Below are 72,089 nucleotides of genomic sequence, written 5' to 3'. Positions count from 1 at the left end.
GGAGTGTGATGACTTCCCAGCAATCAATAGTAACAATATCAAATCGCTAAACATCACTTTCAATTTGGAGTCAGTAATTTATACTCACCATAACCTATGTGCTATGAATCACCAAACCAGTTTAAGAAAGTTCAAACATTTATTGCCCTTTAGATTACCAATGCTGAGATCATGTAAATCATGCAGAAGACCAAATGATAAAAATCCAGAAACAATACAGGCTGACCAATTCTTCAGAAGAATCCTAACCTAGACAGAATATTTATCATAAAAACATTCAAGAACCACAATGCAGAATAACAATAATAACAGATGAAGGAAAGAAACAGAATTTATTTAATTATCACAGATGAATTATTCCAAATTTATGAAACAGTTGAATTTAAGTTTTGACTTCCTTAACTATTACTCAAATTTGGTAAGCATGTTGGGCTTCATGAAAAAAAGAAAAGAGACAAAATTAAATTTGGAAAACATCTGACCATGGTGCTAACCAAAAATAGTGGTTGGATTTTCTAAAAGTGAGAAAACATAAAAATCTGCACGAAAGACAAATGCACATTTGGTTACACCTCTCCTAAATGGATAAGCAAAGAGCAACATATTCATCAGCTAAGCATCTGGTCTTCATTGTACAGCATCAGAATTATGAATGGGGAAACAGTTCAGCAACATTTGGGTCTAATGTATCTGAACTGACAGAATCCTAGGCAAGGAGCTAAGAATCAGGAACACATCATTTCACTAACTGAGAGAAAGAAAATCTGAGCTTACATCATCTAAACATTTTTAAATTAAAACCCAAAAAGACAACATCCTAAATTCCCATTCATCAAACTATGGGGTGTTTTGGTGTTCAACCAATAACTTTTTATTCACGTTCCATAAGTGTCTTTCTTCATTTACTGCACCCACGATTGGCTCTTATTCTCTGCTCCTAGTCACCGATTTCCGCAGTAGAATACAATTGTTGCAGGTTATACATGAGCACTGAAGACTATTGTTCCTGGGTACACATTATCTCATCCCAGGAAGACAAACAAATGTTACAACAGAAGAACATAATTTTTCCACAGTGAACAAGTCACACAGGATGCTTAGAGAAACATCATTTTGCAGAGCTAACATTTTTAAAACATTGCCTCTGGAAAATTACTAAAACATGAGGCCTTTTAAAACCAATGCTAAAACATTAAGAATAAAACATTGCATAATGTTAAAACTATTAATCCTTTTAGTACACATTAATATTCATTTTCACTACATTTAATTATTATTAAACACAATACATCTCCATTAGACATTATTTTCTCATATTTATACATGTTGATTATGGTGTCCACCATATCAGTTACACATTTTTATTTATTAATACACAATTTCAAATAGGCCTTTTAATATATGTTATTTCACACTAAATGTTAATGTCACAATTTTTATTGATTTTATCATTTTTGCACTCTAACAATTTATCACAACAGAAGTTGGGGATTCCATTGGATCAGGACTTTGACTTATACCCGATGATTTCACTGTACTCCTATCTCAGTTTTGTGTCTGTGGTCTTCATGCCTGGTGGTCCCTGTCTTGCCCTAATCTCCAGACAGTAAGCCTCGAAACACTTCTGGTTTCTTTGGCAGTGCATAGACAGTACAAACCCTCACTGCCAGCCTTTTGTTTGTAGTCTACTTTGTCTTGGTTCCAGAAATATTTCAAATCCCTAGTGTTGTTTCACCCAATCTTTTTGGCCAGAAATAAAAGTTCATCAAAGACTCCAAGTAAAACGTGGAATATAAGTGGGAGCTAAGAGGTATGAAAGTATTTATAAAATCCGTGAGATTATAGTTAAAATATTACAGTTATATTCTAATATTGTGTGACAGAACGTTAAGTAGTATAGCAAGGCATAACATCCCATAATGAAAGTGACTTGACGTAACCATCACACATGCATGCGCGCACACACGTACACCCACACACACACATACTGGGCTTCTGGCTAGCACATAGTTCAAGCCTTTTCTTTATGACCAGATGTAGGCACTAAGCGAACTGGTCATGTTTATTTTATGCGCAAACCTAAAGGTCTCTTTTGAATGAAACTTTGTGATAGCAGTGGCATTGAAAAGGTGTGTTAAACCCTAAAGGAACTAAGGAAATAGGCCCTATGTCGCCTGCTTGAGTAGTGTGAGACAACAGAAAGTGGGATGCCATGGATCCCTCTGACCCTGGGCTTTGGTGCCACTGCATTTGATGCACTATCGGTAGCTACGCTACTGCGCAATAGCTGAGCATTGTCTAGCTGATAATGTGATGAACTACGCTTAAATACTGGTGGAGTTTTACCCACCACCAAGCTTTTATGGAGTCATGTTAATTATCAAAACTTTGAGGATTTTTTTGCATACTTACAAACGTGTGCACAATAAGGCAGTAGTAACCAAATATTTTACTGCACATTTTAAAATAACAATTTTATATATACTTCTAAGTACTATTATCTTCGAAATCCACAGTTCATGGAAGTGCAATGTCAGTTAAATATTGAAAAATATTTTATCTCTCCTATCACAGCTTTAGCTCCTTAAGCTCTGATGTCCCGTTTTTAAGACAGCCTTTGTGGAGTGTTGTGATAAATAACAGTTTTTTTTTCTAGATTGCTATGTGACCTTCAAGGGAAAGCAGACAACGGCCCTGTGGAAATTAGAACAAATGTGCTTCCTTTAGCCGGGGCAGGCTGAAGGGCGGTTTACTGTGGTACATGCTTCACTGCAGTTCCTTGGCTATCCTTCTAGGCATTCCATGGTCACAGGCGCTCAAGCACACGGCAAGAACATTTTTAAAAATTGCTATGGTAACAGGGCAGCTCTAACTATATAATTCAATTTACTTGAGATGCCCAAACAATGCGCACAGTTTAAAACAAATCATCCCTGAGTAACTTAATATTACTATTCGATGAAAATGAAGTGTCACCCAATGAAGTACGACGTTGCCATGGGCGGAAATTTAGTGGGTTTAGAATTAATAAAATACACAGAAAAGGAGGCAAGGTATTGGCAGTAAACCAGGCCATATCACACTATGATGGGCATTTAGAAGGCCTGGAGGAGGGGTGTAGCAGTGGGCATTTCGAAGGCCAGGAGGACATATGTAGTGATAGAACAGACACAACCAAGTGCTCCTAATATATGGCCCTTGGTACCAGTCAATGATGCTATTCATTACTTAAATGGCATCATCTACAGCTCAGACAATCATATCGGTCAGGGTCATTTAACTATTGTTGGTGAATACCTCCATGGTCCTTGGTGCAAAATCCACAAGTTGGAAATGATGAACGTCACGTCTCAACAATAGGAATGGGGCTAGCAAAGTAACAGAAACAGAACAGAAAACAAACACACACAAGTTGAACAAACACATGTGGCCGCAGAGAAGAAAAAAAACCAATGGAGCAACCTTGATTTGTGATTTACGACACCAATGACCCCAGTTATAACAGAAACTCCTTAATATGCAGGACCCATGGCTACAATTTGGCCTGCAGACCAGGCCTGACAATATACACCAAAACAGCAGCAGTCTGGATTTGGCTTATGTGTAACTATTAGTTATTTGTAAGTTAATTGTTTGATTGCATTTTAACTATGTAAATTATGGACTATTTATGTGTTTTACTTATATTTTAGTCACAATGTCCATCAAGACTAGAACAATTCTGCTGCCCATGGGTCTAGAGGCCCAATGATGTTAATTCCCAACCTGTCAAAAGGGGGAGCCAATGATGGGAAAAGGTTGTAGGGGGCCTTACACTTCCCCTCTGTCTTGCCACTCACCTGGCAGGTAGGACAGGACCTGCAGAACACATCTGAGGACTTCCCTATTTGAGGCCAGTAAAAGTTGGTAACAAGCCTGTGAAAAATGTTGCCTTGCCCCAAATGACATGCCAGGGGTACATCATAAGCCAGCCCCAGTAAGAACGCTCTGTAGCACCGAGAGACCACCAACAGCTGGGATTCATCAGGCTCAGGAGCCCTAGACTCACCATAGAGGAGACCATTCTACCAGTACATCATGTACTTGCCAGAGGTATCACCAGCTGCCTGGGTCTAAGTCTGCTGCAGAAGACCCACAAGAGTAGGGCATTACCTCTGCACCTTGCAGAACTGCTCCCAGGTGTGACCTCCTTCCTGCTGTCAGTCGAACAGCTCAGGCAGGTTCCCGAATTTGTCCACATTCTCCCCTGTAGATTTGGGGCATCCCCCTCAAGGTCAGTCTCCAACTAGACCGTGGGAGTATCGAGAGTGTGTTTCCCGCACCCTTTGCTCTTATCTTGTTGGCAGGCACCTGGGCCAATCTTCCAGGCTCTGGGTCCTCTTTACTATCCTGTCTGGTTGCCATGGACTATGTGTCAGGCACACCCACTTAGACAACCCTGACATCTCCAAGTGGGACCTGAGCTCCACTTCTTTCCAGGTGGTATGCGCCAGATCATTGCCAAGCAGACAATTCACAGCCATGCACAAACTCACAGCTACCCTCAGGGAACATGAGACCCTTCCCCCACATTTAAAGGGAACCAGAGCCACCAGGTAGCAGCTCTCCCTGCTGGCAGCTGCAACAACCTAGTGGAACACATTAGAGACTGTCTGCTCTGAGGACACCAGATGACACCAGATAGTTGTCATTCTGGCTCCAGTGTCTCTCAGAACCTCCACCCTTCACCCAGTAATGGTGACCCACTGCCTCTACGTCCTAGTATTATTAGGCATGTGGGTTCTCTATACCATTTCTCCATCACCCAGAGAAACTAGGGTAACCTCTACTCTGTCCCCCACACTTTCTGGGACAATCTCCTCCACACACTGTACACTAGCCAACCCCTGTGATTGCCCACTGGTGAGAGGGGCTGAGCCCTCTTGGGACACTTGACATCTCCTTCAAAGTGCCCTTCATGTTGGCACTCAAAGAACTTAGGGGGTGCCTTAGGTGCAGATCTACTGTCAGGTAACCATCTCTTTTTCTTTTCAGTAGGTGAATGGGTGTCCAGAACCAAGGAACTATTTTGGGGCCCTCTATCTTAGTCCTTGCTTCTGTTTTTGTCTCCTTCCCCTCCTTCTGGTTGGGACCCTGCCCACCCTTGTGGTGATCCCCCAGATAGCTTCCTATGGACCTGGGTGCTGACCCAGCGGCCTGGGTCCTTAGCAAGCTCCCTGGGGTCGCAGAGTTTACTCTCAATCAAGTTTTAGCACATATCTGGAAAACAAAGACTGAACATATGCTCCTTTGCAATCGAGTGATATAGCCCCTAATAATCCCTAATTTTACTGTCCTTCCCCCAACTATCCAGTGCCTCCCCTAACTAGGGATATGTCTTCACAGTCTAGACCCCTAAATACCCCTCTGGGATCTTGGGCATCTGCAGGGCAATCTCATAAGCCTAAAACCATCTCTGAGTTACTAACACTGATTGAGGAAGAAAAAACAGATGCAATATTTTGTATGGAAACATGGCTACAAGATAGCTCCACACCTCACATTAATCAAGCTCTCCCCACAGGCTACTATATGTGTAGGAAAGATTGCATCAATACAGTGGGTGGTGATATTGCCATCATATTAAAATACTCCTACACCTATGTATACAACCCCCTCCCCATCCCTTATTGTGAGAACGTATCCTTTGCCATAAACTTGTCAGCTACATGCTCCTTCTTGGGCGTTTTGATCCACAAACCCCCAGGACCTTGCTCTAAGTTTACAAAGCCCCTCTTAGATCTGATTGTGAGTCTAGCCATTGATAAAACACATATAATTCTTCTTGGGGACATTAATGTACATATTGAAAAGACCAACAATCCAGTAGTGTCAGGCATATTTCAAGTTATTGGGTTTCTCCCATTAGCACCAAAAGTAGAAGGCCCTACACACAACAGAGGGCATCTACTAGTCCCTGTTTTTAGCAATTACCCTAACATTAAAGTGAAGAAACCCTGTCAAAATGTAGCAAAGAGATGTGGGAGGTTTCATTGGCCTCAGCTAAACCAATTCTAGGTGACCACCCTGCATCCACCAACAGCAACTTCGAAGAGTGGATTAAACAATTTCTTGACAAAATCATTCCAATTACCTCATTTAAAAGAGGTCAAAAAGTAAAGTCAGCTCCTCTCACCTTGTATCTTTAAAAAATTAATGTAAAAGACTAGAAAGTTTATGGAGGAAAAATTTTGAGGAACCCCAGAAAAACTTGTATAAACTTGCAATTAGGCACTGTCACCATGAAATTAAAGAGACTCAATCTTCCTACTATGAATCCAAGATTAATAAAGCAACCAATTCCCGAAGGGAACTATTTGAACTGTCAAATCCTTCTCCACCCCAAAGTCTGGAAACAGTCTTCCAGTCCACACAGTAGCATGCTGCAATGAACTTGCAGCTTTCTTTAAAAAAAAGTCTCAGAAATTTGCTGTACAATATAACAGACTAAGGGCAGTTATATCAAAGGGTTTTACCGATTCTGTGTCTACGGGAAAATGCTTTTGCACATTTGACCCTAAATGCATCACCATCCTCCCCAGAAAAGCACCTGTCTAACGTGCTGTCTGTTTTGTAAACTTCTTCCCACCCCATTTCCAGGGAAACACTGCCAGCACTATTGAGCAAGGTGAAATTGGGCTACCTTCTTGACCCAGCACCACTACACATGCTCCTACAGGGAGCTCAAGTTATCTTCCATACCACTGGAACTCCTCTTATGACTGGTGAGGATGCACCAACCTGGAAACAGGTGTTGGTCAAACCTCTACTAAAAAAAAGTAATCTTGACCCTGCATGTCCCGGGACCTACGGGTCAATCACCCTATTTTCAGCAATGGAGAAGGTTCTGGAAATACATGTCAATCAAAGTCTCTTCCTATTTCTGGAATAAACCTCTCTCCTCCATCCCACACAGAGGGAATTCCAACCACCATATAGTACGGAAACCTCCCTTGTAACAGTCCCAGAGGAGCTAAAAATTGGGCTGAACCAGGGAGGAACGACCACCCTCATCCTCCTGGGCCTGAGTGTGGCATTTGGTATGGTGGACGGTGGCTGTCAAACATCTCATTTGCCAAGACTACACAACTGGTCATCTCCCTCACCCCTGGGAAAGGTTCACAATACCAAGGCACTGAACAAACACAAATTCTATCCTTACTGCTGATCACCAATGTTAGAAACTGGAACCACAATCCGAGTCATGGTAAGTCACAGACACACCCTAAATTAACCTGTGCTCATCCTCTGGTAGCTTGGCACAGAGCAGTCAGGCTTAACTTAAGAGGCAATATGTTGAGAATTTGTGCAACACTTTGAACAGTAAAACCATAAAAACACCACAGAAAAAGATACCAGATCAGGTTAGAAAATAGAGCTTAATTTAATAAATAAAACAAGACCGAAATGACAAAAAGCCGATAAGTAGAAGTTAAGCTATGAGTTTTTAAAGAATACCCTGTGAAATGGCACTTAAAAACAAGAAGCGCAAACTGAGGATAACCAGTAGCACCAAACAGGGACAAAGTTTTAAGTTCAGGCCAACCATGATGGAGTGTAGGCTGCCTATAGAGACCCCATTGGGCCCACTGAACAAAAGTACCTTAATCCTGGTTGCTTTGATGTTGAAGATGCAGGGAGCAGGCTGAAGCAATTCTTCGGTGTCGATCCCTGCAGTGGAAGTAATGCGTCAGTCCTTCCCATGCAGTAGAAAAGATGTGTTGTTTTCCTCCACACAGCAGCCATGATGCGTGGGGTCCGAGATGCAGTGATTCTGAAGGGGATGCTGCAAGGGCGATCTTCGCTGGAGTTGTGATGCATCAACTCTGATCCACCCAGTGAATGCCAATGTACTGGTTCCAATCCATGCAACAGAGACGATGGACCAGTTGTGATCCACACAGCAGTCACAATGTATTGATTTGACTGGAACAACACTTTATACCCACTTCCAAGGGCACACAACTGGATTGGTGCCACTTGGCAGGCGAAGACAGTTGACAGAGTCCAGGTTCTGTAGCAGGTGTGTTGGAAGTCTTTTGTGTCCCTGAGACTTCAGAAAACAGGAGGCAAGCCAGCAGGCCCTTGGAGTCACTTTGGTTCTGAGTTGGAGAGATGCAGGTCCAGTCCTTCTCTCTCTCAGGCAAGGAGGGCAGCTGGCAGAATGTCAGCAGGGCAGGAGTACAACAGTGTCGCAGTCCTTTCAGCAGCACAGTAGTCCTTCATCCTGGCAGAGTATGCACAGGTCCTGAAGTATACTGGCTTGGTGGTTATACCCAGTTGTGTCTTTGAAGTGAGGGAGATTACAAAGAGAAGCCTTTGAAGTGCACAGAGTCTCTAGCCATCCTGCCCTGCCTCCAGAGTCACTAGAGAGGGTTATGCAGCCCTGTGTATGGGAACAGGACAAAGCCTTTTCAGGTGTGAGTATTAGCACTTCCCTCCCATCCTGCCCAGGATGGCCCATCCGTCACACCTTAGCTCCCTTTATGTGTGGCTGTCTAGAGGGAATGCACAAAGCTGAGCTGCTACCCATCCCAGATGCATATTCAGTGACAGACAGTAGGCACCAAATGACTAAAGAAATAACATGCACTCTTTTTAAATGTGGCATTTTCAGAACTGTAATTTAAAATCCAACTTCACCAATAGTTTTGATTTGAAATTGTGATTCCAGAGACATCAAACTGGGGGGGTCCCATCTTTTCCAAATGGAAATTACACTTATAAAATGTAATAAGGTAATACCAACATAAGTAATAAAGAAAAACACATTTAAGGTTTTTTCACTCCTAGGACATGTAAAACTTACAAGTACATGTTCTACCTTTTAAATACACTGTACCCTGCCCTTGAGATGTACAGGGCCTACCTTGGGGTGACTTTTACGTGTTAAAATGAAAGGTTTGGACCTGCAAGAGGGTTAACTTGCCAGGTCAACATGGCAGGTTCAAAGTGCACACAGGCTCTGCAATGGCAGACCTGAGACATGGTTGCAGTGCTACTAAAGTGGGTGTCTCAATCAAATGCTGCAGGTCCACTAGTAGCATTTAATTTGCAGGCTCCAGACATAGGTTGTGCAATTTACTAGGGATTTATAGGTAAATAAATATGCAATTTATGGATAAGCCAATATTATCATGTTTGAAGTAGAGAGTACATTCACTTTAGCGTTGGTTAGCAGTGGTGAAGTGCCTAGAGTCCTAAAGTCAGCAAAAAAGAGGTCAGTAAAACAGGAGGTCTGAAGGCAAGTAATCAGGAAAAACCATGCCAAGGATGCCAGGTTTAACACTGACTTACCCAATTTTATCAGTCAAGTTCTACTACAATAGGCCCAGAAAAGGATCTTCAGTTGCACCAAGTGAAAGCCTCAACTAATGGCCACCTTCCTTTGATACCTACAAGCTTCTCCTCAATCAGCATCATCCAGATGCCACAAATCTTGTTCCCATCAGTATCTGAGTAGGTCAGGGAGTTACCCACAGTTATTCAAGGTTGTTTGGTAAATTTGCAATATTGCATGTTGACCCAGACTTGGAGACAGAAAACTGTATTGGAGGGAGGACTCGTCTGCTAAATCAAGCAGTTTCAGAGTGTACTTGCCCAAAGCACGTTTCAGTTACAAGTATTTAAATTATTAGGCATTGGCCAGTTCATATTGGTGCTGCAGTTCAAGGAATGATAGAAGACCCCCTGGACTCCATAGGTTTCCTAAATTTGGAATAACAATCAGATCACACCTAGGATATTTCCCAAGATAGCCCACTTCCCAAAGTGCAGAGGAGTCCCATTGGGGAGTCTCTGGTGTGGTTTTGGACAACCACCCTTTGGCTTTTGTAGCTTTCTGCTAAATCTTAAATACCATATTTGTAGGGGAGTCTCCTTTGCACTTGGTGTGACCACCATAACGTGCCTTTAAGTATCCCCTAGGCTCCAGGTTATGTTATGTTATGTTAAAATAATTGATATTGCTCAAGATTCACCTAAAAAGGGGTATCTCAGCACATGGGGCTTTCTAAGAAGTAAGGCAGCAGTCATAAAGATATCTCCCTAGAGCAACTCTGTTTTGAGTAGCTTCCTGAATTTGAGATGGTCAGGGCACTGCTGTAAGTGGATTGGCAGGGCATTCCAATACGTGGGGGCCAGGTAAGCGAATGTTGTCTCCCTAACCTAGTCTTAATGATTCTGGGAATAGTAAGCAGCATTTTGTCGCAAATTGAAGGCTTTTCCTGGACAATAAGGAATAATCCTTGAGGATAAATAGCGAGGTCCGTTTCCAATAAGTGATTTGTGTGTGATACAGCAAAATTTAAAGATGATCCTACTGTGAATGCGCAGCCAATGTAAGGAACGTAGAAGCGGGGCAGATGATGTCCTCGGCGGAGCATTGCAATAAGGTGTGCTGCTGTATTCTGCACCACCTGTAGCTTAGTTAGCAAAGACTCATTTATGGAACCAAATAGAGCACTACCACAGACCAAGCGACTCATACTAAGGGTCTAAACTAGTGTTTTCATGGAAGAAGGGGAAAGGCTGGCCCTAACATGTGAAGCAGATGGAAATACAATCCTTTGGTTTTCTGCACCTGTTCTGCCATGGTAAGAGATTGATCCAAATAAATCCCTGAGTTTTTTTAAATCATAGTAGGACTGGGAGCATCATCGAGGTCCGCTGGCCACCAATCCAATGTCCAAAAGTTTAGGGCCTTCCTGAAGAGCATGATCACAGTTTTTTTAGCATTAACCTGGAGACAATTTTCAGTCATCCAGGTGGCAATGGCTCTCAGACCGGCGCCAAAACATTATTTCGCCATTGTTGTTTCACCATTGAAAGAAAACAACAATTGTGTGTTGTCCACATAGGAGTAGACTTCGAACCCCTGTTCTCTAACAAGCTTAGCGAGGGGTCTATATAGGTATTAAACAATGTTGAGCTAAGAAAAGAGCCTTTGGGCGCTCCTTTATCCAGCCCCATTGTATGAGATCTGAAAGAACCTAAATTAATGGTCTGCATTGTGTTAGTTAAAAAGTCCTCAAACCATTGAAAACCAAGACCACTGATGCCACATTCCTTAAGTCTTAGAAGTGAGTGAGAATTTGACACCATGTCAAACGCTGCGGACAGGACCAGCAATACTAACATGATGGGACTAATGGTGTCTAAGGAGCACCTTATCTGATCAGTGACAGCCACAAGGGTGGTCGTCGTACTAGGGAAGGGTCAGAAACCCAATTGAAAGGGATCCAGGAGGTGCCAAGCTTCACAGTAATCGATCAGTTGCCTTCGAGTACCTTACCCAGTGAGGGAGGTAATGAAATGAGATGATCATTGTTAAGAAAGTCAGGTGCCAAATTCAGTTTCTTTTGAATAGTAATCACCTGAGCGACTTTGCAAGCTGAGAGGATTTTCCCAATGCTTCTAGATAAGGTGAAAAAAGTGCATACAGCAGGAGCACGAATATTGGATAAAGAGGGTGCTATCTTGGGTGGACAGATATCTAAGGGAGTTCCAAATTTGGATGAGGTGAAGGCCAACTGGATTGACTCTTTAATAAAATGCTCCAGTCAAGTAACGCATGTGTAACTATCGCTGATTACCTCGACTATGTGCCTGTCTGCATCGTTAAGTTGGGAAATTTGCATACATTGTATATATTGTATTCTCAAAATGAGAAGCTACAGAATCACATAGAGGTTGGGATACCTGGAAATCTTGGGTACATGCTTGTGGCTGAATAAAGAATTTAAGAACTTTAAATAGCTCCTTGGAACAGTCTCCAGCTGTATTGATTTGATAGGATAAAGTTTCCTTGCTTTTATTATATTGTTGTGGTAGTTGGTCAAGGCTATTATTTGCAGCCTTTGAATGCAGCCAACACCGTTCCAGTTTTTCACATGAGGTTTCTTTCCTTACGCAGTTTGGATGTAATTCAAGGGGGCTTTGGATTGTATTGTTTTTTAATTGAGCAGGATTTCAAAGGTGCTAATTTGTCTAAGGCATAGCTTAGTGTGTCATGATATTCTGATAGACCTACATCTATAGCCATCACTGTTGATAATGTAGGTGGGTGGTATACTGCAGTAAAAGAGGAAGGTGAAACCTTAAACCATTGTCTACTTGTCCTGATGTCGGTACACTTAACAGATCTGGGTTTATAGAGATGAGGAATTATAAAGTGAATAATGGAATGATCTGCCAGTAGCAGCAGGTGAGGTCTATCACAGGTAAGAGAAGTAGAACTGGAGAAAATCAGATCCAGGGTATGGCCCACAACATGAGTGGGTCCTAAACCATTTTGAGTTAGGCCAAGCGTGGCAAAGTCAGTCTTAAGCTTTGAAACCTCTACATCTTGGAGGTTCTCATTATGATAGTTAAAGTCACTTAACAGTACAAACTGTTGTGAGGTCAGGAAATGCAGTGCAATCAGTTCCATAAGCTTCTGGCTAAATGTTTTTTTTGGACCAGGCGGTCGATAGATTAAGGCCCCATGCCCACAGTCATTTGTGGGAAGTTAAAATTTTAAAATACATATTTCTGCCCTTAACTTTCCTATCTGCCAATAATGACGGCTCTTGCTGCAAGGAAAACCCCAAGTCATTTACAACTATCAACTGAGTTGCCTGATAATAAAGCTTTACGTCTGGTCAGGCTTTTCCTTCCTCACAGGGGTTTCTCATAAGTGGCACCATATATGGCGTACCGTCCCACAAGAGTATTCTAGTTACTGCACCCAACCCAGTGAATTAACTGTTGTGTACCTTGCAGAGTGTGTTTTGTATCATATAAAAGAACTGTAAGAACTTGAGGAAAGTAATCATTTTGTACAGCCCTATGCAGGACCAATAACATGAGTTTTCTCCTGTAGTCAAAATCAATCCAATATATATTGAGTATTCTACCCAGATTATGCTGCATGCTTTCTTTTACGTTGATGGTGACTTAAATATTAAGGCATCTTTACTCAGTTTGTGTCCATTGCAAGGGCATTTTCAAGTATCTGGCTGATTCTAGTTTGTGAGGGAAACCCCCACAAAGTTTGGCTAATTTACATGTACCCCAGAATACTTTCAAAATATACACAGGATGTCATGCATTCTAGAGACAGTTCAGGGTCAGCTAGGTAAAGGAGGAAGTCATCTGCATAAAGGGATATAACACCCTGTCATTCTAGTGTAACTTGATTCTTGGATGGACTCCTTAAACAGACCATTGTTAAGGAAGCAGGACAAAAATAACACCAGTCTTATAGTTGAATATAATATCTTGACCAGACACTTAAATTAAAAAATGTATATATTTATCAAATTTTGCAGGTGATACATAATTACAGTTCTGCATGCACATACTTACTAATAGGGTAAGCAACTAATGCAAACAGGTACAGGTCACTGTTATAGTCCTGTGTAGTGGGAGTACAAGCTTACAACAGTGATGATGTACAAGTGATCTACTCGCTCGCAAGGTAGGTAACTTCCCTGTAGGCCTCAGAAACCTTAGTGCAACATGCTTCCAAGGCAGCCATGCTGACAACAGCCCTTCATCCTCAGGGGCATGCCCTTGAACCTCCCATGCCCTCTCCAAAAAAGCAGTCAAGAGGGATGACCAATCATCAGCTATCAGGCTCCCATAGTCTCCAACCCTCCTCGGTCCTCAACGCTGTTTCCTGTACCCAGGCCCAGCCCTCCACTTTAGTCTACCATCTGCAATGGGGTGGCCCATATAGGGACTTCCAGTGCATGGCCAGGGCCTCCCTGGCCAGCACCAAGGGCAAGTGCAAGTACCTGACTCCACTATGGACAGTTTCATGGATGGAGGCAACCCCTAGAGGCAAGCCTCCAGTCCCTAAAGGGTTGGCATGATGCTACGTATGTTCCAAAGACTGAGTCTGACACCACCCTCTGCCAGGACCGTGTAGCCCCTGGCCATAACCAGGTCATATGGACACTGCTGGTCAGTTGTGCCCTGTATTGTATTGAGACAATGTGGAGTAAGATACATCATGTGTAAAAAGTTGAACTACGTGTAGTGAAAGCAGGTGTTATGGGATAACATATGAACCTTTTCCAGTGTCCCCGGCCCACTTCTGTTTTCCATCTGCCTCAGAGTAGTGCCAGATCTGACTGGTTATTGGACACTCTATGTAACATATTTTGAAAAATAAGTTTGCAACAGCTTGAAGATGAAGTGAAAAAGATGAGACCTAATGTCAATTAGAAAAAGCTGGTTTCCATCTAGGGCTCAGTAAACAACATCATATTTTCACCTTGTGGTACACCTACTGGATGTTACTTATTGATGGAAATATAGATGCTGGTAGCATTCAGTTTAAGGCTCAGTTTTATAGGTGTAATCAATCCTGCCTGTCGGCCAACCTCAGGAGTGACTAGAATAAGTCCATTCTTGTTAGCCCTGATTGAGCTTTGAGTATTATCAATTAGGCATGAGTTCATCTGTGAAACTACAACAGAATGAGAGGGCCTATTTTGATATCCAATGGTCTCAAGTATAGCTGGGATCCAGTCGCAGCTCATGGGAGAGAAAATGGGCAGGGCAGCATGTCGAGGGGGGAGACAAAAAAATATAATAATTTTAAAAACATACCCTTCTTGCTGCACCGTTCCGATCTGCTCCTCTGGATGCCAGTACTTGCAGGCACAGGCTCCCAGCCTGCCTTGAAGGCAATCGTACTGCTGCTTTCATGCTGCTGGCAGCATGAAAGGAGCATTAGGATTGGACAGAGTGCCCTGGTTGGGCGCTCCAAGACAGAATGGAAGTCTCTGCCTGTTGTCTCCAACCCGCCAACATAGTGCCGGGTTGGAGAGAGACTAGTGCTCATGTGTGTTTTGCTGGGCCAAGACAGCCAGCCAAATATACATGCACACTGAGGGGTTTGCTGTGCACTCGCCATACAATCCTGTCACATCCCATGGCCCCTCCCCTTTTACAACACAGCCATAATAAACAGTTTATTATGGTTTCTTTGTAAACGTTTTGCAGCTGCTGCCTGCGATGCTCCTCCACCATAGCAGAGGAGCCACCCCTCTGTCATAGCGGAGGAGCCACCCCTGCTTGGATCTGGTCCCGTTTCATTTGCCCTTTTCTTAGTCAATCCTCTAATGCCACTTTCACATGCGCAAAAAATCTCCCCTAGGGTTTTAGATAAGCATTTGAGTATTTTATTATATGATGATGGTTTAGTCCTTTTAGATTGTCCACCAAAGAGAGTGCAGAAGCAAGGCAATGTTTTGCACTATCACTGGCAAGATAATTACCACATGGTTCAGGTTGATAAAATGCAAGTTTTGCCATGCAGTGCTAGAAGGTATTCAAATGTTTGCACCTCAGAAGGGAGGAACCTGAAAGTGTTTTGCCGTATAAATACGCTGGAGATCTTTTTCCACATCACTTGTATTGGAAGGAGCATGAAGAAATGTTGAATAGGGGATTAGCAACTATTAACAGGGTACACCACTTCAATCAACAATTTGGAGAGAACTGTAACACCTCTGTTAAAAGTGTGCAATCAAAAAGTGGTACGAATTGCACTTTCAAGAGTCTTGAAGGATGGTGCCTGAAAGAATTTTTCACCTCCCACGGTACTCTGTAACTGGAGAAAAATATTTTTAGTTAGGGCAACCAGTTTAAAATCCATTTCTAAGTACTTGATGTGAGAATTTCATGTAGGTGTAAGAGTTAGCATCTGAAAATCTTCAAAAGTGAACAAAGCATGGGTTTCTGGTAAACAAAGTTGGTGATGCAACTGCGCAAAAGCATGAGCTGACTTTTTAAAGTTATTAAGCTTGAACTTTTCAAGAACAACATGCAGAAAGGATCCGGTAATTTGAGCTCTGCATTGTGCTTATTCCCTAATTCGAGGGAAACAATGCATATTGGTATGGTACAGAGGTATAAATATCATCCAGAATCATTTATACTAGTTCTGGAAATGTCATCATCCCTGTACCGTGCAACTCATACCAGCCCCTGTTAAGAGACAGAGATGATTGGTTGCGGGGAATGAGCTGTAAGTGAAGTAAAGAGGTTCAGGTTGGATGGGACGGCGATTGAGAGGAGAAAAGTAGCTGTGTGAAAAGCATTTTTGTTTTGCCAATAACTTTGGCGCAGCTTGACGAATCTTTACAAAATTTCCAAAACTAACAAGACTGTTGGTTCAGCTGCTGTCTTGAAAAGTTTCAGGATGACCCGTTAAGTAGGGGGCCAAGAAAAAATGGAGATCCCAAAATGTGTTTTACCCATTCATTTTCCCACAGGGACTTTAGACATACCTACAGCCCGAAATGCTGAACTGAATTACACCAAATTTGGCTGGAAGCTAGATCACAATGCACAGATTGTGATTTTTGTGACTTGGTGGAAATCTGTTCAGTAGTTTCCGAGATATTTAAGGGGAAAAAATATAGATATGTAGGGACGTGGATCCTCAGCGGATCCAACTGTTTCCATGCTGATATCGGAATGGCTGCCAAGACTTCATCAAGGAAGTGTTGGCAGCCATTTTGGGATTTGACTTCAGTCAAGTCCCACAAAAAAACATTTATTAAAGGGTTCAGGATAGGGATACCCTGAGCCCCTAGTTGTGTTGCAGGGGTCCCCCACCGACCCCACCAGGGCTAAAAAGCATTAAAAAAAAAATCTCAGAAAAATCCCCAGATGGATTTGCAGATTTTTCTGAGATTGTTTTTAAAAACGCAGTCTCCTGCGCTCTGTAATTATTTTTCCCCCAGGAGGATCAGGTCCTGGGGGCATTGCCGTGTCATAAAAGGAAGGGGGCACACATGGCCCCCCATCTAGGGTTTTTAGTAGCCCGGGGACTGCACCTCCCCAGGGCACTGCAAATTAAGTATGCAGGCGGGCCCGTTCGGCTTGTCTGTGCCCCAGGGACTGCTGCCTCCCTGGGGCAAAACTTCTTAAATGAATGTGCGGGGCCTGTGCAGGCACCCCAAAGCCCCTGGGACCACTGCTTCCATGGAGCTTGAATAAAATGATGTAGGGGGTCCATCGCAGACCCCCCCACCTCATGGACCACCACCTTCCTGGGGCAACAAACTAATGTCTAAGCTGGAGGGCCAGTACGCCCCCCCCCCCCAAAGCCCCATGGACCGTCACCGCCCCAGGGCAATTCATACACATTATGGGACTGCCACCGCCCCACGGCTCAAATAAAATAATGAAAGGGGTCTGTTTTGGACCCCTGGTCCCAGGTGCTACCACCTCCCCAGGGCTAAAATAAAGGCTGGCATCCTCACCATGCACTGCTACTTACCCCACATATTGCAACGCTCATGATATCTTTGATAAGATCATTGATAATATCAATATAATATTTGTAGCAAACGTTTTGAGGAGAAAACGGTGCATGGTGAGGGTGCCAGTTATAGTTACCTTAGGGCACGAGTTATAGTTACATGAAATAACTCTAACTGCAGAATTTCTGTGGTTTTGTACATTTAAAATGTGAGTCTAAAAATAACGACCCTGTTTTAAGACAATATTTATATAATCATTAAAGAAAATTTGTGGCGTTAGAAATAGTAAATCTAATGTTACTTTTGGCCACAATATTTTGGCAAGTTGTTTTAAAAAAAATTCTACTCCACTAGAATACCCTGTGAGAGGAGGTGCCACTTCGTTCCAAGAAGGGGACATGAATCTTATAGAAATAAATGGAATACATAATATCCGAAGAATATGAAGAAGAATGGAAAACATTAACACCGAAAATAGAGTCTTAGTACTGTTGTGTCCACAAACAAATTCAAGTTTTGCGCTTGATTGATCAAGAGGCTGCTGTAGGTCTCTCACAGGAAATGTCCATTATCAGAGTCAAATACCAGGCCAAATCATAGCCCACAATGCCTCTGCTAAAATTACTTATGCCAATGAATAAAGCAATTAGTAGCGAAAACCAGACCATATCCTGGGAAGCACGTAACGCAAATAATCAACCATCACCACTAGAAAGCTAATCGCATGCACCAAAAAGTGCCACACAAGAAAATCAACAAGAACAAGGCTACATAGATCGCTGGTTAAACAAATGAAGAGTAAACCATTAAACAGACCATAGCCAGATGTAATCAACTCTAAATTCCCAAGTGAGTGGCCAGGAGAGTTTCGCCAAGTCAAGAAGAGAGAAGTAGTCACGTGGTTAGTAAGAAAATAAATCATTGTAGATAAACACTTTAAAACACCTTCTTTACCTATGGGATTGTTAGGAAGTAGTGAGTGATTAAAAAAACTGAAAACAAAAGAGAGTACATAGGCAGCACAGTAGGGTGATTGGCTGTTCCAAAAGAAGAGGAACAAGAAATGGATTCTAACATAAAATTATTTTGGTAACCTATGTTGATCACCATTATCGCATTTAAAATGTAATATACATAACATGCTAGACACCAGGTGGTCATCCAATACACTTAGTATTACTATGTAGGGAACCGTAGTAATGGAGGACATGGGGTGTGCAGGAAGGGAGTGTAGCCTGCATTGAGGGCCTTGACATGCTGCTGAAGAAGACGTAGGCTTCATAGATTAGCAGGAGCCCAGAGAGAAGAGTGAGTTCTGGTTGTTGAACAGCACCTTCTGCTGGGCATACGAGGCGGAGTCCAGGGGTCCCAGTGAAGCTCACAGATCAGGCTGAGATGTTAAAGTTGCAGGCCCTGCACTCTCCCTCATCCGAGGGAAAGCAGATAAAAATAATCTCCTGAAAATTCTAAAAATAAGTAGGAGCCATGATGCTGAAAACAAACACTAGTGGTGCCTAGATTGCACCAGCAAAAGGAAAATGCGAAAGCGCCTAGGTAAAATGACCCAAAGTGTCCAAAGAAAACAGTATTTGCCTCACCTTCTTGTGCAGGGTCTGCTTGGTAAGTTACCCATTTATTACGGAAAAGGCATATGAGAAATCCTTGCTTTAGGGCAATAATGTTTTATGGGAAGGAGAAAATGTGGATATTTAGCAAAGAGGCACTATCAATGATTGGAATTGGCTCTAGGGGCTGCCAGGAGGCTCTCAGGCCTTCACAAAACCTTTTGTTTACTTTTCGGTCTGTTCCCCTAACTCTTCAAGGTAAGAGTGAGTGTGAGCTGGGCTGTTTTTTTCAGCATTTAGAGGGCTCTTAAAACTGATGGATTTGCACTTTTGTTAACAGGTTCTGTAATTGTTTTGCCAACAGGTTAAAGGTGGTAGAAAGACTTCTACTCTGTATTTGTTTGAACACTGAAACCTGTATTGGCATTCACATTGTTGACAGTAAACCAATGCATATGGTGTTGAATATAATTGAAATGTGGTACTAGTGGAAAGCTTTTCAAAACTAATTTGTTTTGTGTTTGGAGATTATATTTTGCCTTTAAACATTGTAGTGCCAACCTGACGGAGCCAGTAGTTCTAGCTTCCATTAACCACACTCCACATGTTGTAATAGGCTCTGGTAAGGTATGATGTTTTCAGGGCCCAAAGCTGGCTGGTGCACAGACTGGCAGGATGCCTCCAGGACAGGGAATCGAGGTTAAATTTAGGTATTATTTGATTATGAGACCTTGCATTAGTGTGCACTCTCTGTTGGGTGCAGGACCCTTAAAATTATGTCACCATAGGCATTTCCATTTACCATTTCTGTATTATCTATCAGTTGGTAAATAGCAGTTCAGAGTGTTTGTTATGCATTGTTTTCTTTCTTATAAAAAAAAAAATCACTGATTAAGCAGCAATATATTACATGTTGCTTGTTGTATTGCTGAGTTCTGAGTCTGTAGCCCAAAACACCTCCCCTGAGCAAAGTCTTCAACTGCTCTGTCTCACTGCCTTGAAAGTCAAGTTCTAAAAATTTATACTAAGTCCACAGTTGCTGCTCGTTATGGTTCCCAAACAGACTCTAAATCATATTGACATATTCAATGGAAGAGGGACAGACCAAAAGTGAAACCTCTGGAACTACACACACACACACTCAAGGGATCTCAAACAGGTGGGTTCTTTCCTAAGTTTCTCCTTCTTTGGGTTGTTCAAAAGTAAAGTAACCAGTCATGCAGAGGCCATCCTCCTCCCAGTAAAGGAAGCTGTACAATCTTATTTTCTCACGTAGGTCATTAAATGCTAAAGAGAAATGAAGAACAAACTGAATAGAAGAACTACAAATGGCGTTAAACATGAGCAAGCAACAACACGATAGTGAATATAAACCTCAGACTTCGCAACAGAATAAGAGCCAGGATTGATCACATCCTGGGTGAATAGAGGTAGAGAATTATATAATTGAACCATTAGGTGATGCTACTAGTCAAACTACAGACATGATTTGCATATTTAATAAAAACGTGTTTGTGCTCCATTAATTCTCCCCAGCACGCCCCAATATAATTTCACACCAAACCAGAATGGAGCATGATAAATCCCTCTTAATTTAATCCATAAGATTGAACAGAGGACCTGACTCAATATGTTTTTCTGTTAGTATATCTTGATTCTGGTTTTAGGGTTGCTCAGTCCTGAATATCCATAGGAAAACAAATTACACATAGAAAAAGGGTTTTGAGACATGACTGAAGCGAGGAGGGTTTCTAAACCTGCCAACTACATGATATCTGATTGGTTTAGCAGCTATACTGCCCTTAATTATTTATGAAACACCAACTGTTCCAATTTCACAAGCAAAGCAAGCACACTAAGCTGTCCGGCACTTAGTAGTTATCCTGTAGTGAAATAGATATTTCTCTAGTGCATTTACTACTGCTGTTTCTCCTGTGTTCAAATAATTTTGGTCACAAAGGGAGATATTGGAGAAGAAAAAGATACCTGAAAAAATAATCAAGTGGAGAGTCTGGCACCAGAATTAAAGTCTTCAAGGCAAAGCGGTACTGCTTCAGTGACTAGACTACATTTCCAGGCTAAACCACAATTTACAAGACAAGAATAGAACCGAAATACACCCAAAAACACCCATATCATTAGAACGATTAGAAAGGAGTCAGAGAAAGATACAATTATGGTGCACATTTCGGGTGAGTCCATGAGGCAAACTGATGCTTCTATCTGTTTGCTATTAGAATATGGGGTTACACAAATATAAGCTGACTCATCTGCTTCATCATGTGGCACATATGAATCAATACCAGTGTTGATGATGATCATTTTATTAAGCTGGGGACATATGGGAGACTGAATGGTTCAGCTTGAGAATAGATGGAGAAGTGGTGTCCTAGAATCTAAGGCCCTGATTTAAGAAGGCCTAATGCTACTTTAGTGCTGCCTTAGCATACTTTTTTTTACCCTAATGTGGCGCTAAGGTGGCCTTTTCCCTGTGCCATATTTACAAGTGGTGCAATGCACGCATTGCGCCACTTTGTAACCCTTTACGTTACATTATGCCTGCGCCAGGCATAATCTATGCAAGAGGGATGTTCCCCTGTTAGGGGACTGGAAAAATGGCACAAAGGAATCTAAGAGATTTTGTTGCTTTATTTTTTTCTGCACTTTTAACGCCTGCTCGGAGCAGGTGGTAAAAGATGGCTCCGGATGTTTACAATGGGCCCATGTGTACTAATCAGGGTGACCAACAAAATTGTGGCATCAACACTGAACATTACATCAATAGCATCACAAATGTTGATGCTATTGCCCCCTATCCCATGCCATGGTGCGTGGTATACGGTGCACACATTATGACAGAAGAGGAGCGCTAAGGAGCACCAGGAAAGTGGTGCTGCACTGGGTGTAGCACCACTTTACTCAAAACAACCCCTAAGTATTTGATGCAAATGTGAGTTTAGTTAGTTCTTCAAAGTTGTGAGTAGTATGTAGTTTGCAATCTTCCTTGGACTGCACATGAGGTGATGCTCTCTTGCACTTCACAGTCGTCAATTTGTTGTTGTGTAATTTATCTGCATGTGTAGACCTGTTCTTTGCCTTATTAACGGGCGCCAGGGAAGTGGTCTGGAGCAAATGAGCTTAATCTTGGCAGTTATCCTAGTTATAGCTGTGCTGTAGGTCAATCAATAAGATATATGGCAATCATATTTTAGCTAGTAGTATAGTTAGGAGAATAGGGCGAGCTCTCTATGTAGCCTGTACGTCACATGTTTGAATCTAGGCAGAGCTATGTCAGGCTGTCATATTTTGGAGGCTGATAGAATTAGTTCCTTTGAGCTGTTAAATGAATGTCACTGTCAGTGACATCCTGAGAGCTTACACATATTCAAAAACATGTTAGTATTGTTTTTTCTGAAGCTTACATTTAGGCTATTTTTCATACTGAAATTGTTGCACACTTTGAGGATAGAGCCTAGTTGTCTTGAAAGCCAACTCAAAGGCAAACAATGGCATGATCTCAGGTTCAATCTTGATAGGGAAAAAAATAGTTCTCAAGTCTGCTTGTTCTTTCGGCAATGTTAGACATGGTTTCAAACTACTAGAAAGACCCCAGGCTGTGGAAATTCTGGATCAACCATGTCTATGGCTTGAAAACTTGTTTGTCTAATAGAGAAAAAGTGATTCATTTACCTTTGTATACCTCGAACTACAGGAAAATGAGAAGTGGTGTACTACAAGGCTCGTCATTGAGTCCTACACTGTTCAATATTTACATAGCCCCACTAGCCAGAGAAGTGGGCCTTGGGGCTTCAAATATTGTGTCATATACTTATGACACTCAATTGATGCTTGCTTTCCAGCAACTTGATTAGTCCATAGTAGCTCATTTTCAGGGCAGTGTCTTAGTCGTTGCTAACTGGATGCACAGTAACTGTCTGAAAGTGAATTCAGACAAGTTGGAGAGTTTAATCTTTTGGCAATTTGGAGCCCATCAGTGGCGGAAGGTCATTTTAGGAGGGAGAGGGGCGGGTGAGAAGCACACTCACACACATTCATTCATGCATGCACACACATCCATTCACAACACTCATCAACATTCACACAAACACACATGCACCAAACTTTAATTTAAAAAACACACACGCACACACACTTACCTTCAGCTCTGAGGTTCCAGGAGGGTTGGGACTGCTGCCTTCCCTCACTGCCTGACCTTAGGTCAGCCAATGAAGGAAGGCAGCAGTCCCAACTTAGTCACAGATAGGGATGGGGTCAGTGAGACTGCTGACCCCACCCCACTCTGTGACGAGGTGTCACTGATTGACACTTGCCCTGGGCGCTTTAGGGCTTAAACCTAAAGCACCCAGGTCAAAGTCAATGGGTGACGCTTCCCCTCATCACTGAGGGGGAGGGCCTTGAGGCACCTTTGCTGAGCTGAGGAGGTCACGCCCACAAGAGCTGTGACCTCTTCAGCCCAGCAAAGTTCAGCTCAGGCAGCTAGGAGCCTGCGCAAATCGCTCATGTCTCGATCCTACTGCCTGAGCTGAACATGAAAAGTGTCTGTCAGGCTGACCTTTTCTCAGCCTGACAGCCACTCTTCATGACGAGCAAAAGGTGGTGGGGCGAGGCCCCTCTGCCTCAAAGGACGGCCGCGACTGTAGCCCATAGACATCAAAAGATTATGGCCAGATGGTTTGAGGAAGCTGCTGATGTGTCAAAAAAATTAAGGATCACATTTGACAAGGATGCATCTTTTTTACTGCAAAAGCGGTTCTTGACAGCTACTTGTTTTTCGATCGTGAAATCTTTAAGAAAGATATTCAAGCACATACTTGGAAAGACATTGTCCACGCATTGATTACAGCTAGATCAGACTAAATCAGTGTTCTGTATCTCGGCGCCCCAGAGGGTGTTCTAAATATGCTTCAATTGTTGCAGAATGCAGCAGCACACATTATTTTGAGCACCCCATCAGGCAATCTATCAGTGCTGTTCTGAAGGCACTGCACCCGCTCCTGATGAGGCAAAGAATTAAACTCAAAGCTTATCTCATAGAACTCTACAGAAAAGAGGACCTTGTTATTTACAGAAAAGAATTAGGGTCTACGAACCAAGAGGGGTTCTTCACTCTCTCGGTCAGAAACTTGTTCAGATTCCTTTGATTCGCAAATCTAGAGCAGGGAAGATCTTTTCCTGTCTGGGCCGCTAGGTTGTGGAGTTCTCTACCCAGAAGTTTACGAGACATTGAAGACTTTTTAAATCCAATCTTAAAACACTCCTTTCCAGAGACAACTAGTCAAGTTCATTTGTCTGGTTAGATCAGCACCGGTACGTTTCCTTGGAAGTACCCTTTGCGCTTTACAAGGGGCTTTTCATTCATTCATGCTATAATGCACCAAATAAGCGTTAATACCAGAAGGAGAAAGAGGCAGCAATGGAGGGGTTAACAGAGTGACAATGTGTCAGCTGTGTATTCTGTTAAAATAACTGCCTGCCAAAAATCTGCACTGTTTACTTACAACGACTCCCGAAAAAACTGCCTGACATCCTTCTGTGCCTGGTCCCTGGCAGCAAACACAGTGGCCCTCATTCTGACCCTGGCGGTCTTTGACCGCCAGGGCGGAGGACCGCGGGAGCACCGCCGACAAGCCGGCGGTGCTTCAATGGGGATTCCGACCGCGGCGGTAAAGCCGCGGTCGGACCGGCACCACTGGCGGGGTCCCGCCAGTGTACCGCGGCCCCATTGAATCCTCCGCGGCGGCGCAGCTTGCTGCACCGCCGCGGGGATTCTGACCCCCCCTACCGCCATCCAGATCCCGGCGGTCGGACCGCCGAGATCCGGATGGCGGTAGGGGGGGTCGCGGGGCCCCTGGGGGCCCCTGCAGTGCCCATGCCACTGGCATGGGCATTGCAGGGGCCCCCGTAAGAGGGCCCCTAAATGTATTTCACTGTCTGCTGCGCAGACAGTGAAATACGCGACGGGTGCAACTGCACCCGTCGCACAGCTTCCACTCCGCCGGCTCGATTCCGAGCCGGCTTCATCGTGGAAGCCTCTTTCCCGCTGGGCTGGCTGGCGGTCTGAAGGAGACCGCCCGCCAGCCCAGCGGGAAAGTCAGAATTACCGCCGCGGTCTTTCGACCGCGGAACGGTAACCTGACGGCGGGACTTTGGCGGGCGGCCTCCGCCGCCCGCCAAGGTCAGAATGAGGGCCAGTGTGTGTTTTCAGACGTCTGTTCCATGATGTTTGATCACATATTGCTTGTACGCCCCGGGGCTGCACTCCGTAAATGCACACAATATAACATATGTCATCTGCTTCAGCAGATACCATTGAGGGTTAATTTACAGACAGAAATCCCGCCACACTCTCTCAGCTGATCCTGTAGAGGAATGGTCCTTTTCTGCGAGCTCAGAATTCTGTAATAATTAAATATCCCTATAGCCTGAATTATATGCAATATTCTTCCTCCTCTGTTTAAAATGGCCTAGAGTATTTATACAAAGAATTCTTCAATGAATCTCTCATTACTTTCCTTACACTACATAAGCACATATAGGGGGTTATTCTAACTTTGGAGGAGTGTTAATCCGTCCCAAAAGTGACGGTAAAGTGACGGATAAACCACCAGCCGTATTACGAGTTCCATAGGATATAATGGACTCGTAATACGGCTGGTGGTAAATCCGTCACTTTTCCGTCACTTTTGGGACGGATTAACACCTCCTCCAAAGTTAGAATAACCCCCATAGAAACGAAAGGATGCTTTCTAATTCCGGACTCAACTAGAATCACATTTTAAGAATAGTAATGTCAAGAGTGCCCTAAATATCAGATAAGTTGTCCAGTCATTCTTGGTAGGCAATCAGTGCTTGGATTCACAGTGGCTTCCATTTAATATTACGAGACTTGTCCAGGCCCACGGTGATTACTTGATACAGTGTGATAACGTTTCTAGGCAGAATTTCCAATTAAAGCTGATTACTGGAGAGGGATTTGGTACCGGGAGAGATATTATACAGTGAAATGTGGCTTTGCATGAGTGGCTCACACACTGGAGACATGCAAACACAAGAAAGCGTGAATAGGACTGCATTGCAAATTTGTGACATTTATTATACTTCTGGGATACAATATATAAGGCGTAACCTAAAAAGTCAGCACTCCAAGTACCCGCTGACTCACGAGGCAGATAAGATTTACCATTCAAGTCCAGTTCTAATTTAATAAAGTCAAAAGTAAAAGATCTTATGCACCTAGCTTGGTAGGTGAGGTCACCAAGCCCAGGAACCAAAAGCGGCGCTCACAAACAGCAGACCTGCTACTCCCTGTCTCGCCTTCTCCCTCTCCCACCCCGTCTCTTTTCACCTTGCTCTGCCTTCTGCAAAAAACCCATCAGAGTTGGAAAGAATGTGAGTACATATATGTTGACCAAAAATCCACATGTGAAAGAAGCAATAGCAATAGAAATTTAACACAGGGAGACTGCATAAACGAAAGAAACTCCAATATGGACACTGACAGAAATGAATGTCATCAAGAAGCAAGAAAGAACTACGAAAAACAAGGAGCCTTCATCTCTCAAGAAGACACTCTCATATAGGAAGTACAAGGAACCAACTATTACAAAGGCAGACTCAAATGCTACCGCTATGGGAGCAGCGTACATTTAGCTAACAACATAATCAGCCAAGCAAGAGCGGTCTCATGTCGCAAGTGTGGGAAAAAGGACACTATGCAAGAGCCTGCAAGGCCCTTAAGAATATTCATGTCATTGAGCCAATAGAAAAAGGTAAGAAGAACATTGTTTTTTAAATAAATATGTGGCCTGGGGAAAGATTACGTCATGATAGACCTAGAAAAGAATCATATACCCACAAAAGATAAGAGACAGGGGAGGTTGTCACTCAATAACCCACTAATCTAAAACCGCTTTCTGAAGGAAAGGAGCTCCTGGAATTGTACATATAGCATGCTGAATATGTAATTCACCCTTTTCTTGTGACTAAGGGACATATTTATACTCTGTTTGCGCCGAATATGTGTATTTGTTTATCCAAATTCGGTGCAAACTTAATTAGCATCAAAATATAGGAGTTTGCTCCATTTTTGGGATGCGTGAACCTACCCTGCATCAATGAGATGCAAGGTAGGCGGTCCCATTCAAAAGCGGCGTTATCCCCATAGCGCCATATTTATCTCCCGTGCAAAAATGGGATTTATCAAGAGTCCCAAGGCGTGATGGGCCAGGTGCTAACTGAACTCTGGGAAATGAGGCAACTGCAGAAGGACATGATCCATAAAGTGGGTGACCACAATTTCAACAAGGCACCCTAATAAGGATACTGAGGGACATCCACACAACCCTGAGCAGTGCATTTCTGCCACCATCTACCCCTTCCAGTGGGCCAAATAACTGAAGCTAAAGTACGTCTGCAGCAGCCAAAGGAAGGAAGCCCTGCCAGATGCACAAACACCCTGGGACACCCCTGTCTGTGCAGCAGCTGATCCCCCCATCCCTTCGCAAGCGGGGATGTCCATGTAAGAATCCATGTAAGAATCAAGGAGGTGTGGATGGCAAGACACCCACCACTGTCAGCAAGAAGCATCTTCCTTAATTTCATTCTTTGTGTGTCACACATACACTCAGTGGACTGATCCTGAACCACATTCTAGTTCCAATGGGAGGAGTACGCTGGACTTTGGACTTCCAATGGTGTGGCATCTACTCCAATGATTTCATTCATTAGGGCTCTCCCCTTTACTTTGCGTTTGTGGTTCTTTCTGTTCCAAACTTAGTTTCTGTATTAGCATTGTAATAAATTCACCCACCACAAACTCATTGACTGCTGTCTGAAAATTCACATTTAGCTATTTAGATATGTAAGACCATGTGAAACATATGATGAAGATACAAGCTACTTGTGCAAGCAGGGATATGTTGCATGTACAGTGTCCAGCTGAAGATTGCAACCATTACACATCAACACATACATACAAGTGTCTTCTTTTAGAAGATATGTTATTACATTGTTCAGCACATAGGCTCTCAAGATGTCAGAAACAGAAATTCAGACATGACCATATCAGATTGTGTAGGCCATCAAATATACTGCTACAGACCCCCAGAACATTGTAGGAATGGACATATTAGACTTTGTCCTATTAAATAGGCAAGAATGGATATGGTTGATGTCAGAAGCTGGAGCCATATCCCCTCGCTCTCAAAAAGGAAGCCCACCTTACATAATGCAACCCCCACACAGATGGCAGTACAAATGTCCCTGATCACAGGGCCATTACAATCCAGGGCTACTGCATCTGGTGGTATGACACAAACATAAATCGGTTATGTGCCACATGCACTTTGGCCTATCTTGATGAAACACATTAGCAGCTACAAACAGTTCAGACAAAAAGAGTGTTTAGCCAATTTGAATGGAAACTGACATGAATTTGGCCTACATCAACATTTTTACTGACCACATTATGCATCATGGCCACCACGCAACAATAAACAAGTCCAACTGAGTCTTCTGCACTTCCAACCTATTACTGTGCAAACTGTCTTGACACAGGTCTTCTACAAAGTCTGTGAAATACATTCTCAAGGACGATCCATGTCCAGTTTGAATGTCCTGACAGCTCAATCAATCAATCAATTTGTAAATCGCGCTACATACCCGTGAGGGTTTCAAGGCGCTGGGGGGGGGGGGGTGCTGCTACTGCTCAAAGAGCCAAGTCTTGAGTAGTTTTCTGAAGGAAAGAAGGTCCTGGGTCTGTCGTAGATCCGGTGGGAGGGTGTTCCAGGTCTTGGCGGCGAGGTACGAGAATGATCTGCCGCTGAAAGATTTGCGTCGGATGCGGGGGTCAGAGGCGAGGGCGAGATTAGCGGAGCGGAGATGCTGGGTGGGGTGTAGAAGCTGAGTCTGTTGTTCAGGTATGATGGTCCGGTGTTGTGGAGTGCCTTGTGTGCGTGGGTGAGGAGTTTGAAGGTGATCCTCTTGTTGGCGGGGAGCCAGTGAAGGTCTCTTAGGTGGGGGGTGATGTGGCAGTGGCGAGGGATGTTGAGGATGAGTCAGGCAGAGGCGTTGGAGGCGTCGGATGAGTTTGGATGAGATACTGGTGTAGAGGGCGTTGCCGTAGTTGAGTCTGCTGCTGACGAGGGCCTGGGTTACTGTTTTTCTTGTTTCTGTGGGGATCCATTTGTAAACTCTGCAAAGCATGTGGAGGGTGTTGTAGCAGGAGGAGGAGATGACGCTGACCTGCTTTGACATGGAGAGTGAGGAGTCGAGGGTGAAGCTGAGGTTTCGTGCACTGTTGGTGGGTGTCGGTGCGGGACCCAACGTGGACGGCCACCACGAGTTGTCCCAAGCTGAGGGGATGCGCCCAAGGTTGAGGACCTCTGTTTTGTCCGAGTTCAGTTTTAGCCGGCTGTCTCTCATCCAGTCAGCGATGGCTTTTAGTCCCTCGAGGAGGTTGGTTTTGGCGGTGTGCGGGTCCTTGGTGAGGGAGAGGATGAGTTGGGTGTCGTTGGCATAGGAGATGATGTTGAGGTTTTGCTGACGGGCCACTTGTGCGAGGGGGGCCATGTAGATGTTGAATAGCGTCGGGCTAAAGGATGAGCCCTGGGGTACGCCGCAGATGATGTTGAAGGCTTTGGATTGGTACGGGGGAGGCGGACTCTTTGGGTTCTGCCGGCGAGGAAGGATGAGGTCCATTCGAGGGCCTGGTCCTGGATTCCTGCTGCGTGGAGGCGGGATTTTAGGGTGTGGTGACATACGGTGTCAAAGGCGGCTGATAGGTCAAGGAGGTTGAGGGCTGATGTTTCTCCATTGTCGAGGTGGCTTCTGATGTCATCTGTGGCGGCGAGGAGGGCGGTTTCGGTGCTGTGGTTGAGTCTGAAGCCAGACTGGGAGGGGTCGAGGATGTTGTTGTCTTTGAGGTACAGAGTGAGCTGAGTGTTGACGATTTTCTCGATGACCTTTGCTGGGACAGGGAGCAGAGAGATGGGCCGGAGGTTTTTCAAGTCCTTGGGGTCCGCCTTTGGTTTCTTGAGAAGGGCGTTGATTTTGGCATGTTTCCAGATGACCGGGAATCTTGCAGTTTCAAGGGAGATGTTGATGGCTTTCCGTAGGTGTGGTGCGATGGCCGTGTCTGCTTTGTTGAAGATGTGGTGTGGGCAGGGGTCTGATGGTGATCCGGAGTGGATGGAGTTCATGGTCTTGCGGGTTTCCTCGTCGCTGATGTTGGTCCAGGAGGTCAGTCGGCTGGAGCGGGTGGAGTTCGTGGTGGGAGGGGTAGGAGCGTCCGGAGTGTGGGGGGAGTTGAAACTGTCGTGGATGTCCGTGATTTTTTGGTGGAAGGCGGTTGCTAGGGCGTCGCATAGTTTTTGGGAGGAGGTGATGTCGTTGACGGTGGCGTTTGGGTTGGAGAGTTCTTTTACGATGCTGAAAAGTTCTTTGCAGTCGTGGGCGTTGTTTTCTAGGCGGGTTTTGAAGGAGGGTCTTTTTGCTAGCCTGATGAGTTGGTGGTGTTTGTGTGTGGCATCCTTGAGTGCCGTGTGGTTGTCTGGAGTGCATTCCAGTTGCCATATTTGCTTGAGTTTTTGGCAGTGGCGTTTGGAGGCTTGGAGGTCGTCGGTGAACCTGGTGGCTTTTTTGTTGATGTGGTTGTTGGAGGGTTTTCTGGATGGATCAAGGTGGTCAGCGCAGTCGTTGATCCATAGCTTGAGGTTGTGTGCCGTGATGTCAGGGTCGGTGGGGTTGAAGGGCGGTTTCTGGGCTAGGGCGTTGGTTAGTTGAAGTTCTGTGACTTTGCCCCATCGGCGGCGTGGTGGTTGTTCGGTGAGGTTGTGTTCTGTCTGTTTCTTGAAGGTGAAGTGGATGCAGTGGTGGTCGGTCCAGTAGAGTTCGGTGGTATGGTTGAAGGTGACGTGGTTGCTTGTGGAGAAGATGGGGGTCAAGGGTGTGACCGGCTGTGTGGGTGGGTGTGTTGACGAGCTGTGTGAAGCGGAGGTTGGCAAGGTTTTCGGTCAGGGTGGTGGAGTTGGTGTCATTGTTGTTTTCGAGGTGAAAGTTCAGGTCCCCGAGGAGGATGTAGTCCGCGCAGGGGAGTGCGTGGGTGCTGGCCAGGTCGGCGATGACGTTGCTGAAAGGTGCCCTGGGTCCTGGGGGTCTATAGATGAATGTTCCTCTGAGCGTGGTGTTGGGGTCGGTGCGGACTTGGAAGTGAAGGAGTTCGGCGGCACTGAAGGAGTCGTCCAGGGTGGTTTTGACTTCGAGGGTGGCTTTATGGATGATGGCTATGCCTCCTCCTGTTCTGTTGGTGCGGTCTCGGTGAGCGACTTTGTATCCGTTCGGGATGGCTATGGCGATGTCGGGTGCTGAGGAGTCGTTCCACCAAGTTTCGGTTAGAAAGGCCACGTCCGGGGAGGTGGAGTCGAGCAGGTCCCAGACTTTGATGGCGTGCTTGCCTGCTGAGCGGGTGTTGAGGAGTATGCAACAGAGGTGGTTGGTCTTGATCCTAGGAGGTTTGTGGGCTCTGTTGCAGGTGAAGCAGCAGTTGCGTTAGGAGAAGGGTCCGTGCGTGCTCTTTGGAGAGGCCTGGAAGCAGGTGGTGTCTCAGCTGGTGTTGAGTGCGCGGAGGGTGTCGGCATTATAGCAAATGCTGAGGGGGTGGCTGTTGCCGGGGCCAGGGGTGCTCAATATATCTGCCAGTGTCACAACTCTGAAATGCCCAAATGAAGATCTCATGGTGAAGGTACCTGAACAAAGAACAAACAATATTTATGAAACCATACATATAACACAAGTAACACAGCAAACATCTGGACCTCAAAGTCCATTTGAAAAATCTGATGCAAACAAAACAACATCATCAAAATGTGAATGTGTCCAAAGATTCCTCATCAAACACCCTTTGGAAGATTTTGCCCAAGCATCAGCTCCCTACCAATTTCCAAACATATACTCCACACATTATCATAACTACAGTTCAATGTACAGTCAAAGTCATGACATCTCAATACATACTCACACTCATGAGAAAAAACTGTTGATGAGATCTGGTTGCAACTTCACAAGTCAACTCCTTACTAATAATATCTTCATTTGGCATTTCAGGATTCTCACCCAATGGCACTGCAGGCTCCCTCACCTCTGGAATGTAAGGGAAATTCCTCTGCAGGGCGATGTTATGGAGCATGCATCATGCCACAGTCATCTGACACACTGGGTAAGTAGAGTAGGGATCCCCAGTCTTGTCCAGACAGCAGAATCTGGCCTTCCGGAGCACAAAAGCCTGCTCCACTGTCCGCCATGTTCTTCCATGGGCCTCACTGAAGCAGACTTCCCCTGGCATAGTTTGATTCCTCAGTGATGCAAACAACCAAGGGTGGTTTGGATATGCTGAGTCTCCTGGTTTGGAATGAGACATAAGTGCCTCAATGAGTCACTCACTTCATGATTGTAGCAGCTGACATTGCACACACAAAGTCAGGACACATGTGACTTACCACCCGTTCAGGCTCTCTCTGGTTGCAGTTGTGACATCAGCTGGGGTATGATGCTATTCTGCATTACGAGGGAACCATCGTCTGAAACTGGAAACCGAGCACTGACATTTCAGATGTAGAGATCTGACAAGCAAACAAGTTGCACATTGATAGAATAGAAGTGCTTCCTACTGCAATAGACTTGTTCACTGGCCTGTGATTGCACCAAAGCAATATGTGTGCCATCAATGGCTCTTTCCACATGTGGGCGGTGACCAAAACCATAGAAACCAGCCCTTCACATTGGCTAAAGCCTCATGTCTGGGGAATGTGATATAGCTGTCACTGTGTTTCATCATTTCTGATAGCATGTCTCTTAACACACCACTGAATATGGGTTGGGACAAGTTATGGCCACTGTATATTGGAAGGACCCTGTGGCCAGGAAGTGTATTTCTGCCATGAGTTTAACAATGGGTGTTATGCATGTTGGATTTGTGGTTTCAGTCATCAGATCTGGCTCCAACTAGCAACATAAATCCACAATAGTTTGCATATTCAGACAGAACTGTTTGATTATATGATGTTCTTCCATTGTTTGAAGGTCTGATTATATGATGTTCTTCCATTGTTTGAAGGTCTGGCAACGGTGATACACTGGAGCTTGTCACCTCCTCCTTCTCCCAGGATACCTATTTGTGAAATTAAATGAGTTTGATCATTAGTCACTGTGTGCACACCAACATACATGTTGAATAAGACCAACATCATGCCATAAAGCATTACTGACTGGAAAAACATTATACCCAAAACACATCAAGTCTGTCTACTACTCCAGGGCCAAATGTGAGCCTGTGGCTGTCTTCCCATGTGTCTACGATATGGATTTGGAATTACCCAACTATCTGCTCCTCATGTGTCCCTTGACATTTTAACAGTCTGTTCTGACTGCCAAAAACACCATCACCGGCAGTGGACAGTGCATTGCCGTAAAATCACATGTGAGACCAGGAATATACTACACAGGTGATTTTCTAGAACACACACAACAAGGCTGCTTTACATTGTTTGAGATGATCAGGTACATATGTTGATGTTGTAACACATTTAACAGGGCCCAACACTTGTTACAACTGCCAAAATAGCGGATGCCTGAACTAATTCCCTGGACATGAGGTACCACCCTCATCCTCCTGCAGAAGTTGACCACACAGTGGGCAGTTTCAACTGCAGCAGACATGCATGTACACTACGTTTTGCTAAATAACTTACTTGACTCCTGACACTGTTGCTATCAACACCTCCACTGTTTCAGCTGCTGTGTGCCGTCTCTGAGGGCAATCATGCCAGGCCAAGCAGGTGGAAGGGTCCCTGCCTGCACTCCTAAGGAACTAGAGAAGCCCATTGAAGCGGTCCTTCCTCTGAATGGTCAGCTTTATGGCACACAAGAGGAGCAGGTAAGAACCTCATTGGCATGTTTAACTCTGTTCAACACCATCCTTTCCTTCCTCATAGGCTACAATGTGCCTTTGAGTCCTAGTGAGACTTTTTGGGTGCCTTTTGTCACATTTTGTGTTCCATGCATTGGATGCACATGGTTCTGGTAGTGGGGACAAGTACTTTGTGTGTTTCACATTACCATTGTGTTGTGTGATGAGCCATAGATCCTCCTTCTGTTGCAGTCATATTTCTAGGCAAGGAGAATTTACATCCATACAATGACATATCTTTAGATATGATGTTTGTAAATGTAAAACAACATGTATGTGCATTACAGCATGAGCAGTGTATGTATACCCTTTGAGTCGTTTTAGGATCTCGCATTAGCAATGTTTATATTCCGACAGATCATTCAGCCTATATTTGGCCTTGCCAAACTGTTGTATGAGAACCATGTAAAACTCACTGTGCCCTTCAGAGTGCCACACAACCCTGATCCCACATAGAGGATGGGCACAGGATGTACTGTCATGCATGGAAGTGATGGAAATGTGGGTGTCATGTAGGTATGTTATGCTCAGCCTGCAGAGATCACGGCCTGTCAAATGTTTCTCCCAGTGGGGGACAGAGACCAGGCTATCGTAAAATTACTGTGGCTATACAACTGTGGCAACGGTCCCACTCCCTGTAGACCTGCAGATCCTTGGATGTGGACAAATGAGTCTTCAGTGGCAAGACATGGCCTGAAGGCCTTTGTACATTGACTGCATTAGGAATATGTACTGATGTAACCCCCTGACATAGTACATATTTGCATTGACCTTCTTTGGCAAGGTGTGCCATTGACTTATGGCAGGTCCCTTACTATCACAACTCTGTTGTCACCTTTGCATGAGTCATATTTGTACAGTACAGATGTATTGCATAAGTGACAAACCTACAGTGCACATAGTTGGTTGATTCAGGGGAGGGCACGACATGTGACTCATTAGCTTGGTCACATGCAACCAATCAGACTAAACATATGTCGGGTACCATCCCTGAAGGATTGACACATATGGTAAAAGGTGTGTTCTGTGCTACAAGTACAAACCATACAAACCCACTCTGAAGTGGTATGAAATTACATTGGGTCGGAAACATGTCTACACATGCAGAGGAAAAAGACTTTCTGTGCCAGCCATGACAGCCCTTTCGTTGTCACTTAAGTTTAAGGCTGTAGTCTATACTATGGTAGTTGCCTGTAGGGGAGTGTAGGCATTGAGGCAATGTGGCTGGATGTAAATGTGTCTGTCCAGTCAGGCCCAAAGCGTTCACCCTTCAGAAGCTCACAATGGTGTATTGTATTTCATTGAGGCTCACATCACAGTACATGTTGCGTGAGCCTCAGCTACCTGATGTCAGTGGGCTTGCTTAGACAGTGTAAGCCATGAGCAGGGTAGTGGTTTAGTCTGCAGATGACTCCAAAAGTGTGCATTTATATTCCTGTACTTATCAGCATTTGTACTTTACACTTGAGGTGTGTTGACAATTGCAAACTGTTTGTGCTTGGTGTTCCTAAATATGTGGAACACAGGCAGTTGGACAAAGAAATGGAATTGTCACCTTTCCATTTGTCTTTTGTAACAGAGTGCAGTCCACTACCAATATACTCTCCAGGGCAAGCACATGGCTGAGTACAGTGATTAATCAGGTCATGTTGTTTGTTCTTGTGTGTTTCATTTTTAGCCAACAGTCCATTTGTCTTCAGTGTGTTAGCCCCAAAAACAAACAATACGATGTAATAGATCACTGTACTCAGCCATGTGTCAAATGAATTCATTGGCATCAGTCCTCCATAGGGGACATGTCTTCAGTGTGTAATGAGGGCTGGTGCATCACTACTATCTTTCATGTGAAGGTGGCCATCATACATGTGACAGAGCATACATTGCCCTTCGGTTGCAGTCACAGAGCAATACTTTCCCTTGCTAAGTAGTGCGTTTCCACTGACATAATTTTGTAACATCACTGTTGCCATCATTCCTTAGCATGTGCACCTTTCACTTTGGACATTACATTTTCACTGTTTCATGCATGGTCTACCTGTCTTCATGGGTTGATGTCTGATTCCCTCACATAAGTGTGCATGCCAGCATGTGCTTGGGATTGGACATATGTGATGTGACTACACTCCATGTGGTGCCACAGACAGGAGTATGTCACCATTGCTTGGTGGCTCACACATACCCTTACTCCATGTAATTTGGCTTGTACAATTCCAAAAGCAATGAAGGACATGAGATGTTGGACTACCAATTTTATTGACTTTGTGCATTTCCATGCCATTGATTTAGAATCATTTAACATCATGTGTACACTCATTCATCCAGGTGAATCTGTCTTTACATGACGAAAAGGGACAGTGATGTGCCTTATCATTTGGTAGCATGGTAAGGGCATTCTACAGGTACTGGAGATTCCCTGAGCCTGTATAACTTTCAGTGGACTATTGGCTTCTACTTATGCAACATGAGTAGGTTAGTCCCAGCAGTATCAATCAAGACATGTAATTTCCCTGGGGCTAGCTAATTCATTGTGGTGTGGATATTTGTAGACAAATCTCCAAACCATTTTGACCAAACTGTTTCCACTGTACTTTTCAGTGCAAGATGTGTTATCTGTCAGAACAATATTAATACAACTTTCATGAGTCTATTTAGTCAATGGACATATTGTGAAGTTACCACTGGGGATTTTTGTACAGTGTGCCATGGGTATTTTCATGTCACCTTTTTCAAGGTGATAAGGTCTCCCACTTGCTCCATGGGTGGCGTGATTTCACAACTCCGCCCATGCAATTGAAGTTGTCTGTGATTCTGATTTACCTGTGGGTTACTGTTGACAGTTCATATACCATACATGCTGGAGCCACTTTGCTGTAGCTTGTGGCTGGGGGGCTATTGTACATTATAGTAATGTTTGGTGATCAAAGCTGTTGTTCAAGTGTGATCAGACACAAGTAGTGACCCTCTTTGTCTTTGTAATTTCATCATCAGCACAGGCAAGCGGAGGAGACAAGGCCAAAACCAGTGGGGAATCAGCTTGCAATGGTACCTCCATTCAAGAGACATCCAACATGGAGTGACCCAGTGGCCTAGAGGGTGAGGAGAGTGCCGTGGAGGACACAGGATCAACATCTTCATCTTCAGATTCTTCCTTCAGCGGCCATTTCACAGTGGTGGCGGACCCATCAGGACTTGTACCCATTCTACCCTTGTCCACTACCCTCAGTTCTAAACCCACCCTCCATGTTGTTCCCCACCCAATTGGCTGTGCCCACTCACCCAAGAGGGTGGGCGTCTCCTTCGCACCAGGTCCTCACCCCCTGTCCCCTTTACCCCTGCTGCTCTGGGTGAGGAGGCTATTAACTTTCTGAGGAGTATATCTGTGAGTCAGACTGCCATTCTGAATGCCATCCAGGTGCAGGTCAGACATCTTCAGCAGGTAGTTGTGTACCTAGAACGCATTCATAATACCTTGTCTGGCCTTCAGAGATCTCTTCTGGCTCCAGCCTCCTCACTGATGGCAGCCTTCCACCCCCCACCACCTACCACTTCCTATCCAATTTCCTTCTTCCCATGCCTGTCCCAAGCACACACACACACACATCCACATGCACCCACCTTAACACACACTAGCACACATAAGCCCAAGCACCTAAAGACACACCAGCACTCACATCCTGACCCATCCCTTTCACGTCCAAGTCCTCCCGTTACACCTGCCCCCTCATGGAACCAGCCATTCCCCTCCAACCCTCAAGAAGAAGCCCACCCATCGCAATGTTAAGCCTACCCCTCCCAAAACCAAACCAACCCATCCTAAATCAGACCCCACCCAACGGGGATCACTGAAGTGCCTGGCATTCCCATTTGATGCCCCTTCCTGTGAAGGTTCCTATGGCAGTGATGAGGAAGTCAAGTTGGGTGTACAGTTGTGTGCATGCACTAATGTATGTGGACTTCCCAATGGCCTTTCATCAAAACTTAAGTCATGTTAGTAAACCTAAGCTGTTTTTATTGGTGCACATTTGTCTTGAATTACTCTTCTACTATTTTGTAGTTCCTGAGTAATTTGTGATGTATCCCTATAGTTGTATCCTCATTGAACACGGCAGCGTTATCAGACGCTGCGGTGACAGCATTTTTCGCGGTTCTTCACTCGCCTTCGCGGATTCTACGGGGCGGCACAGCTCTACAGGCAGGGCCTACTTAGACCTTACAATTACTGTATGTCCCATACTGTAGACACACCACTGGAATCATTTTCGTGACGCATGAGGAATACCGTTCCCATACTCTGATGGAACACGCATTGACCACTTTGGACTTCTCGTTTATATAAATGAAAATTTGTTGATTAAATCTTTTCATTTGGATCTCGAACAGAACTACAATAGCTACTCTTCTATTAGTTTTCTTGAGCCTTGAAAAAGTCCGTGAAGACGAAACACGTGTTGGCTGTTTTGTTTCTCTTATATACCTGCTCATTCTGAGATTTCAGACTGTTTTTGTAACTCGTGTATACGTGTTCGTATGTGAATTTGAACTGCTTACAACTACGATTCAACTACCGTTCACTAAGGATTAAAACATTTCACACAAAGCTTTCCATCTTTGGACTCATGATTCTGGAGTGCCCTGGTTGCTTTATTCTTAGAATCCCTATAGTTGTGTTTGATCCACCCCAATTGCGGATCCATTTGCTGTAGTTGGCAAGATCCAATTTTGAGAGCAGTGCTGGTGCCACTCTGGACACGTGAAGATGCCCAATTGATGGGTATGTGGGTGGTAATCCATTTGGCGTGTCATTGCAGTGTGTGTTATTTGTTATGGTAAGTATTTCATCTTGGCTTGGCCAATGTCAACATCTATTGGGTTACATTTGTCCCCCTGATGTCGATTGGACATCTGTACATGTATGTAAGCTAGAGTTTTGTTTGTTCATATATGGAGGGTGTTCACTTGTGCTACCTTCCTATACAAGTGACTGACCATGTTTCCATAGTCATGTATATACCTTCAAGCTACTTCATCTAAATGTGCGACCTATGCTGTTAGTGTTGTATTTGCTTTCTTGACTTGCATTTACACATTTGCCACATAGACATGGCACTTGGTTATATTATTGGTTGTCCCTGAGATAGATGGAGCCCCAGTTCCTGTGCAAATAGTGTTTCAGAGGCATGTGCAAAGTTAAATGTATCCCAGGGCAGTATCCTTCCTGGGGTCCCCCTGATGCTGCCACCCCTATTCTGCAGGTATTGTTTACATTGTGAGCTTTGGATATTTGTCTCACAAAATATTTTGCATCTCATTTACCTTCCTTTCTCTATGTGGATGACACATATGGTTCCATTACAGGGATTGTGCATGGAAGAAGTGTTTGGGATATTTAATATAGATTGTGAGCAAAGTGAAGGTGCCAGTTCAATAAGTAGGTGTGATATTGATGTGGTATTGCTATATTGTGGCACAATGTTATATACAATTCCCTGTCCCTGAAACTGGGATGTGCAGAAGTGTGGTTTTGTGGAGTGTCAGTGACCTGCCCACAGGGGGCATAATGAGGCTATGATTAGTTCATATGTTGGCTACTAATCTGCTCTGGAACACACAAGTTTATTCTTGGTCCACGCACACAGCCCCCTTCACCAGGTCTATGGTAGCACATCGATTTGTTGTTCAGTTTGTGGACACGAGTAGGTGTTTTGTCTTACTGTTGGTTGCATCCACAGTAGCATTGATTTTGGGTTCCTTCTATAAGCAGCAGCAGTGGCAGGACATGAAGGATCGGCTCCATGGCAGCACAGGGTGTATGAAGCTGCCTACAGGTTAGTTCCTGCCTTATGTGCCTCCATTTCCACCAGCTGAGATGATGTGGTGGTTGGACTGCCACAGTGATGTCAGTGGAAAGCAACATCATAATATATCTGGCAGAAACACTAGCGGTCCATCCTCCAACAGCTTAATTGGCCTATCTTGTGGCCGTGGCCATCTCTACCTCCTGGCAGTGCTGGCAGGACCGTGGCGATCTTTCATCTATGGAACTGTATGCATCATACTATGGTGGTCCAACTGCCAAACTGACAACGGTCGGACTGCCACTGCAGCCATGGCAATCCGGGGACCCCCAAACTTGTAATTAGACCCTTAGTCTATAGATGTATTATAGCACCAGTGAAACAATCCTGGACTCAATATGATAGCTATCCTCATTAATTCTAAGTATATTTCTTGCACAGGATGGGTATCTAAAATGTATCACACAGTGTCTCCATCAATATTTTTACTTGAAGATTCCATCCATCCAACCCTACACATCATTATGATCTCATTTAGTCCCCTTGCATTCACATGTCTGCAAAGCCAGTGGGTAGCACTGTTATGTAGTTGGCCCCATGTTTCCCATCAATCAGGTCTAAGAGGGGGGGCCCTCACTAGCACCATTACATATGGGCAAGCTAGGGGGGGGTAAATTCAGTGTCTCATTATTGGGAACATACTCCATCCTGGTTCTACCTCTGCTTGTTACAACATGCTGTTCTCTAGATTCACCAGCTACGTTGCCATTGCTATTGGTGCCAGTTCAATGGATGCCATCCGCTTGCTCAACTGGCTCACTGTTGGAAGTTCCTTGAGATATCTGAGGCAACTGCAGATCTCACAGCTGTTTCCAAAGGATTGGTGCTCCCTGGGCAACAGCAGATATGTGGGGCATAGCCAAGAGGAGGACTGCTCCCACTGATATTAGTTGTTTGCTGTTTAGGCAATCTGGCCAGATGACTGTCTGTGGTATCTAGATGGTCTACAGTGGGTTTCAGCTTTTCCTGTACTATAGTGTGGAATTTCTCACAGAGATTTGTGGGGTGTAGTTATCCTGAGTTCATAAAATTGCCGGCCTTTGTTGGATGATGTTGGGGTTGAAATTATGATTGGATCCAGGATAAGAGTTTACCCTGTTGCTCTCTTTTTTGCTTACTCTTAGCCAACAGTTCATTTCCTGCTGTTTTTTTCTTTTGGTAGTTGGGCCTTAGAGTGACTGGGTATTAGTGGGACTCAGCAACTCAGGGCTTAGTGATCTAATGATGGTCACTGCTCTAACGATAACCTACGCTCAGTAAGCACAATTTCATTTGAAATTATTCCTACAGCTCTCTCAAGCATACTGTCTATGGTCACCACTGAGAATAGTGCAGGTGTAGACCCAACAACTTTCTGCTTGCCCATGATTTAATGTAGTGTAGAAGGGCGCTCACCTGTGATTGTCAATGTAGCACCTGCTGCTGGTAGACACAAAAGAGTAGACCCAGCCCAGCCTCTACCGTCCATGGATGGCCACAGACAGACCTCTCTTGGCCCGGTCTCTGCCCAGGCACACACCTGTGTGCGTCTGCATGCGTTCCATGCTGCAGGAAGATTCCAGTGCCTTTGTGGCACACAGTGCACAGTCCACCTCTCCTGGGTGCAAAGAAAGATGGTGGATGAAGTCCCAACCCAGCCCAAGATGCCAAATGTTAATGCGGTGTTTGTGGGCAGGGAAAATGCACTTTGATTAAAATGATTTAAGGTTTTGATTTTAGATCCTATGATATAATTTTAAATGTATATATTGTATAATTATTAATATATATATATATATATATATATATATATTACCAACAATCCTCCTGTTACATGCAGAGAGTTCCCGGACACCAAATGGAAGTCCAAAATGCTTTATTCACCAATGCTTCCTCCCAGTACAACGCATTTCAGCCGTAGCCTTGATCACGTAACACTAGAGAGTGTCTCACATACCAACTATATACCACAACCAACATACACATAAAGATAAAGGTAAAAGGGGGTCGAGGTACAAGAGGCAGATGGAGAGGAACCGGGCAGCAAAGATACGGGCAAGGAAAAGAAGAACTCAGGCAAACAGGTGTAACAACCAGAGCCCGGAAAATGATGTAACAACAGTAGTAAATATATCAAAGCGAACATTAACTGAACAAGAAAGGAGCCTTCTGTCATTAGGCCTGTCGTTCTGCCCTAGAACGGATTTTAACTATGTACAGACAAGAATTGATCTTTTCCATCTGGTTAGAAAACTGAAATTAAAGAAATGGTATCATACAAAGGTCACTTCAGAGGTGTTGGGAAGTAAAAAGCATAATGTCAGCACATTAACCATTTCTGATGTGGAGGTATTGCATACGCTGTCAAGTTTACATGATGGCATTGAGGCTCATGAGGATCCTGTATTGAACTTAGTGGACTTGGGCATTGAATTGGATTGCCCGTGTCCTACTATGTTTAAACCAAAATCTGTATTTTTACCAGCTGTACAATGTGAAGCGATTGATGTTTTTGAAAAGGATGTTATTAAGCAATTGAAGAAAGTGAGATATCAAATGAGAAAGAATGAACAACAGAATTTGACCAAGGTACAAAGTGAGGCCCTTCAAGGTTTGAAGGATGATAGCAGTATTGTAATCAGACAGTCAGATAAAGGGGGAAATGTCGTTGTCTTGTATAAGGATGCCTATTTAGCAGAAGGATTGAGACAGGTGAATGATTGATCTTGTTACATACCAGTAAATTTGATGGATGTTAAAGAATCCAACACTCAATACTTTGAAATGTTGTTGGATTGGAGGGATAAAGGGCTGCTTAACTGGGAGGGATATTATTTCCTCAAGTGTGACTCACCAATAATTCCCATTTTGTACCTATTACCAAAAATACATAAGAGCATTGTGAATCCCCCGGGGAGACCAATTGTTTCTGGAGAACATGTCTAGGTACATTGATTACTTTTTGAGACCTTTTGTTGAAAGTCTTCCATCTTATATAAAATATACAACACAGTTTTAAAGGATTATTGATGGAATTGAATGGGAAGATGACTATCTCCTTCTAACTATGGATGTTACTAGCCTGTATACTTGCATCCAACATGATTTAGGGTTAGTAGCAATTCAACATTTTCTAAGGGCAAGATCACTTTCATTTCTGATGCATACTGAGATGATTTGTGACGTGATCCGTTTCTGCCTCAATAACAATTTCTTTCTCTTTGATGACAAGCTGTACAAACAAACACAGGGTACGGCTAAGGGAACTTGCTTCAAACCAAGTTATGCGAATCTGGTGATGGGCTGGTGGGAGGAGCAAATATCTACCAGCTCACCCGACTTTGATGAAAGGGCTATCTTATGGTGTTGTTATATAGACAACATCTTTGTGATTTGGAAAGGTGATGAGATTTCGGCTAGTGGTTTCGTAGCCTTTCTTAATAACAATGACTATAACTTACATCTAAGTGATCAGAGTAGTAAACAACAGATTGCATTTCTTGATGTGGACGTTACGGTCCAAGAACAATCATTAAGGACCAAACTCCATAGAAAATTGACGGCTGGTAACAGCATATTGAATGCGAATAGTGCCCATCCACCAAATCTTATTGCCAGTATCCCCTTTGGGAAATTTGTAAGAGCCCTCAGGATTTGTAGTACTTGGGAGGACTATCAGAAAGAAAGTGATAATATGCTTGTACGCTTTCTAGAGAGAGGGTATAGGAGCAAAATGATTCTTCAAGCTAAAAACAAGGCGGATAACATAAAGAGAGAGAATCTGATATACCCGAGAGTGGATTCAGATGTAGGTGATCAAAAGGTAAGATTTATCACAACCTATTCTAACCAGTCACAGGTCCTGAGAAAGATTTTGAACAGGAGTTGGCATATACGACAGAACGACTTGACCTTAGGTGTTGTCATCCCGGAGGCGCCTGCGATTACTTTTCGCAAGGGTAGATCATTAAGAGATGATCTCAGCCGTAATAGAATAATTAGGGATAGTGTTAGAGCTATGTCCCTTGATCATTCTGTGGGCTTTTTCTGTTGCAAACAATACAAGGCATGCAAATATAGTAGCAATTGCCTTAAAGTATTTGGGGAAAATGGGCATTGCATTTATCAAATTCGAGGACATTTCAATTGCAATACAGATTTCTGTGTTTACTGTCTGATGTGCCCCTGTGGGAAACTATATGTGGGTAGCACAATACACAAGGCTAAAAAGAGGGTTCTTGAACACATTCGAGCGATTCGCAATTTTGATCGAACATACCCAGTGGCAAGACATTTCCATGACAAACATAATGGGGATGAGAGGCTGTTGAGTTTTGCAGTCATTGATCAGATTAAACCCAGTATCAGGGGAGGCAATAGAGAGAAGAAGATGATGATTTTGGAGTCAAAATTGATTATCAGACTCAACACCCTGAGCCCTGGGGGTTTGAATTCAAGTGAGGAGATGAATGTGCATCTAGGCTAATTGAAGCTGCTGGATATGTATTTTTGTCAGTTATTTCAATTATATTTTATTCACATTTAGTGGGTCTTTTTATGGTAAATTTTGTGATAGATGTGACACTTTTGGAGGTGTTTTGATATGTGGTAGGCAGTAAGAGGCACATATCTGGACACATACATATAAATTGTTTTGAATACCAGTATAGGGCTGTCAAGGTACATTTGTATACTAATGCGCATCTGTATGTTCAGGAATATAATGTTATCCGATGTATACTATGTTTTACAGTTTTGGATTACTTTTTGATATCAATAACATTTAAATATTTAATATTTAACATGGAGGTCAGTTTAATGATTAGAATCAATTAATGGTCAATGAGAGTAATTAATGTGGATATTTTAGGAATACAATGTTATCCAGTGTATACTATGCTTTTATAATTTTTTGGACCATTTTGGATATTAATAATATTTAATATTTAATATGTAATATGGAAGCTATTTAAATGATTATAAGGAATATAATTAATTTATGTTTAAAGAGAGCAAGTAATGTGGATAATTTTGTAACCGCAAGATAATTTTTAGTATTGTGGATGGGTCATTCTGGACATTCCAAGATGGTGCTGGCATTTGCACATTGCGGGATAGTTATGTAACCTGATAGTCCTTCTTTTATCTTTATCTTTATGTGTATGTTGGTTGTGGTATATAGTTGGTATGTGAGACACTCTCTAGTGTTACGTGATCAAGGCTACGGCTGAAACGCGTTGTACTGGGAGGAAGCATTGGTGAATAAAGCATTTTGGACTTCCATTTGGTGTCCGGAAACTCTCTGCATGTAACAGGAGGATTGTTGGTAATAATGTGTGGATGGCTAGGTCCACGCCTGGACCGCTTCTGAATTAGCAGCCTCGGATGTCTGGCAACGTTGGGGTTTTATATATATATATATATATATACATATATATATATATATATATATATATGTATATATATACATATTGGGAGAGCTATATAAATCTCTCTATATATATATACATATCATTGCCTTTTTATCAATCCCTATTTGTTTTATGTATGTCTTCAATATGTTTATTTGAAATTGTTTTATTGTTTTAGTTTACATTTTTTATTTTATAGAAAATGGTTTATAATTTGTTTTTTTTAGGTATAAAAGAGTTAGGGTTACATTTTTAGTGTTGATATTTGTTTTGGACTGTATTTCATTTTGTTGTTGTTTTGTATTTGTAAATATTAGGGTAACGTTTATGAGATTATTAATTCAACAAATGTGCGTATTAATTTCAAAATGCATGTTAGACTTGGCATCCCCTAAGTTTTTGCCTCTGTTTCCCAGGTTGTTTATGTGTGCTGGACTCTGTTTTTCCTGTTTTTGTTACTCTCTGTACTTTACCACTGCTAAACAGTGCTAAAGTGCAAGTGCTCCTATGTAAAATGTATGTGTAATTGGATTTCCATGATTGGCATATTTGATTTACTGGTCAGTCCCCAGTACAGTGCACTAGAAGTGCCCAGGGCCTGTCGATCAAATGCTACTAATGGGCCTGCAGCACTGGTTGTGCCACCCACATTAGTAGCCCTGTAAATATGGCTCAGACCTGCCACTGCAGTGTCTGTGTGTGCAGTTTTAAACTGCCAATTTGACTTGGCAAGTGTTCCCACTTGCCAGGCCTAAGCCTTCCCTTTTATTACATGTAAGGCACCCCTAAGGTAGGCCCTAGGTAGCCCCATGGGCAGGGTGCAGTGTATGTTTAATGTAGGACAGATACTATTGTGTTTTATATGTCCTGACGGTGAAATACTGATAAATTCGGTGTTCACTGTTGCAAGGCCTATATCTCTCATAGATTAACAGGGGGCTGCCTTTTTAAAAAAATGATTAAAGCGTAGATTCCCTTTGGGAGTCGGTAGACATGTGGAGTTTGGGGTCTTTCAGCTCACAATTTAAAAATACATCTTTTAGTAAAGTTGGTTTTGAGATTGTGTGTTTGAAAATGCCACTTTTAGAAAGTGGGCATTTTTCTTGCTTAAACCATTCTGTGGCTCTGCCTGTTTGTGGATTCCCTGTCTGGTTCAGTTTGACAGTTGGGCACCTCGCTGTAGACAGTGACTCAAAGGGAGCTGGGGTGTAGCCTGATTATCCTAATGAGCCATCTGTGCTAGGAGGGAGGGGAAGTGTGGTCACTTACACCTGAAAGGGCTGCACCTGCCCTCACACAATGAAGTCTCCAACCCCCTGGTGTGTGTCTGAGGTCTTGCCTGGGCAAAGCAGGATTTCACAAACAAGAGAGACTTTCCTTTGAAGTAAGCCTACTTCAAAGGCCAAAATGGGTAGAAGAAGAGCATCCAAACCCACAGACTTTAGATCACTTCTGGAAATCTAGAGGAACCTCTGCCTGAAGAAGAGCTGAAAAGCTGAGAAGTGCTGCCCTGTCTGTGACTGTGCTTTGTGGAGCTATCCAGCAGTTGCTGCTTCTCGCTGTGCAAGGGGACAAAGACTGGACTTTGTTGTACATTCCTGCTTGTGAAGAAATCTCTAAAGGCTTGTCCTGAGCTTGCATCCTGTTGTTGAAGTCTCAGGGCCATCAAACGCTTCTCCTGTCAGCACCTAGACTCTCTGCTGAGAATCCTGCCCTGCCAAGTGGTGCCCTATCCAATTCCTAGGGCCTTGACAGGTGAAGATGGCAGACCAAGATTGAAAATCCACACACAGACAGCTGTGCAGGGAAAATATCAACGCACCTTCTGAGCCATGGCTGAAAAAACAACGCACTGTCAGCTTCGCGGCAGAAATCGATGCTCCACCGGCACCGTGGCTGGAAGATTGATGCAATCCACATAGCGCGGTTTTGCTAATACCGTGTGGCAATAGGTGTGGAAAAATGATGCAAAGCCTGACCCAAGTGCTTGCCCGGATTGACACACTGCTCTTCTGCAGAGAGGAAAATACGACGCACGCCGACCCGACCAGAGGAGGAGAATGACACACGGTCTTGCTTGCGGATGAGAAATCGACGCATCGCTAGCTTTTTCCGACACACACTCGCTTGTGCGTGTTATTTTGACACTAGCCAGGTACTTTTCAACACTAACAGTGTTTTTACTGCTTTCTCAAGGATTTAAGACTCTTTTGCTTTGAAAATTAATAACTTGACTTGTGTTTGTTGGATTTTTGTCATTTTGGTCTTGTTTTGTTTAGATAAATGTTACCTATTTTTCTAAACTTGTGTGGTATAAATTCGTTACACCTATACTCTGAAGTTAAGCCTACCTTCTGGTGTCATGCTACCAAGGGGGTGAGCGGGGGTTAGCTGAGGGTGATTCTCCTTTACCCTGACTAGAGTGAGGGTCCTTGCTTGCACAGGGGGTAACCTAACTGCCAATCAAAAACCCTATTTCTAACAATGCAATGTATATTTAATAAAATAATTCTTTCATTTCTTTATTTTGGATTAAAACAAACCCATGAAAGAAAACACACAAGAAAAATCTCTAACATTATGGCAAACACAATAACATTATTTATGCTAGAAACATAAAACTAAAGGTCCTATTATGAGTCTGGCAGTCCGAAGACCTTTGGAGATTGGATCACCGCAGCTGTGGTGGTCTGACCACCATCTTACAAACCTGGCAGTCGGACTGCCAAAAGACCGCAGTCTCCGCCAGGATCTTTGATCCCGATGGGATGACTGCAATCGTGGTTGTAATCATCCATGGCAGCACTGAAGTCAGTGCTGCCTTACTGATTACAATCATGTTCTGTGCCAGCCTTTTCCTTTCGGTTCAACCGCCATTAAAGGTCTTGTGGAGAACAAGTGCTGGGGGCTATAGGGGGCCCCTGCACTGCCTACCACATTGTCGTAGACTGTGCAGGGGTCTCCCTACCCAGCACCGTTGGCATGTACACTGTCTTCTTATACGATGCTAAGGGGGTCCCCTAGTGTGATAGCATTGGACTCGGCTCCATATGGAGAAGAGTCCAATGCCATTGCACGCTTTACACTGGACTGACTAGCAGAAACCTTTGTTTCCTCTGGTCAACCCAGTGCAAAACTCGTATTGGGGCCAGTGGGGAGCCTGCCAGCACCATGGCGGTCTCTTCATTGGGAGTTTGGCAGTCAGGTTTTACCAACCGCCATACATACAATCAGCCCCTTAGTACACTAAAGTATAAAAAATTGCACTAAACTGTTTTTAAAAAAAACATGCCTGTTTAAAACCAGTTATTTAATTTGTACTCAGTGTTACCTAACACCTCTTTCTATGTCTTGCAGCCACAGCTAAAAACCTGCCCACATAGTCACAAACTACAGGGGTTAGTAACATCTGCAAATAAATCAGGGCAAGCATTACCTGAGTAAATCCTTGCACCCTGAGCAGTGGCAAAATCTACACTTTTCATAAAAAGCAAAGGTGGCTACAAAAAAATAAATGCACAGTATCCTTTACTGAGAAGTTATCACATGATCAGGGGTCAAAATATCCCCATTAAATCGCATCGGGGATCAACTAAAATCCAGTGTAAAAGGTTTAACGTAAACCGGGTTAATGAAAATGATGGCATGCCGAATTTACACTGCATAGGTACAGCTCCGCAGATTCAACCGTCTTCAGAATCATAAAAGATCTAATCATAAAATTTGCCAATTCATAACCTTCCGTCTACAGTCTAGTTTTTTTCTCCATAAATCGCTGCTTAATCCAGGAAATATCTTTACATTTGCTTTGGTCACAAACAGTCAAAGCAACTCAACTTGCCCAATGTGTTCTTAATATAACGTAACCATGGGATGCTAAGGCCGTTATCTAAACCAATACAATAATTAACAATAGCCTGCTTAAGTTCCAATACGGGATTTGACCAGAGTTTGAACCAACTGATCAGTGGTGCCATGGCACTCGCAATATAACCTAGCCCTAATTCCTCTTGGGACAGAAAAGTAGATACAGATTGAGGCAAACAAAACCATCTTTTTACAAAAGTGTTTTTACACTTTCTGTAACTCCTCACGATCTGTATAACCCAGAGTGCACTACCATAATTAACTACAGCCAAACATTTGGCCCTCACTGGTCTAAATCCCAGCCTGGACATAAATTTAAAAAGCAAAGCTAACAACCTAGACATAGCTTTTTTTAATACTTCTCTGTGGAGCCGAGCTGCCTTACTCGACTATAACTCCTAGGTAAGGCAAGGTCAAAACCCTAGTCACCTCATGCCCTCCTCCCATAATGTATTTGTGGTACTTATTAGGCTTCCCACGTGCAATAACATGGGGCTTCGAATAATGTATCTCCATGTCCAATAAATACACACACACACATATATATATGTGTGTGTGAGTGTATATATATATATATATATATATATATATATATATATATATATATATATATACATCCAACGTTAGCCTGAACATCACAAGATATCTCCCCCGCGATGAACGCAACAAGCCAGGATTCACTGCAGAGTAACATGCTTTACTTAAACAAAAGAAAAGAGAAATCTAACGTGTTTCGGAGAACTGACTTCTTGTTCACAGATCCAAATCACCTCTGTTTTTACATGTATTTAAATGTCCAAAAGCAGGCAACAGAGACTTAACATAAAAGAAGGACTCAAAAACAAATTTGTCACACAAATACCCTAAAGGGTGTCGGCCATTTTGAAACAGGCAAATATCTACTTAGAATCAAACAAACAAATTAAATGTATGCATGTTGATACACAATCAAGCTTAATGTCAAGCATAATATACATATCCTATTCTTCAAACTCATTCATTTTCTAATAAGCACAATACACTATGATGACACACCCTTAATTTTATACTATCACTTATCTGAATGTGAGATGTCAATCCTCATAGATATAATAGCTCCTTGCATTTCACCAACACCCCACTATTATTTCTGATATACCTATTTGTTCTTCTTTTTCTTTGGTCGCCGCCCTGCCTGTGACTCACCGTAACAAGAGGCTGGAGTGAAGGCGATGACTGTGGCAGTAAATACATAATTGCTTTTTTATTAATTTCTATTTGTTTTACGTATCTCTTCAATATATTTATTTATTTGAAATTGTTTAGTTTAGATTGTTAAATTTATATTAAGTGGTTTACAATTTGTTTTTGTTTTTATGTGTCAATATATGGGAAAAGAGTGGGGATAACATTTTTATTGTTGGTATTTGTTTTAGATTGTATTTAATTTTTTGTTCTTTTGTTTTTGTAAGTATTATGGTAATAATGTTGTGCTTTGCGAAAAGATTGTTTTAGATTTATTATTGGTAAAACATTTATGGGATTATTAATTCAACAAATATCCATATTAATATCAAAATGACCTATATATTTAATAAAATACTTCAATTTGGTGTTCATATTTATTTACTGTAAACATTGCTGTGATTTACTTGCAATAATTTTCAAAAAAGTATGTGATATCTATTTAAAAATGTTTATTCTTCAAATAGAATTCGATTTTGTGTTATTGTTTTTTATGGTGCGTGGTACATATTATATGTGTGTAATGTTGCAGCTAAATAAATAGTTTTTTAAAATAAGAAACAAACAATATATATATATACATATATTCCTTCCAAAAACAATGCGCAGCACTCCAAAAGACTTTGTATAATTCTTTAATGTATTCCAAAACAATACATCATTCTGGTGATGATGGGTTGTTTTGAAACACATTAAAGAATTATACAAAGTCTTTTGGAGTGCTGCGCTTTGTTTTTGGAAGAAAGGTGAATGCAGGAAAATGGTCCATCCCTCCCTGACACAAGCACCAGTTCTGGAGCGCGCCGTGATAGGACTGTTTTGTTTGGGGGGATACATATATATATATATATATATATATATGTATTCCAACGAATTCCGGTGACTGCTACTCCAAATTACTTTAACAGTAGACCACATACCACAGCTAAATTGCTCAGCATGCCTTATTTAGTCACCAAATGGCAGAAAAACGTTCACGAATACAATCAATCAACCAATCATTTGGTGAATAAATAAGGCATGCTGAGCAATGTAGCCGTGGTACGTGGCCTACTGTTCAAAGAATTTGGAGTAGCAGGCACCGGAATTCGTTGGAATGTTTAGGGTTCACCACCCTTCCACGAGCTAACTGCGGTTGAAGTGCCGGCGATACAGCAAAGTTTCGTGGAGAATATATATACATATATATATATATAAATGTGTGTGTGTAAATGTATATATCTATATATCTATCTATAGATAAAGATATATACACTCGCACACACATATATATACATACACACACACACACGTGTATATATATATATATATATCTATATATATATATATACACTCACACACCCACACATGTTTACTTTCATTTTATTTTTTATTTTTCTTTTGTATTTTTGAGTTTTATGTAAATAGTTAAGTGAAATTCCAGTTCAATTTATTTGATTTATATTTTTATATATAATTTTACTTGTGATTTTGTTCATTTAACTCATTTCGTTTTCAAAACCTTCCCCAAAGTGGTTTGCATTACAATGGGAATGGTAAAACAACATCTTCCAGAAAATGGTTTAGAGTGGAGTAAGAATTGTAATTATAACCTCCTTATTGTTCAAGATGTTCTTCAAAATTCTTATCATCGAAGTGGGAATAGTAAATTTAACACTTTTAGTGGCCAACACTTTGCCCAACATGGTATAGAGGGGAGTGGAAATAATAAATCTAACCCTTTAGTGTTGAACACTTCACTAAAACTGCTTAGATTGGTGTAAGAACAAATCTAACCCTTTAGTGTCTCACACCTTCTTGAAAGTGGTATAGATTGGAGTGGGAACAGTAAAATAAACTCCATTAGTGCTCAAAACATTTCCTAATATAATTTAGATTGGAAAGGGAATAGTAAATCTAATCCCTTTAGTGCTCAGTATCTTACTCACAATGGTTCAGATCAGAGTGGCAATAGTAGCTATCACCCCTTTAGTGTCCAGCACCTTCCCCAAAATGGTTTGTAGCTTTTAGTTTCTTGTTTTTGCACTATTTATAACAGCACACAATAAATGGGAATGTTTTATCATGTTTAATTTTTATTTTCTATTTATTTTGTTTAATGTAATATATATTTTACATTTCTTTCTACATACATTCATTTTTATTTAAAAAATGATTTTTTTTCTTGTAGTAATAAAAGATTTGTCAAACATTTTTTACACTATTACTTTACTGTAATTTTTTTAAACCATTTTAGCATATGCATATTTTTAAGCATTTTAAACATTTTCAAAAGAAGTACATAATTATTTTTTCATATAGATGAAGTAATTTATATGTTTTGATTTGTATAATACATTTTAAGCACATTGTAATTAGTACTGTATAAAGTTATATTTTTACAGTACTATTTAATTTCTGCTTTATATATACATTTATATTTTGTTAATTCATTGTTTTATGTTTTGTAAACATTTTTTGAACAGTTTTACATAATTTTTTGTAACACGTTTGCATAATTTTGTTATATTTTTATTGGTTTTATTTAGTGCCCATTTTTCAATGATACCTGTATTTTCATATCTATTACTGTCATTTTGAGGTGGTTTTCATCCGTGTCAGTTGTGGTTACCTGCCACTGTTCTACGAACAAGGTTAGACCTTTCTTAGGTTTTCCTTAGAGATTTAGGGGAAGGTGGCAGTGGCTAGAATCATTTAGTGTGGGTTATGATGTTAATTTTGTTTTATAATGTTGTTTAGTAGTAGTAGTTTTAAGGTGTTATGCAGCAGACCTAACTATAGTTTGGTAAAAGCAATGTGCTATTTGAGATACTTTGTGCGTTCTAATGTGTATGTGGAGTACAATGTTTCTATTGTGCTTCGGATGTATGTTTTAAGAAGGTGGGTATGGTATTATTTTTGCAAGTTCAGAAATTGGAGTGTATAGTTAGGAACTGTTTTAGTGTGTTTTTTTAAAGAAAGGTATTTTGGTTTAATATAAATCAAAACCTTTTAATTTCATTTGAATTTTTGGTTTTCCTGGAACAGTTTTTTTTTCAAATGTTCTGTTCTTTATAGTTCTTATTGACTGGGATTACTTCAGTGAATTTACTTTGAACAATTCATTTTTGTGTTTTTTTGAGGTTTTTTTATATTTATTTTGACATTTTTGTGGATTCAATTGTTGGTCTGCGAAGGTGAAGAAAGAGATTTAGCTATGCAACTGTAAACTAAGCTATCCTGTGTGCTGACAGGGGGCAGGACTCTCAGCCACAGGAACCCTTGCGGAAGGAGGTCTGCCTAACCATCTGTGCACCCAGAGATGCTTTTTGAGGCTCTGGAGGCATCCCCAGCGTGGGGGGCTATTGTGTGTGCTGACAGTGGGCAGGACTCCCAGCCCCAGGAACCATTGTGGTGGGAGTGTCACTATGCTATCTGTTCACCAGAAGGTGCTTCTTGAAGCTCTGCAGAGTCCTATAGCACATGGTGCTTTGTGTATACTAGCAGGCAGTAGGACTCTCAGCCCCACAAACCCTTTTGGCGGGAGGGCCGCCACACCTCCTGTGACCCCGGAAGTGCTTCTTGAGTCTACGCAGTATCCCACAGCATGGGATACTGTTGTGTGCTGACAGTGGGCAGGACTCTCAGCCCCAGGAACCCTTGTGGCAGAAGGGCCGCCACACCATCTGGATGCCTGGAGGTGCTTCTTGAGTCTCTGCAGGCTTCCGCAGTGCAGGATGCTAATGTGTGTGCTGACAGGGGGCAAGACTTTCAGCCCCAGGAACCCTTGCGGGTACGCCTTTCTGTGACCATCCAGGTCTGGACTAGGCTGAGCCGGGCCCACCCCCTTTCTTCAGCTCTTTTTACTGTTCTGTTTTTGCCTTTTTTGAGTTGTTCTACTGGATTTACCAACTAGACAACACGGCAAAGCATAAAAGTGTAATTGGCCTCCCTCCCCAGCTGCCTTTGGGGGTACTCTTGTTGGCTTCATTGTAGAGGCAGTGGGGGTTATTTTTAAAGAGATTGAGTTAGCAGAACATTGTTTTTCTCTTTTTTCCTCTCTTGGCTTCTGTTGATGCCTCCATGGGGGAATTTTGTGAGGTGGCAAATAATTTAGCCATGGCAACAACGTCAATCGTATCAGTGTGTGAGGAGGCAATCTTGCCAGGAGCAGAAGAACTCACAGATTATCCAGCAGGAAGGCGTTGCTACCAGGTATTTGATTGGGAAACAGAAGAAAGCATTTGCTGGTACCAGACCTAAGGAGTCCTGTGCAACTACTGGCCCGTCTGAGGGGCTCCTTGATGCAGATTTGCTACTGGAGAATAATGAAATGTTGTTTGAAGATCTTAAAGCCTCATTTTCTAGCAGATTTCACTCTATTTTTGTCCATCTGAGGGCTATTGAAGCTAAGTTGATTTGCCTTTTCCCCAATCAAGCTCTAGTCAACCCAATAGGGTCAGCCTTCTGGAGGTGGATGATGGGGGGCAGGGGTTGGCGTTGCTAGCCAGGCTGCTTCTGTACCTGTTGTTCCATCTGATGGGGATTCCCTTTGCCCCTATGGCCTAGGTATAGCTCTGGTTCCCTCTGCCCCATACTTGCTCTCAGCCTATGCCAAGGGGTTCGCCTGCAAGAGGCCCAAATCCTAATCATTGCCTCCAATAAGTCCCCAATAAGGAAGTTTTATCTCACATTAACTCCATCTGATGTAATTTACCACCTGCTTCCAACCCGTATGTGATCGTCCTTCCTGATGTCCCGGGGTTACTGTCCGAAGCCAAAGAGGCTACAATTTACCTAATTAACAACGTCACCCATTGCCTACACAGGAATGTTAGAGGATGGGGTAACCTCTTTCAAGAGGTCATGATGGCCAGGAAAGTGAGGTGGGTGGGGAAGTTGAGGAAGGAATTTTATGGTGACTGTATTAGTGTTACTTTCAGGCATCCTAGGGTCGCAGGGGAGCTGATTTGGGCTTCCAGAGAAGGGCGCATTAAGCATGGGAGGATAACTTTGTGCCCCTTGTTTTTTTGTTTTTTTTAGCGATCTGGCTGGGAGTGTGGGTGGCAGAAAGAGGTTTCCTTCAATACAATTGGTGCAGCCTACCCCTTTAAACTTACCAGTGTATAATCATTTTTCCCCCTTGAGAACCTGTCGGACAATGACTGACTGGTCTCGAGTGAGGAGGTGGTATATTCAACCCCAGTGGAGGTCAGATATCCCAAGCTTTTATCTGCCTATGTCCCCAATTCAGTATGCGCACAACCTGTAAATGAGGGACTGTCTGAATTTAGCTCCCTTGAATCACTTTGGCCTAGTTATGGTACAAACCCTGAATTGCTGGTCTCATGTGCTCAAATTGTTAAAGACCTTTTTTGGAACATTGCATGGCTTGTTAACAAAATGGCTTGTGGGGACTGGGTCCAATTTGTTTGTGGCTATGATATAATATTTTTTTCGGGACACAGGGGTGACTGATGTCTTGTGCCCAAAAGGGTACTCTTACCATGTTCCTGCAGTCCCCTCCTCATCTGGGTGAGCACAGTGGGTCTTATGTTTTGGATTAAAACTATGCTGGACTGCAAAGTTAAAGTGATCCTCCCTATTTCTTCTTTATTTCAAGTACTCCCTATAAGGTGGTCTGACAATTTCAAAATTGTTTTTATTATCTTTTATAATGTTGTTTTAAAAAAATCATCTGATTGTTCCATGTGTTTTAAATTGGTCCATGAATTTATTGAGGGCCTGGAGACCAAATTTGCCTATCTGCTTAAGGAGTATGAAGTCGTCCTAGGAGGCGACTTTAATGCCAGGCTGGGGTTGGTAAGTCTGTCAGTATGGTGAATGCTGTTGAGACAAGTGATATAAATGACCCTGCAATGCCACCTTTGAGAGGGGCAATTATCTTCTGTTATTGATTATGTTTTTGTAACCAGGATTCTGTTAGCTAAGGTGGAAGGAGATGCGATAGTTCACAGTATCCACAGCAATCATAACTCCCCCGTCTAAGCCTTCACATACCGAATGGGAGAAGGGCACCTAAATGTATGGCAGGGGCTACCTTATCAGTCAAGACCCAGGGCTTGCATTTGGCATGGAGAAATGTAAATGTGAACACTTTGTTCTGCAGTCTGTGTTCCTTAAATTCCTCACTGGTATTTAATTGCCTTAGCCTAACCAATGCCTATAGTGAGCAAGCTAGCTCTTTTGTTCAGCTGAATGTGGAAGTCAATAAGCTGCTTATGAAGCCTTGCAAAACAGGCAAGGTGGATACTGGGTGGTTTGACCAGTCTTGTAGGTTGGCTTCTAAATTGCTGTACAAGCACCTCAAGGAGTCCCCTTGGGACATAAATAATATCAAAAGTTGCAGAATTCATTATAAGTTAGTTCTCTTGAATAGGAACAAGAAGCTGCAAAATAAGTCTTTGGGTAACATGAATAAGTTATTTAGGTTAAAATACACCAGGGCTTTTTGTGTGTGGTTAATGGGGCTGGGCCCCTAGAGACCAAGTCTAACATGGTAATCTCGCTCATCAGTAGGAAGCCTGGGTTGACCACTTTAAGGCAGTTTATAGCTTGAGGAATGATCAGTGTTATGTCGAGGAGAAGGTAGTTTTGCCTGTAGCCATTCATTTCATCTATGAAGAGGTTCTGGATGCAATCTTAAAGAGGCCATCAAATAACTCCCCAGACCCTGACGGATTCCCAATGGACTTGTACAAACCTTCCCCAGATTTTTGGGCCCCTATTCTCTAATTCCTTTAATGCGATTTGTAAAGTAGCCCTCCCCTAATCTTGGTGTACTGCTGTTATTGTGCCTATTTTCAAGAAGTGCGACCCCTCACAACCAGGATGTTATTGCCTGATATCGCTATTGGAGTCTGCAGTTAAATTCGTTGGGCGAGTAGTCCTGGAATACCTCCTTACTTGGCTGAAGGTGACTGACATGTTGTCAGAAGTGGAGTATGGGTTCTGGGTGGGGCTCGGTACGATGAGCAATGCCCAAACCTATATGTTCTGGTTAGCAAATATGTGATTGCAAGGCAGGGCTCAGTCTGCCTGGTCTTTATGGATCTATCCTGTGCTTTCGACAGAGTTGTCAGGTCTAAATTGTGGGAGATCATTTCGTGTTTGGGGTAGAGGCTGATTTTGTACTGTTTCGCCGTTCGGATTTGTCGGCCTCCATGAGATATGGCCTGCTTGGTAAGAGGACAGATAGCTTCAAGCTGGGTTGCAGGGTGAGACAGGGCTGTGTTCTAGTCCCTAAATTGTTTCTTTGTAAATAAATGGTGTAGGTGCTGCTCTTTCTGGTGTCACTTTGGATGTCCCTACGGTAGGTAGGAAAAAAGTTCTGGTTTTATTTTACACAGAAGATGCAGTTTTATTATCCGGAACTCCCAATGGTCTCCATATTTTATTCCTGAAATTTGTTTCCTTTATGGGATCCTTAGGTTTGGCTACCAACCAAGCAAAAACTTTCATTATAGTTTGTAACCCAAAGAGCAACAGGATGTGGTTGTAGAGCTGAATGATCTACCCATTACCCAGGTTACTGAGTTTTCGTATTTGGGGGTGCAATGAATGCCATGTCAAGTTGTGGGCCACGCATAACCAGGGTGAGGAATAGATTTGCTAGTGCCATTGGCTGTGTTTTTAATCTGACAAAAAACATTGGCAAGAAACCTGTGGCCCTACTCTTGGAGACGTACAAGAGGAAATGTCTCTCTGTCCTCAATTATGGCACTGGGATCTGGGGTTATGTGAACTCTAGTGGCCTCCAGGTGGAACAGAATAGGGTTTTGAGGAGACATTTGGGAGTCCCCCCCATGTGCTTTACTTTGATTGCTCATCAGGAACAGAGGATCAAGTACCCAGAGGATGCCACTAAGCTTGCTTCCCTGCTCCTCTGGTATTCCATCTTGGCCAACTCTCAGGCTGTTCTAAATAAGGCAATTATCTCTGATTATCTGGGGTGTGAGAAAGGTATGAAAATCTCATTGCTAGGTTACATTTTAACAGCATTAACTAAGCTAGGTAGCCCATCCCTTTTTACCATTCCAGCCACTATTCAGAAGTCCAATTTATGGTGGGTTAAAACTGCCTTCATGGGCAGGTCAAGATCACTGAGGGAGTGTTGCAAGTTTGAAAAGAGGCTTGTCAGAGATTATTCAGTGGTCCATCTCTCTCCCACCATGGAGCCCTATCTAGAGTGGGTGGATAACTGCTGTGATAGGTGTCTGCTCACTATGTTCAGGTTGGGTTTTGTAAGTTGGAATCTGGGGTTTCCATTAGGCCAATTCAAATCCAATAAGGAACTCTTATGCCGATGCAATGAAACCTCTCCACAAAGCCTCTTACACTTTATTTTCTTCTGTCAGTTTTTTAACGATTTGTTAATACAGTTTTTAATACCGATTATCGGAAGACAGGGGATCAGATCTGCTGGAGCTGATTTGGTATATTGACCACAGTTGTATTTAGATCTGTTCTTTCTTGGGATGTGCCCTCAGCAAAAGGAAATCTTTATTATTTTAGTACGGTAGTTTTACTTGTTGATAGGCTCCTGTGTACTTGATTGGGAACCTCAATGTGTGCATTTTGCACTTGGTACTTTTCTATGCTTTTTTATCTACTTAATATTTGATTTGCTGTATGGTAATGTTTGTATTGTGTTCACTTTTATGGTCGCACTTGTGGCTGCAATAAAGTTTTCTGAATTAATGAATCAATGAACTGTAAGTACCATATTTCTATTTATTTTGGCTGGGAGATGTCATGTATTAATTGTTCTTTAATTACAATGCAAACATTTGATTTTCTACATGTTTCATTTAATTAGGGTGCTGCTGCATTTATTTCTAATATTGTACCTTTTTGATGTTCCTGTGTGTATTTTTAATTAGGTATTTAAATGTATTTTTATTTAGCAGTCTTGTTTTGTATTTTATTAGTACGGCTTCTTGAAATCATGCACAGTTTTCACATCAATAATTTAATTGTAAATGTTGCAGGGACATAATCAATGATGACAGAAAAGATGTCATGAGTGATGTAATATGTGGAGTAATTAGCAATGCATTGTGATGGCACAATTTATAGTTACCTAGGTCATAGTTATTTAAGATAACTATAAAACACTGGTGAATATCTGAGCTTTTTAGCTTTTAAATGATACGGAACATTTTATCTAACTGTACCCGTGTTTTAACAATTGTTTTTTTAGTGAATTTCTAGGGTTTTTTAAATGAAAAGTAATATCTTATGTAAACCAATTCACAAAAAGAGGATAAACAGAGAGATGGCCATGTGCTCTAACCCAGAGAAGTCATTTCATGCTATTGAGTACATTTTACAGCATTTCGAAAAGGATGCAGGAAGATAAAAGCTTAATACATTAATCAATATCATAATACAAAATTCACCACAAGAAGAGATTTGCTGATACAATGTTTATGTGTAATTCTGTAGGTGCAAACCACAATTCCTAATACATCCAACCATAGAGATACTAAAAATGCATCAAATTATAAAGATTATATCAGATTGGAGCAGCCCTATTGCTTCCATAACACACAATTATTCAAATTGTCCATCAATAACATTCTATAGGGATTTGAACTCACATTCAATTGTCCCAAAGCTTCTCATTCATAATTTACAAAATCCAGAAGTACCACATTCCCCCTTTGTCTGCCTTCTGTAAAATGATGTTACAATCCTTCTTTAAATCTTTCATTGCCATTATCTCTTTATTTGTCAAATTAGCACTATGTGAGGCACGATGCATTAAATCAAAATCTTCAACAAACCAAATCAATCAGATTCTCTTTTGGAAGAATAGAAACAAAGGTGGTCTTACAGAACAACCCACTATCCCATAAAATAAATTTCTCAATTGACAGATCCTCAGCTAAGTCCTCTACGTCCACCGTATTAGGTTCGTCCACACCCATGAGCAAATGGATATCAGATAGATTTTGTATAGTCAATGGAGAAAGGCAAGGTTCCAATTCAAGTTGTTGATGTTTGGTGGATATATTCAAAGATCTATAAAAAAAAAGTCTCACAAATCCTTAAAGATCTCATTTGATTTGGAAATTATCACAACGAAATGTAGGGGAGAAAGAGAGGCCTTTTTCTTAAACATTGATTTCCTTTGGAGTGAGCTGCTTGGATGATAAATTTACAATTAGGGACGATTGATGACGCTTGTCCCCTCCTTTGCAATTAACCTGGCTTGAACTCCTCTACTTAGAGGACTGCCTCGCTGTGCGCATCTGCCCACATCTGATTCTCATTTTCTTCAATTTGTCTAAAACATTATTAGATTTAGTTGTCTGGCCAATATTCCCATCTGTATTAGAGCTCCTGGAGTCAACACTAGAGGAATCAGAGTGTGAGATACTTTCCAATGAGGGTACTTTTTACTGAGCGTCCCTCCTATAGCCAGAGTAAACTTTATGTGCATAGGACTAGATGCGCCCGGATATGTAATCCCTTTCATCACGTAAAAGTGCTATTCATTTCTTTTCTTTGATCTCCTCCTGTTGAGAATCTATGTCTTCTGCTGCTGGAAAAATGTGATTGATACACCGAAGGAACTAATTTGATATGGTGCTTTGAACTTTGTCTTGGAAACAACTCAGCAAAGAAGACACAACTGCTTTTATGAGCTCCATTTACTTCTGAGCACCCACCAACCTCTGTCCCCACTGTCTCTTCAACCTCAGAAGAGACAAGATCAGCCGCCAGCTCACCACCATCATCAATGCTTTGCTAACCATGGCAAGCTTTCCTGATGCCTAGAAACACACTGAGATCAGACCCCTCCTCAAGAAACTGCCGGCAGACCCCAACAAACTACTAAGCTACCGACCCATCTCACTGCTCCCTTTCCCCACCCGCCAAAGTTTTGGAGAAGGCTATCAACTTCCAACTCACCGAACACCTGGAGAGAATCAACCTACTAATCTCTTTCTAATCAGGTTTCAGAACCAACCACAGCATGAGACAGCTCTGATCCCTGCTTCATATGACATCTGCACCCTACTCGACAGAGGTGAATCTGCTGCCATTATACAGCTACACAGATCCACTGCCTTCGACATGGTTTCCCACCACACACTCATCCACTGCCTGTGCCAGACAGGAGTAATCAACCACGCACCCAGATGATAGGCATCCTTCAGCACAGGATGCATCCACTGAGTAAGCCTCCCCCCTTCACATCCCAAGCCAAGCATAACATCTATGGCATTCCCCAGGGTTCGCCCATTAGCCCCACACTCTTCCACATCTACATGACTTTCTTCGCTGACATCGTCAGATCTCCGACGATGACGACACTCGGCTCATCCTTTCACTGTCTGCCAACCCCACTTCAACCAAGATGAATTTCCACAACTGCATGAAGAGCTTCTCAGTGTGGAGGAAGGACAACTGCCTAAAGCTGAACACAGAGACAGAAGTTCTCATCTTCGGCAAACACTCCATAATTCCAGGTGGCCGGCGGAACTCATCTCCACACCGAAAGACCACGACTGCAACCTCAGCATCATCCTAGACTGTGAACTGTCCATGGGATTTCAGGTCAACTCTGTCACCTCAGTCTGCTTCCACATGCTTCACATGCTCAGAAAATTATTCAACTGTCTCTCAGTTAACACAAGAAAGACAGTTACTCATGCTCTCGTCATCAGCTGGCTTGACTATGGCAACGCACTCTATACAGGCATCACCCCCAAACTCATGTAAAGGATCCAATCAATACAAATGGCTGTGGCCAGACTGATTCTTGATCTGCCCACAGGAGCCCATGTCTCCCAGTACCTGAAAGACTGCCACTGACTCCCAGGCTAGAAGAGATGCCACTTCAAGCTCATCCATGCCTACAAAGCCCTCCATCACCAAGGACACGCATATCTAAACCAGCGCCTGCACTTCTACCACCGCCACAGGAACCTCTGCTCCACACACCTGACTCTCCCACCATCCACCTCACACACCACTACCCCACCAGAGAATGCTCATTCTCCCATCTCACCGCCAATGTCTAGAGTGACCTCCACCTCCACCTCTGTATCACCCGTTCGCTGACTAAACTCAGGAAGAGGCTCAAAACCTGGCTTTTCGAATGAGACTTATTTTAAATGCCTGGGTACTCTGGCAGATGACAACCAGCCCTCTACAAATAATTGATTGATTGATTGAATGTTTGATAGGTTGATTTCTAGTTAGGATTTTGTTCCATTACGTTTTTGGTGGATGCTAACTAGTGTTTCTGTTTTACTTAGAAAAGCATGTTTGTATAATGTTTAATTTAATGAATTCAATTTTAGTTTGTTTTATAGTATTTTTGTATTTATAATTGGTTTAAATTGGTTTATCATTTAGTTATTTCATGTTGATAATATTTGGTTTTTACATGTGTTTAATGTTATTTTTGTTGTTTTAATGCATACTTGTATTTTCAGTAACTTTTTTAATTTCTAACATTTTATGGATAGTAATTTCTACTTTAAAATTGTTCATGTTCGCTTAATTTTAACAACATCATTATAGTTTATATTGAATATTTTAAAATGTTTGCAATTGTTTGTATATTTCTTTAGTGTAAAATATTTTTAGTTTTGATATTTGTGTTTTTATATTGTTAGTATGGGAAAACAGGAAAGATTGCAGAGGCCCCCTGACTTTTTGCCCCCACTGTTCACTTTTTGCTGATGTTTTCCTGACTCCGATGATGCCCTGGGTACTGCTAACCAGTCCCAGGGCCTGTGCTCTGTGTAAAATCAGTATGCAAACTAGGCTAATTATAATTGGCTGAGTCAACCTACCTATAAGTCCCTAGTATACGGTAGGGCATGTAGGTTTAGGGACCCAAGCATAGGTGGTGCCCCATGGGTGTGCTGCTGAGGTGCCCAGTGTCATTTTAAATGCAGGCCTGCCTTGCTGGCTGCTTTTAAATTAAAGTTACATGCAAATTCGACTTTGGAATTAAACATAGTTCCAAAGTCTTAAACTACATTATTTATACAAGTCACCCCTAAGGTGTGCCCTATGTTCCCCTGGGGCGGGGTGCCATGTAACTATAAGCAGGGACCTTATAAAAATAGTTTTAGAAGCCCTGGTGAGGTAAAACAGCCAAATTTGTTTTCCTTCATTGTAAGGTATGGCCTCCATAGGCTTGAATAGGGAGACTTTATTTTAATTTTAAAAGTCCTCTTAAGTAAAAGATACCTCAAGTCTGGTATCAAATTAATTGTTATAATAAATCCCACAACTCCCAGTTGTGGGATTTAATATAACTTGTTCAGGTAAAGAGTTTTAAACTCTACCTGAAAAGTTGCCAACTTCAGCCATGCAGTGGTTTTGCTTCTTTGCTCTGATTGTCCAGCCTCTGGCAGCCTGGCCAGATTGCCTTGATGAGGTGTGAAGTGGCCTGGCTCCACACAAAGAGATGTGCCTTGGGGTGGAGATCTTCCCTCAGCACAGTGAGAGGCAGGAAGGGGGAGGGCTGCCAAACTGGTCTTCAAAGGCATGGAAGGACATTTGGAGCAACCGAGCGCCTCCCTCACATCCTGCAAAACCAGATAATTAAGTGTTCCCCTGATTAGATTAGGAGAGGGCAGGAGAAGGGTGTGTTTAAGATTTTTAGCCACACCAGTGGGTCGGCTCAGCCAGATGTAACCTCCAAAAATCACTTTCAGCCATGATGGATTTTTTAAGAATGTTGCTCCCTGGGATTGATTTTTGCCACACGTCCCAGGAAGTGGTCATCACAGGGGGAAAGGCCCTGCACCTGATTGGAGAACCAGGACACCCCCTGTTTTTCACCAAGGAGCAAGGATAAAACTGGCAGAGCTGCACCCACACCTCAGATCCCTACCAGATTCCAACAAGGAAGAACTGCAGAAGAAGAAGGACTGTCCTGCTGGACGCCTGACCTGCACCTGGACACTGCACTCTGGAGGACTGCACCAGCTGCACCCTTGGGCTTCACCACAAGAAGGACTTTACCTGGCTTCAACTTGTTCAAAAGGGTCTCCCTATTTGCTACAGGTGAAAACTTACTAACCAGAGTCCACTGCACCAACTCCTGAAGAAACTGACCAGCTGACCACTGATCAGTGGCCAAAAAGGAGTTTGTACCAGGTGCATTCTGGGAGTTGTAGTCCGCACCCTCAAGGAGTATCTCAGAGCTTCTGGAACCTTGGGGTGAGCTGTGGGCCTCAAAAGAACCTCAAAAGAAAATCTGGGAGAAGATCCAGAACTTTGGAGAACTTTTGGAAAAAAGCTCCATAAAGGGACCGACCCACTGCGGCACCTCTAGCCGGCTTGCCTCAACCAAAACCAGACCTGACTTGCAGGTTCATCCCGGTGAAGAAAATCTCAGAAAAAGTGACTAAGTCCAAACGTAGGAAGTTGACCGGGACCTCCCAGGCAGTGTATCCGAAGAAAGCTCCAGGGACATCAGATCAAAATTCATATTTTCCCCGGTCGAATGATTTTCATACTCGATCTGGTACATGCTCAGAGAGTGGCAGCGCAGCAGCATTAGGCACATGACAGAGTACACACTGCTGTAATCCAGCAAACACTGTCAGAGCTGGCAAGCAAAGTCCTGCCTCTTACTACTGACATGGCAAAGTCGCAACAACGAGTGGCCAATAGTGGGAACGGCTGCTGTTAAATCTATTCGGAAATAATGATCAACAGCTGGCTGTTCTTCAGGTAAAAATAGAAGATTTATTGTATCGCCAAAGCAGAAACAATCTCTGAGTGTTTGGAATGCCATAAGGACAAGAAGGTGATGACCCTCAGCAGTTTATTGTGTAGCTGATTGGGAAGGCATTTCCTGACCTTAGTGATTGGGACATGGACACACAAATCCAACATGTGCATCGCCTACCTTTATCTCGGAGAAGCATCGCTACTGCTAATAATGCCACATCAGCACATCCTTGTCCTATTCTTTTATACATTGGTCTTTTTCTACTGAGGCAAGCCATTTCATTAAAAGCTTGTCCTGCCAGAGTCTGAAAATTGCAATAAAATTCAGAACAACAAATAGGGGTTTTCACATGAGTGGTGCATTTTCTCACACTGAGCAAACATAGGGACACATGAAATGGGATTTTCATTTGACTTTACCACTTTATGACTGGGATTGGGCACATCAACAGTAGGGACATTACATACACATTTAAATGAAAGAAATACATGTAATGTAGTTAAATAAGGTGTCTGCAAGGAGACTACATTGCTCTTTAGTAGTAAAAACAACTTTCAGTTGTAGAAGCGATTGACTAGTAATTAGTCTGCATTTGAATTAGACTGCTTCTCCTTTTCTTAGTATAAGTGCAACAGATTAACTCTGAATTTCTTCAGGAGAAATGACAGGCAAAGGTAAGAAAACTGTTTACCAGCTTCTCCAGTCAACGTAAGATTGAAATTAGTTCTTATTCAATGCAATATTTTTAGTGACAGCAAGGAAGATAAGAGGTGTGAACAGCCTAAAAATAGAGACAGACAGGTACAGCCATTTAACAGAACCAACATAAAAAAAAAATTAAGTTGCCTACCTGATGTTAAACATACATTTTTCATTTTCTACCTTTGTACCTCCACAGCAGTAGACTATTCTTTCGAGGTTTGATTATGAATAAAAAGGTATTCATTTATTAAAGTGTACTCAAACTCCCATGCCTAATAAAACATTGCTCTCTGATTAATGGTTACTCCCAGGGGGAATTAATTCATTGTGTTGACCATGGAATCTAAATTGTAAAAAGAAGAATTTTATCATTCACTTGAAGACACACTAAACGTATTTCCAAATGACATCCATTTACCTGGTGAATATGGGTGCTGCTGGATTACATGAATGCATTGCGCTGTTTCAAGAAACCTCTTTTCAAAAGCAAAACCATGAGTTGACGAAGGTATTACAAATAATCCTTTACATGTTGTATATATGGTCACAACCTTCACTCAGTAAATTAATATGTGAATCCTCACCAGAATGCCAATTGCAACATGAATCCTAAATATAGACAGTGGCGTAACACAAAATGATGGGGTGTCCCTTGCAGAATGTGGTGACGTGCCCACGAAACTCCTCTATCTCAAGAAATCCATTTACTTTAAATTAATTGGGGCACCCTAAGGGGCGTAGGAGACAAGAGGTTTCTGAGAGGGACAGGGACAGCCTTGTGGACTTTTCAGTCGAATTGCTTGTTGTTCGTGAACTGCAGGCTTCAATAAATGTACACAATCATATATATTGGAAGTGAGATGGGGAAAAAGGAAGGCATGTTGTCGAAGTCTGAAAGTATCTTTTATTGTTATTTACATTCACAAAGTATTTAGCTCAAATGTGAAAATAACTTGTTGATTAACCTTGCATCTTCATGAACCAAGCAAATAAAGGTAGGAGGGTAAAAAGGAAGAACATACCCTTTGCGCCCCACACCCATCATGTCAATCGGAACCGCACAGGAGATTTCAAAAGCTATTAGGTACAACAGTTGTAAACTGTGCTCAGAAATCATAGTTCTAAATAACACTTCTACTCCTGTGTGTGATCTTGGGCATCTCAGCTCCACAACAGTCATAACTGGAAGCATTTCAGCTGAAGAAGCTCCTGGAGTTACAGGCTATATAAACATGGATTCTTTGAACCCTGTATAAACTGCAGTTACTAATTTATTTTGAATCAGCTATTGTGATGCACCAAGTCACTAACTATAAAGAAAAGACATTCACTGCTTATAAAGAAAAGACATAAGAAAACGACTATGAGAAGGATTTTACAGTCGATTTCTGACATTACAATGCCTTCTACCAGAGCTAGCAGCCAAGGTGTAAGGCAGATATTTAAAGCAACAAATGGAATATTGCTTTTCTTTCTTCTGCTCTATTTTAATTGCTTGCAATGACAGAAGCTATGCACTAAGGTTTTAAGTGGTTTGAAGGAAAGTTGGTGGTGTGACCATGTATTATATGATGCAAAATACCCCCTGCGTATATAAGGATATTGCAAGTCACCTCGAAGTTCATACCTTATAAACAAGCATCGGCAAAGCCAATAGGTCTCGCCTATGCAAGATCTATTGCCATTGCCAATGTGTTTTAGCCATGCTGTACACTAGTAAGACTACTATTCAGCATGGCTAAGATGTAATGGCGTAAAGGAGAATGATGTGTCATTGATTGGTGTGGCATAGTGTCATGAAGTAAGTACAGTGTCCTAGAAAGGAATAGTAAACTAACTCTAAAGTAACAGGGATCCCTTGAGTAAATTCCAACACCACTCCAATAAACAATGATTTTAAAGTAGTTTTCAAATGAAGGTTTTGTGCATTTATTCAATCACAATATAAAATATCAAATGTAGTGGGAAAATATCAACAGGGAAAATCGAGAAAGACTTTGGTATTCATGCACTACACAAGTTATCTGGATGACCCAATGTCACCAATTACAAGAAAAATATAAAAATTAACCCATATAGCTCAGTGGTTTGCACACACACTAATGATTTACAAGCTATTATGCACCGACTTTTACATGAATGACTCAAATAGTGAATCAAGAAGTCATTAGCTCATAGTACCTATGCTTCTGCCAACTTATATACAATATTACAAATTCAGGTCAAGGTACTTTGGCCGATGACGTTTCGGTCCCCTAGACAAGTGTCAGGATCATCCTAAGCCTTAGTTAAGCTTGAGATAAAAGGGTTACTGAGTGCTTGTAACCAAAGATGCCAAGATAAATCTGCCTTCTCACTCAAGTGAGAAGTGAGTCAATCAATGGAGATCTGAATCTCTAATCAACCGCCAATGCCATAAAGTAGTAGTAGCAGAGTGGAGTAGTGTCAGAGTGTAGTAGAGTGTTGTAGAGTGGAGTGGCAGAGTTTCATAGAGTGGGAAAGTATAAAGTAGAGTGAAATAAGGTAATGTGAAGTGACACTGAGAGAGTTGGGTAGAGTGTTGTTGGGCATAGTACACTGTTGTATAGTGGAGTTGCAGACATGGTTGTGCAATGGCGTAGAGTATCGAAGATTGACGTTGCATAGAGTGGTATAGAGTGGAGTAAAGTGGAATGGAGTGTCGTATAGGGAGTTGTGTAGGGAGTTACAGAGTGGAGAAAGTGTTAGAGTTCGATGGAATAGAGTGTCGGTCTAGTATCATGGAGTGTAATGTCAGAGCAGAGTGTAGTTGAGTGGTCTAGAATGAAGTGGCATAGAGTACAGTGGTACAAAGTAGATTGGCGTAGATTGAAGTGTATAGTGCATTGGTTTTGAGTAAAGTGATGTAGGGTGCACTGGTTTAGAGTAGAGTGCAGTAGCGTAGAGTGGTGAAGAGTAGAGGGGCGCACAGTGGAGTGGCACAGCATAGATTGCAGTGGTGCAGAGTGCAGTGGTGCAGAGTGCTGTGTCAGAGTGATGCGGTGCATGGTAGAGTGGAGTGGTGCAAGGTAGAGTAGACTGGTGTACTGTGCAGTGGTGGTGTGCAATGAGGCAGAGTAGAGTGGCATAGATTGAAGTGGCATAGCGTACATTGGTGTAGAGTGCAGTAGAGTGGCAAAGTTGGGTGGTGCAGAGTAGAGTTCTGTGGTACATAGTAGAGAGGAGTATTGTTCAGTGGCAGAGTGCAGTGTTACAGAGTAGAGTAACATAAAGGGCAGTGGGGTAGAGTAGAGTGGCATAGAATGCATTGGTGTAGAGTGCAGCAACATAGAGTGATGCAGGGTAGTGAAGAGAGGCGTAGAGTACAGTGGTGCAGAGTAGAATAGAGTGGCATAGCATGCAGTGGCATAGAGTAGATAGCTGCAGAGTTGAGTATAGTGGTGCAGAGTAGAGTGTTGTACAGTAGAGCATAGTAATGCAGAGTGCAGCAGCATAGAGTTGTGCAGAGCAGACTGGAGTGGCGCAGGGTACATTGGAGTGGTGCAGAGTAGATTGGACTGGCATAGCATAGAATGGAGTTGTGTAGATTACAGTGGCATAGAGTAGATGGTTTCAAAGTAGAGTGAAATGCCCTAGAGTGGAGTGGTGTAGAGTAGATTTGAGTGCAGTGGTGCATAAAAGAGTGCAGTTGGGCTCGTATTTACAGGCAGGCTGATAGCTTTAGAATATTCGCAGGCTACAAACTTAGGGCCTGATTACAACTTTGGCGGAGGAGGTTAATCCGGCCCAAATGTGACAGATATCCAACCTACTGTATTACGAGTTCCACAGGATATAATGGACTCGTAATACGGCGGGCTGGATATCCGTCACATTTGGGACGGATTAACCCCCTCCTCCAAAGTTGTAATCAGGCCCTCATGTCTGAGGCTTCAGAGTAAGATTCCGATGAACATCATTGGCTGATGCACTATTATTAAAATGAATGTTCTGCCAAACGTTTTATACCTATTTCAGGCTATCCCTCTAGTGGTCCCTAATAATTTTTTAAGTACCTGAAAAGTGCTATTATCAGCTTTATTTGGGGATACAGGCAGGCCAGAAGTGCTGTAAGATTTTTAAAATGTCCTTCTGGGAAGGGTGGGTTACAGCTTCCCGGCTTCAAACTCTACCTTTGGGTCGCAATTGCAGGTCATCTGCAGAATCAGTTAACAAGAGGTGACCCAGACCGATAACTTTTTGGTTATCGACTGATGCAGGTGCCAGACTAGGCTATTTTTACATAGATATGGGGATTCCAACTATTTTAAATGGGTTAGGTTTAAGTTTATTGAGGATATGATCAGCATATGGCGGGAATTTTGTACCAAATTTTCTTCCCCGCTGTATCATGTGAATACACCTCTGTGGGATAATCCAGCATTCCTAGCTATATTTCACAATGTAGCAGGTAAAGCTTGGCGGTGGTATGGGATGGAGACAGGGGTCAACTTTACGATCTTTATGGATTTCATACTTTTGTTGGGCTTCAGGACGTTATTGGCCTTCCCACCGCTTCTTTTACAAATACCTACAGATTAGGGTTTTTTTGTGTTTGAATGTAGGGTTACATCTGAATTGGGCAGCTCTGACTTGCTTTCCTCTCTCAATAGAGCATCTAGGCAATCACTAATCAGCACAATTAATCAGGGGCTCTGCCAACACAGGGTCGAAGATAGCTCCGTATTTGCAGCTAAATGGAGCAACCCACTTTCTGAGGATACCTCTGACTCAGAAATCCTTGGGGCTTTAGAGACTACTGATGGTTCAGTACATTCTATCAATTTAAAGCTGCAACAGTTCAAGGCAATCTGAATGCTGTATTATACACCAAGGAGAATCATTAAGTGGGGTGGGAACCTCGCAGGTGAGAAGACCAAAGACCTCATTATGACATTGGTGGTAAGTCCCGCTTACCGCCATGCTGACTGCCGCCAACATACCACCCTGCGGTTTACCACTACTCATATTATGACACACACATAACAATCCGTCACTATACAGACAAACACATAAGTCCGCCAGCCCAAAGGTCAGTGATAAAATGGCGGTACCAAAACCCACACCGTTATGCCAACTGAACTACGCCCACAGCAGTATGACTCTTGAATCACCCCGGCGGACATTCAACAATGGTAAACCATTGGCGGTACATTCCACTGCACTTAAAATACACACACACATACAAAACAAAACCACATTGGACAATTCAAACTACAGACACCTGACACCCTTACACACACCACACCCACACACCCATACCACTATAAAACGCCCACCCACAACCCTTTATGACTAACAAAAATTGCCACTAGAGAGAGATGCACCAAGAGCACCCCCACAACCAGAGCCACGTAACACCATCACCCATACACCATCCAGGCACCTCACAGCAAACACCCCAACACATCACCCCACACACCCTCACACACACCACTCACACTATACCCATGGCGCCACAAAGACACCCCAGGTTCTCAGAGGAGGAGCTGAGGGTCATGGTGAGGAAATCATTTGGGTAGAGCCACAGCTTTTCGGATCACAGGTACAGCAGACATCCATTGCAAGGAAGATGGAGCTATGGCGGAGAATCGTGGACAGGGTCAATGCCGTGGGACAGCACCCAAGAACAAGGGATGACATCAGGAAGAGGTGGAACGACCTGCGGGGGAAGGTGCGTTCCGTGGTTGCAAGACAGCAGGTAGCTGTACAGAGGACTGGCGGTGGACCCCAACCCCCTCCCCCACAACTAACAACATGGGAGGAGCAAGTCTTGGCAATACTGCATTCTGAGGGCCTGGCAGGAGTAGCAGGAGGACTGGACTCTGGTAAGTCAAATCTCTCTTACTATCACCCCCTTACCTGTATGCCATCACATATCCCCACCCTCACCCTCACTCCCGTCACTCCACCACCTGACATACACCCCCCATCACAACCCACCCCTCCCAATACTAAGCCCTGCATGCAACACCAATGCATGGACACCCATCACAGTCCTGCATGGACACCCATCACCAAAGCATGCACACTTGAGACAATCACCTCGCAAACCAAATCACCACAAACACAAGCTTAAGCTGCCATGACAATCACAACCTAACAGGGCAACACACCCATGCACAAGATGGCACAAGCAGAAACTATAACACTGCATTTACATCCCCATAGGTCCCCCACACAACGTCACCGGAGAGGAGGTGCCAGCAAAATCCAGTCCACCCACAGAAGAGGCCCACAGTGATGACAGCAGCTCTGCATGCCTGGATCAGGATGACCATCAGGGACCTCTGCACAGTCGGTTACCCTGCCACAGGCCCATACCACCACAGAGCCTCCCCCCTCAGGAAACAACACCACAGCACCCACCCAGCGGGCCCATCCCTCTGTCTCCAGGACACATCAATCAGCAGTGTGTCCACCACTGCAGGGACCCCAGGACACCCCACAACACAGGACGATCAGGGAC

The sequence above is a fragment of the Pleurodeles waltl genome, chromosome 12 (assembly GCF_031143425.1).
Source record: "Pleurodeles waltl isolate 20211129_DDA chromosome 12, aPleWal1.hap1.20221129, whole genome shotgun sequence".
Lineage (NCBI taxonomy): Eukaryota > Metazoa > Chordata > Amphibia > Caudata > Salamandridae > Pleurodeles > Pleurodeles waltl.
This window is presented reverse-complemented; position numbering follows the sequence as displayed.